This window comes from Arachis hypogaea, chromosome 6 (genome assembly GCF_003086295.3).
Source record: "Arachis hypogaea cultivar Tifrunner chromosome 6, arahy.Tifrunner.gnm2.J5K5, whole genome shotgun sequence".
Classification (NCBI taxonomy): Eukaryota; Viridiplantae; Streptophyta; class Magnoliopsida; order Fabales; family Fabaceae; genus Arachis; species Arachis hypogaea.
The window spans coordinates 97,446,014-97,518,102 of NC_092041.1; the positions used below are offsets into that span (position 1 = coordinate 97,446,014).

The 72,089-nt window shown below is 32.0% G+C and overlaps 4 protein-coding genes and 2 long non-coding RNA genes across 7 annotated transcripts in view; 5 read left to right on the forward strand and 1 right to left on the reverse strand.

The window, feature by feature from the left end:
* The first annotated feature begins 5,432 nt into the window (after positions 1 to 5,432).
* Positions 5,433 to 8,586, forward strand: LOC112697054 (cytochrome P450 71A9). Its single transcript, XM_025750040.3, has 3 exons — positions 5,433 to 6,132; positions 6,723 to 7,053; positions 7,853 to 8,586. The coding sequence occupies exons 1-3, from the start codon at positions 5,576 to 5,578 to the stop codon at positions 8,468 to 8,470; spliced, it is 1,506 nt and encodes a 501-aa protein (XP_025605825.1). The 5' UTR covers positions 5,433 to 5,575; the 3' UTR covers positions 8,471 to 8,586.
* Positions 8,587 to 10,867: 2,281 nt separating this feature from the next.
* Positions 10,868 to 12,968, forward strand: LOC112697055 (uncharacterized). The gene is made up of 2 exons (XR_003151054.3): positions 10,868 to 11,346; positions 12,489 to 12,968. It is a non-coding gene; the product is annotated as an uncharacterized lncRNA (long non-coding RNA).
* A 9,506-nt stretch (positions 12,969 to 22,474) lies between these two features.
* On the reverse strand, positions 22,475 to 26,187 carry LOC112697056 (DNA cross-link repair protein SNM1). Of its 2 annotated transcripts, XR_003151055.3 has the most exons (10): positions 25,493 to 26,187; positions 24,936 to 25,116; positions 24,530 to 24,769; positions 24,296 to 24,440; positions 23,741 to 23,875; positions 23,583 to 23,649; positions 23,359 to 23,436; positions 23,207 to 23,259; positions 22,870 to 23,096; positions 22,653 to 22,789 (listed from the first exon to the last, which is right to left on the reverse strand). XR_003151055.3 is itself a non-coding variant. In XM_025750042.3 (9 exons), exons 1-9 carry the CDS (start codon positions 26,097 to 26,099, stop codon positions 22,998 to 23,000), a joined length of 1,605 nt encoding a protein of 534 aa, XP_025605827.1. In that variant the 5' UTR covers positions 26,100 to 26,187; the 3' UTR covers positions 22,475 to 22,997. The 2 variants fall into 2 exon arrangements, 1 of the variants encoding a protein (XP_025605827.1); XM_025750042.3 differs by having other exon boundaries at positions 22,475 to 23,096.
* An 18,250-nt stretch (positions 26,188 to 44,437) lies between these two features.
* Positions 44,438 to 45,819, forward strand: LOC112697057 (uncharacterized). Its single transcript, XR_003151056.2, has 2 exons — positions 44,438 to 44,821; positions 45,441 to 45,819. It is a non-coding gene; the product is annotated as an uncharacterized lncRNA (long non-coding RNA).
* Positions 45,820 to 47,813: 1,994 nt separating this feature from the next.
* LOC112697058 (small ribosomal subunit protein mL103 (rPPR7)) lies at positions 47,814 to 50,458 on the forward strand. Its single transcript, XM_072198395.1, has 2 exons — positions 47,814 to 49,319; positions 50,171 to 50,458. Exon 1 carries the CDS (start codon positions 47,911 to 47,913, stop codon positions 49,129 to 49,131), a length of 1,221 nt encoding a protein of 406 aa, XP_072054496.1. The 5' UTR covers positions 47,814 to 47,910; the 3' UTR covers positions 49,132 to 49,319; positions 50,171 to 50,458.
* A 16,568-nt stretch (positions 50,459 to 67,026) lies between these two features.
* Positions 67,027 to 72,089, forward strand: part of LOC112697059 (uncharacterized) — an 11,209-nt gene continuing 6,146 nt past the window's right edge. Inside the window, exons 1-8 of the mRNA XM_025750044.3 lie at positions 67,027 to 67,532; positions 67,957 to 68,106; positions 68,450 to 68,620; positions 68,967 to 69,110; positions 69,801 to 69,906; positions 70,029 to 70,177; positions 70,406 to 70,531; positions 71,766 to 71,909. Coding sequence (XP_025605829.1) covers positions 67,248 to 67,532; positions 67,957 to 68,106; positions 68,450 to 68,620; positions 68,967 to 69,110; positions 69,801 to 69,906; positions 70,029 to 70,177; positions 70,406 to 70,531; positions 71,766 to 71,909 — 1,275 coding nt within the window. The 5' untranslated portion in view covers positions 67,027 to 67,247. The remainder of the gene's footprint in view (positions 67,533 to 67,956; positions 68,107 to 68,449; positions 68,621 to 68,966; positions 69,111 to 69,800; positions 69,907 to 70,028; positions 70,178 to 70,405; positions 70,532 to 71,765; positions 71,910 to 72,089) is intronic.

The following is a 72,089-nucleotide window of genomic DNA, read 5'->3' on the forward strand; positions in this document are numbered from 1 at the left end:
AGATTTGAAAAATTCATTAAGGAAGCAAGTTGCTACTGCTCATCTCTCCTTTACTGTGATTAGCTTTGATATCTAATCCTTAATTTTTTTATCTGATGGAAGAAAAAGAAAGGGAAACTTCAGCTAGTTCAAGATTCAAGAAGATGACTTTGGAAAGAAGCTTTAGCTATGAAAACATAGCTCAATACAATAAGAAAAATCAACTTTAGTTTTGTTTAAGGAGAGTGAACTAGAGTTTGAGTTTCATTGAAAGCTTCTGTACTATTCTTGCTCAATGTTTTGGACAATATTTTTACATCAAAGAAACATTCTGCCAAGATGGAGAGCTACATATGAGAGTGCTGAATGCGATTCATCTGATAGCTTCAGAGTTGTTCAGCATCATTTTCTTCATGGTTTATCATTGAATATTTTGTTTGTATGTTGTATTTTTTTGTTTCTATTCAGTGGTAAAAGGCATATAAGTGAGGCTTTATGAAAAAATCATTGAGAAGAAAGGCAAAGAAAGGAACGTGGAGAGAAAAGTCAAGATTTATATCATATCTCTTTTGATTATATTTTTATTTTGTATCTTGTATCTGAGAGGTATCCCTTGCTAAGTTGGGTGAGTACTTAGTGATTGTATCATGATCCTGAGAGAATTTTCTTGTTAAGTTGGGTAAGCACTTAGTGGTTGAAAGTCTAGGGAGTGAACCTAACCAAATCAAGCTTGGGTAGTAGTTTGGTTTGTACCTAATAGAATTAAGTTTAATCCTTGGGAATTAGTGTATGTAATACTTGAAAAGATAGTCAAAATTTCATCACTGTTGTGGTGGACACTGGATGTAAGTTGCATTGCACAAGGCAACTAAACCAAGATACATGACTGAGTCATCTTCTTCTTCCCTGTTCTGATTCTATTTTTCACAATTTATGAGACAAAATAAATTGTCTTCTGTATAATCAACTTTGCTTTTTCTGGTTTAAGAACTTATTATTCAAGATAAACAGAAGGCCAGAGATTCAACCCCCTTCTCTAGGCCATCAAGAACCTTCATAGCTCTATATCAGTGGAAGTACACACTGGATTTGTTAAAAGAGTTTGATCTACTTGATTCCAAACCAAGCTTTCCAGAATTCAAGAGATCCTCTACCTGATGTAACTAGCTACAGTCGACTCATTGGGCGGCTGATTTACTTAACTAATACCATGCTTGATATTTGCTTCACCGTAAGCAAGTTAAGTAAATACCTGGACTGTGCTACCACTACTCTACATATTCTTAGATACTTGAAGGGTGCGCTAGCTAAGGGCGTGTTTTTATCTTCTTTCAAGAATCTTCAATTGAAAGTATTTTCTAACTCAAATTGGGGTTCCTGTACAGATTCAATACGTTCAGTTTTTCGTTTTTGTTTTTTTTTCTTGGATCATCTTTGATGTCATAGAGAAGCAAGAAATAATCCAGTATTGCTCGCTCATCAACTGTGGCTGAATACTGAGCCATGGATGTTGTAACATGTGAAGGTATATGGATTTCCAATATTCTCGGAGACTTTAATCTTCCTCCCACTCATCCCATCATTTTATACTGTGACAACTAATCTGCTATCCACATTGCAGCCAATTCAGTCTTCCACGAGTGCACAAAGAACATCAAAATCAATTGCCATACTCTGCCCGACAAAGTTCAAAAGGGTGTGATTAAATTGCTACCAGTTTTATCTACTAATGAAGCAGCTAATGTCTTAACAAAGGCGCTGCCACCAGCTATATTTTTTACTGCTCAATCCAAGCTGGGACTAACAAACATTCATACACCCATCTTGAGGGAGGACGTGATAAAAAATGTTCATCAAATTAGAAGTTAATTATAATTTGTAATAGCATATTAGTCAATATAGCAAGATATGAAATATTAATTAATTAGTATAGTTTGTTATGATTGCCAATTTGCCACCGTGGCATGTATATCATGTGAAAGAAATTGTGCAGGTTGTTAGAATAGGAAACAAATATCGGTAGCAATAGTGTGTAGATATGCCAAAAGATGAATGAAATTTGTGTGTGTTTTACCACTCTCCTAGCTTTCATTTTTTGATTCTCTACTCTCACATAATGTGAGCTCCACGTTCCTCACCAAATTCTACAACTGAAGAACAAAATTTGTTCAATTATGATTAAACATGATTCTTGACAAAAGTGTGAGCACAGTCAACTTGAGGTTGCAGAGATTTAGTAACGATGAGAGAAGAGAGGAAAGAAGAGAAAGAAAAAAATCAGTGTAAGGTAAACTTGCTGATGTAAAATAGAGCATCTCAAACTGTGACTCATTACAAGAGTTGCTATATATACAATATAACTAAGAGCACCTATCTAATTCTACCACGATTACTTCATAACTATGCATCTAACAGATTTCTAACTATGGTAAATTAGTGAGCACAGTTAGCGAACTTGGTTAACTAATTGACTAATGTAATAGATAATGTAAGGCTAATATCAAAGTTGATGATATCACCTATATTAACTAACATCCTCCCTCATACTCAGAGTTTGGATGTCCAACAATCCTAGTTTGACATAGCAAGACTGAAAAATGTTAGTGTTGCAAGTGTGAGGAGTGTTGAAGTTAGTCCCACATCAAAGAAAGCATGGAAGAGTGAGGAGTTTATAAGATGAGAGACCCATTAACTTGACACCTTAAGGTTTTGAGTTGGATGTGGTGTCTTCTCATCTTATGTTCTCTCGCTTGATTCCTCCCCGAAATCTCCCCGGTGGTCGAGAGCTCTCCACTGTTAGCCCAACAAAGTGGTATCAGAGCCGATGGTTTAATCGGTCTGGTGGTTTTAAGGGGTATTCAAGGTGAAGCATCGAAAGTCTTCCCGGAAAAGGTGGTTCGGGCGGCGTGTCCCGCGGTGTTTTGCGGCGATGTGATGGACGAATACTCGTGGTGGTGGAAGAGCTAGAGGGGAGTTGGTGCTTGATGTGGAGGTTCACACTTGAGGGGGAGATTGTTAGTGTTGCAAGTGTGAGGAGTGTTGAAGTTAGTCCCACATCAAAGAAAGCATGGAAGAGTGAGGAGTTTATAAGATGAGAGACCCATTAACTTGACACCTTAAGGTTTTGAGTTGGATGTGGTGTCTTCTCATTTTATGTTCTCTCGCTTGATTCCTCCCCGAAATCTCCCCGGTGGTCGAGAGCTCTCCACGGTTAGCCCAACAAAAAGGACATGGAACTAGTGATTTTGTAAGCAAATCCGCTATTGGGTTGGCCTCAGGTAACTGGCAGCAATTTGAGAACTCCTTTATTGGCTTTATCGCGCACAATGTGGCAATCTGCCTCAATGTCCTTGGTGCACTCATGCAGAATTGAATTAGCAGCCATATGAAAGGCAGATTGACTGTCATTGTACAACGTGAAGGGCTTGTCATGATCAACGCCAAGAACCCGCAGCAACCGCAATAACCAAAGACCTCACAAGTGGCATTCACAAGTGCTCTGTACTCTGTCATGATCAACGCCAAGAACCCGCAGCAACCGCAATAACCAAAGACCTCACAAGTGGCATTCACAAGTGCTCGGTACTCAGCTTCAGAGGAAGCTCGAGATACGGTCTGCTGCTTGCTACTCTTCCAAGAGATCAAGGTGGTGCCTAAGAAGAAACAGTAGCCGGAGACAGATCGTCTAGTATCGGGACATGTGGCCCAATCAGCATTAGCAAAGGTGAAATCAGTGCTAATAGGAAAGAAAAGACCGTGGCTGAGGGATTGGTTGTAGCCAGACTCGGACAAAACTGAGACCAACTTCGTATTCCATAGATGAACTTCCTATTTTAGGTCATACAAAAACTTGTTGAGCTTGAACATTGAGCCATCCGGAGAGAGATCAGATTGGTAAATATCGGTTAAAGAGAGTTCCAATGAAACGGATACACTACTTTTCCTTAATCTATAGACTAAAACGACGATCTTTAAAAGGAAGACGGGTCAATGGTGACGAAGAAGAGGAAAACGAGTTTGATGATCAGGAAACTATTTCGGAAGAGGAGGATGGTAAACCAGAGGAAGAATATAGTTTTATGATATGTATTTCTTTACCAAACTTTAAAAAGAATGTAATATAATTATCATTTTTCAGATATTTCAATTACCATCCATTCGTATTTTTACTTTGTATGTTTGATATTCCACACCAGGTTTAGAGCACTGTTTCAATTATTAATTATCAGGAAACATTATAAATGGATGAAAAATAATTTTTAAAAAAATAAAAAAAGACTACCGTTGGAATATACCGACGGTAACAGCCCAGTCATTTTTTCAAAAAAAAATATAAAAAAAATTTCCGTCGGCATTACCGTCGAACTAATTTGTCCGCAAAATGGCGCGGAGACGTATGATATGGCGTCAACATTATCGTCAAAAAATTTTCGATGAAAATTATCGTCGGATGCAAAAATTCGCAGATAATATATTATTGACGAGGTTTATTCCGTCGGATTTTATTCATTTTTTCGACAATAATTCTAACAGTATTCAATATTTTTTTTATAGTGTATACTTTTTTCGATTTTTTAAAATTGTTGATGACCTTAATCCTAAAACACTTAAAAAAATTTCATCACAATAATATCAAATGGCATAAAAGGAAGAAATTGAGAATATGACAATTAAAAACCCAAAAAACATATTTTTCGCAAATAATTTTATTGAAATTTTTTTTTTAAAATTTAATTAATTAAACTAAAATTATATAAATTAATTGATAAATTTCATACTTTTTAACATAATTTAAAATAATAAAATAGGATTTTTCGGCGCCCACCCTGGCTCGGACGCCTCTATTGACAATGACATTGTGTTCCATCCTCTCTAATGAAGCAAAATAAATATTGTGCCTAACATGCATCGATCTAACTAGAAATAAATATATTTGCTATTTACGATATTATTATATATTCTTTTAAAAAGTTTAAGAACTTTTCGAAAAATGTTTAGTGATCAACAATTTTTTATTTTTTCTTATTTTTGAACTAATATTAATTAAGAGCAATGTTAGGGAGTCATTAATTTTTGTAATTGTTAGCTATCAATGATGATTTGATGGTGTGAGATTTCATCCAATGGTTCACCTTTCTCTGCTGGTTATATGCTGGCCAAAATTCAATAAAATTGCTGGCCCTAGACTTTCTCATTAATTAATATATTTTTGCACTAAAAATATTTATCATAATATATAACCCGAGTAATTAGCATTTTATTCATCCTAAACAAGATTAATATCTCGGTTTGACAGGTGTACTTTCCTTATTCGTCTGTCATTACATAGCCACCAGATATTCATCAATATTGAATACCATGTTCACACTATAACCGACCTTTTAGAAACCTTAGCAAGTGATTTTTATCAAACGTGGATATATATGAGACTGAAATCTTTTGACCCGTCTCATCAATGACTTTAGCTCCGCCCATCTTCCAAAAATATCTCATGTAATATGTTGTACTATTTAATTTGACTTGCCAATTTAAGTAGCACACTACTTTCATTAATTTTGGTTCTGTCCAAAACATCAACACGCACCAACAACGAACAATGATTCTCTCTTACGCCCTCCTTGTTTTCCTTACACTACTCTTTTTCATCTTAACATTTAGAAAATCAGATCTACAAAAAAACCTTCCTCCTGGCCCACGGAAACTACCATTCATCGGCAACCTTCACCAAATTGGCGAGCTCCCCTATCTATCGCTTCAAGAATTATCAAGTCATCATGGGCCACTCATGTTCTTGAAGTTGGGTTCTGTTCCTACTTTGGTGGTCTCTTCGGCCGAGATAGCCAAAGAGATCTTCAAGAACCATGACTTGGCCTTCTCCGGCCGCCCCAAACTTTATGCCGGGAACCGTTTGGGATACAACGGATCAGCTATGACTTTCACTCCTTATGGTAACTACTGGAAGGAAATAAGGAAAATTGTGATGTTGGAGTTGCTGAGTGCAAAGAGGGTTCAATCTTTTCAAGCTGTGAGATTTGAAGAGGTTCAAGTTCTCCTCCATTCCATAGCACTTTCTTGCGGTAGTCCTGTTAATCTAAGCCACTTGACGCTTTCTCTTACCAATAATATCGTTTGTCGGATTGCATTTGGCACAAGGTATTGTTCAAATTGTTTTGTTTGGACACATTAATTTTTCTTTTCTTTAATCATTTGTCAAAATATCTTGCTAACAAAAAAAATTAGCTAAAATTAATCATAACTTATTTTATTTAATATTCATTAATTGTTATGACAATTAATAAATGGTAAATAAAACAAATTTTAGCTGATTTTTTTTTGTTTCCTAATATTACCACCAAAATAATATACAAATATAGATGAAGGATTTAATTATTATTGTAAAAAAGTGAATAATTATGAGTTCAAAGAAATTGGCTCGTTATTCTTTTATTTGCAAAAATCAAACTCTTATTATTGATTTAGTATTTGACTTATTTTTGTAGTATCTCATTTAATCTGGTAATTCTAATTATCAATAATATTATAAGATAAATAAAATATATTTTTTTTGTTAATATTTAGTCAATAAAATTATTTTATACTAAATTTTAAATTCTAAATGTTAATAGTAAAAAAAATATAATATTGCTAGAAGGCAATGAATCCTAATATTTCTCTTTTAGTTATTATTTCTTCGACTTGCATATGCATTCCATTTATTAATAGTTTAATACTTCTGTAAACAGATTTGGGGATGCAAGTAGTAAGTTCTATGAGATGCTTAGGGAAACACAGGAGTTATTGGGAGGATTCTGCTTGGCTGATTTCTTTCCTTGGTTGGGATGGCTCAACAAATTCAACGGTTATGAGAGTAGGCTAGAGAAGAACTTCAAAGAGTTGGATAACTTCTATGACAAAGTGATAAAGGAGCATGCAGTTAATAATGATGCTTCTGAGAGGCTTGGTGTTATGGAGCAACATCATGATGAAGATCTTGTTCATGTTCTTCTTCGACTTCAAAAGGATTCAAATCAAGAGATAGCCCTCAGCGATGACCAAATCAAGGGTGTTCTAACAGTATGTATATATACGCAATAAAATTTTATTCATTTTAAAAAATTAAAGTAATTGTTTTGACTATATATGTATGTATCTTGTCCTTTTGTGTATGCTCGCCTCTTTTTTCTATAAGAAAAAATTGTGTTTATAAAAAAATTACTATTTTGTACATTAAAATCAGTGATAAATTAATTAATATATATTGTGTATAAATACATTCATTTTTAATATATATTTTATATTTTATATTTAATATTTATTATTTATATCTGATATTGGTGATTGATTTATTATATATCTAACATAATTATTTCATATATTTCTTATTGTAAATAAAACTTAATGAAATATCTCTTATTTACATTTTAAATATATACAATATATTATGTCAAACTATTTCAATTAAGATAAAATTAAATAAAATTTCGTAAACAAAAATCTATAAAACATAATTTACTTCTAATCTATTTTAATTTTTAAAGATATATTAATATGTCAATTTAAACACTAATTCTAATAATGATTAGATTAAATTATGTATATTAGTATATGTACTCCATTCAATACAAAAATATTATTTATCTATTAAAAATAAAAATTAACTATCATATATTTACGTATAAATATATATATATATATATTATTTAATTTATATTTGATATTTATCTTATATTAATGATTGATTTTGGTGAATATCTAGTAGTATAATTGTTTGAATATATATTAACTTCTTCACCGTCACATTTGGAAAATGTGGTGCACAAGATTTTGGCATACATAGGGCCACTACTCATATGTACACACGATGTAAATGCAGGACATTTTCATAGCTGGAACCGACACTGCAGCAGCCACAATGATATGGACAATGTCGGAGCTAATAAGGAACCCAGAGAAAATGGAAAGAGCACAACAAGAGGTAAGAGAAGTAGTCTTGTCGAAGAAAAAAGTTATGGTGGAAGAGAGTGACCTTCCAATGCTTCCATACCTCAAATCAGTAGTAAAGGAGGCACTAAGAATCCATCCTCCAGCACCACTCCTCGTCCCAAGAGAGACAATCCAGCCCTGCACCATCAAAGGGTATGAAATCCCCGCCGGAACGAGGGTTTTCATCAACGCGAAAACCATAGCAATGGACCCAACTTGTTGGGAGAATCCAACAGAGTTCTCTCCAGAGAGGTTCCTTCACAGTCCAATTGATTTCGGAGGGCATCACGTTGAGATGTTGCCCTTTGGAGCTGGACGGAGGGGCTGCCCTGGAGTGAACTTCGCCATGCCATTGGTTGAGCTTTCTCTGGCGAATCTTTTGTTCCGTTTTGATTGGAAACTGCCAGATGGAGTCGGAAGGGAAGAGCTTGACATGCAAGAAGCAATTGGCATTACAATGCACAAGAAATCTCCTCTTTGCCTCATACCTTCCCCCTCTTTTGCTTAGTATCTAGTTTTCTTGTTCAGTTACCCAATTTAGTCATTAAATATAAAATACATATTAATAATAAATTAAATAATATATATATTTATACATAAATACATAAGAATTAATTTTAGTAATTAATTTTAGTTTACAAATAATATTTTTATTCTTTTTTATCTATTATCACATCAACTCCAATAAAATTTATCATACGAATAATATTAAAAAAATAATTTTTTATTTAACATTAATCAATTTTTTTAAATTATTTTACTTATTTTAAATTTTAAATTCTAAATCATACAAATTTTAACTCTATCCTTCAAAATATAAATTCTAAATCTTAAAATTAATAAATATTAGCTAAATTAAAGCTGGTTTTTCATATGTACTTTCTCAATGAAATCGGGTACTCTTATATAGATCCATACTCGTGCACATGACTTGTATCTTTCTTTTTCCTTTAAGTATTCAATCTGTCTTCTACAAAAAAAAAAAAAAAAAAAAAAAAAATTGAGAGATTTGACCATGAAATTTGTCTTTGAACTTATTTAATATACCAGAAATTAAAGAAAGTTCTGAATGGAGCTTATAGATCACTAGTATAATGAACTCACTACATTAGCTTAAAAAACATTTTTTTTTTATGAAATAAAAATTGCTTACAGAATATAGAATTACAATTTCTTTTTAAGAAAATATTTTTAAACGACAAAATAAAGTATTTTATCCTATTATTTATAAAAACAATATGTTGATAATATCAACAATATCTATTTTTACAAAGCTTAATTAATTCCTTAACACATTTTATTTCTTTTATGCACATGAAACATACTATCCATAACAGAAATACAGATAATCTAAAGAGATTAATATAGTAGGGGAAAAAATTAATTATCATTCAATTTGTAACTTTTTATTATATGTAACTCGCATTACTTTGATTTAAAGATTATTCAAACTTTTATCTTTCCACTTTATCAATTCTTTTTTTTTAAATTGATCCGTCCATGATATAATATTCAGCAATTCAGAAAAAAAATACTATATATCACCAACAAAATTTATTATTTTATTAATATTTAACTAATTTTAAATACTAAAAATTAAATTTTAATTTTTTTAAATTTTAAAATATAATTTCTAATAGTATAAAATAAAATATTAACTAAAATATTGACTAATATTAATAAAAAAAATATTGGTTTTAATTTTTTTTTTTAGAAAATAAGTGTTTTAATCGCAATTATTAAGAGTAGGCAATCGTCTGGCAGCGATTTAATCTTATCTTCCAAATTAAAAGAAAGGCGTGTGGTGTGAATTATCCAGGCCCCCACCAAAAATCACAATACGTATATTCTCATATTATTAGAACATGAAGTCACCAAAAAATATTATTAGCACATGCACATACATGGGGACACATGCAGCAACATGCAAATGTTAACGAGAAGTTAGTTGGAGTTAGTTTTACCTTACTTCACACATGTTGTACATGCTGTACATGTATTCAATTAGAGTTAGTTAGATATAGAAGCTTCACCCTTAGATCATAATGTATATATATTGTTTATAGCAAATAAAATTAATTCGTTTTACCATTCAACCTTTTTTTCTTTCTCGAATCTCTCTCTCACATAAGTGAACTTCACCTCACTTTTTAAACTCTGTGAGCAAGAACAAAATTTTTACATAATGCGGCGAGCGTGAATATTTAGAAAAGAGTGTGAGAACCTTTATTTTGAAAAGATCGGTGAGAATTGGATCAAACACACATCATTCATTAATGCCGGCGAATGTGCATGATGAAGTAGTGAAACCAAAAGCACAAGGCTTCACAGCATCTGAATTTTCAAAATTCCTCTCGAATAATGGCGCATTTTTCGAGTTTGCAAGCTCCATCCTCAAGATCGGACTCGAATCTGAATTCGCTCCAAGATCATTCAAACTGTTTCTACGTACATCCAAGCAAGACACCTGCGCTGTCGCTCATAGCTGCTCCTTTGACGATGCAAAATTAGTACTCATGGTTGAGATCGGCGAAAATTTCACTCAAAACAAAGAATAAGCTACGATTCATCGATGGATCATTGCCAAAGTCAGAAGAGAATGATCACACGTTTGAAACTTGGGATCGGTGCAATTCCTTAATCCTCTCATGATTACATGGATCGTTAAGTCATGAGATTCTTCACAGTTTTCTCTAAGGGTGTTTAAAACCGATCCGGACCGAACTAAACCGAAAAACCGAACCAAAAAAACTGAAAATCGAATTAACCGAAAACAAAAAAAAAAACTATGTGTTGTTGTTTTTTGCGATTCGGTTCGGTTTTCGGTTCTCAACACCAAAACCCTAACCGAACCGAACCGAATCGATTCTTTCCAAAACCCTAAAAATTAAAAACTACCTACCCCACCCCAAGACCCAGACGGCCAGACCCCCACCCCCCCCCCAAACGTGTCCTTCTCCTTCTCCAAACCCATGCGCGAGTCCCTCTCCAAATCCCTCTCCAAATCCTATATCGGAGCCAGCCTGAGCTAGTGAGCCACCATATCTCGCCCTCTGCGTCTGCGGCCTACGTACCCACTCACCCAGCCACGGAGCCAGCCTGAGCCACCCACCTCCTTGAGAGTCGAAGCCTTCCTCAGTTCCTCCAAATCCCACCGCCGAACAGAGGAGATCTCCACCGCCGGTGTACCACGAAGACGAAGACCCAGCTCAAGTGCTCAACACAGCACCTCGCCTGCTGGCTCACCACCTACCCACCCAGCCTCCACCCAGCAGCGTTTCTGGAGCCACCTCCGACCTCACCGCCTCCACCCAGCAGCGTTTCTGGAGCCCACCCACCCAGCTACTGATTCAAGTGCATATGGAGCTCGAGCCATCTATTCAGGTAAACTTTGCTAATTTGTTGTTCAGTTTAGGCCTAGGGTTATCAGTTTATCAGTTTATTGTTTATTGCTAGTTATTGATTTAAATTTCAGTTTAGGCCTAGGGTTATCATTATTGATTTGTTCAGATTATCAGGTTTTGTTCAGTTTATTGCTTGTTTATTGCTGCTTGATGATTTAAACTTCCATTGCTTGTTTCTGTGCTTAATTTATTGTTCAAATTATCTGGTTTTATTCAGTTTATTGCTTGTTTATTGCTATTTAATGATTTAAACTTCAGTTGCTGATTTCTGTGCTTGATTTATTATTCAGATTATCAGGTTTTGTTCAGTTTATTGCTTGTTTATTGCTGCTTAATGATTTAAACTTCAGTTGCTGGTTTCTGTGCTTGATTTATTGTTCAAATTATCAGGTTTTGTTCAGTTAATTCTTGCTAGTTATTGATTTTTTGTTCAGTTTATTGCGGGTTTCTGTCCTTGATTTATTGTATTTGTTTATGTAGTTATTGTTTTTTTGTTCAATTTATTGTTGGTAATTTGGTATTACTGGTTATTGAATTATTGTTCAATGTATTGAGATCAGTGTATTGTTCAGTTTATTGTTGATAATTTGGTATTGCTGGATTGCTGGTTATAGATTTATTTTTCAGTTTATTGCTGGATGCTAGTTATTAATTTATTGTTGAATGTTGATAACTTGGTAATTGCTAATGCTAAGAGTAGCTGGAGGTGTTCTTCAATGTTTCAACATTCAAGTTGATAAAATATGCAATGGAAACTGGGAATTTTTTTCATATTCTAAGTTAAGAAACCTGTGGATTTTTAAAATAAAGAAAATTTCATGGTGAATATGTTTGTTTCTTTTTTCTGTTCTAATTTGATGGAAAGTAGTTTCACTTGCTCAATACTACTACCTGTCTCAAAATTATTGTTATTTCGACCAAATTGGTACATCCTGAAATCCAATGCTAAACCATCCAAACTATATAGCTTGATTATGCATGATTAGGTAGAAGCTAAGTTGCGGATATGTATCCCACATATTGAGTATATGAAGTTTGTTATGTATCTATTTGAGCATAATTTTAATATACAGAACATGGATGCTTTATGTTGTTTTCCTAACTCGCATTCTTTCACTGCAGATCTTCAATCTGCTTATTTGGGTTAAAGATCTCTGTTATTCTCAATCATGGCAACTAGTAAGCAATCATATATGCCTTCCCTATTTTAGTGTATTTGCAGGAGTGTATTTGCCAAAGCTATGTGAGAAGCACAAGACAAACCCTCACCGTGCCATGAATGAGCTAATGAGCTCAGAAGAAGCAGCCCCAAGACCTATTTCTAATCTCTTTTAAGAAATTTTATCTGGATCTGCCCCTTCTGCATAGTGATCATCATTATCCTTTTTCAATCTTCTCTTCAAGAGATGATGCAAATTTTAATGGGTTGGGTTTGGATTTAAACATTGGTATTGGTATAGAGTTTAGCATTAAGTATGTAACTAATTATATATGTGTTATCCAAATTTGTGAAATTTTGGAAATATTGTTGGTCCTCTTTTTGAGAGATGATATAAACTTCGATACAATAAGAAAAGTGTTATTTCGGTTTGTCGATTTCAATGTTATGACTTTGCATAATAGTATGGTAGAATTTTTTTTGAATTGATAGAAAACCGAACAAACCGAACCAAACCAAACCGATTTTAATTGGTTTGATTTGGTTCGGATGGCCTTGACAAAAAAACCGAACCAAACCGAACCACAGCTTAATTAAACGATCAGATCGGATGGCTTTTCCCTCAAAAATCGAACCAAACCGCACCGCGAACACCCCTAGTTTTCTCTAGTGTAACAATGCATGTGAATTCTGGAGAGACCTTAAGCACCGCTTCTACGAGGAAGACCTCTTTAAAATTGCTGATGTTCAAGAAGATTTGTTCACTGCAAAACAAGGTGAATTATCTATTACCTCTTATTTCACTAGGTTGAAAAGTATTTGGAAAACACTGGATGAAATTAAACCTATTCCAAATTGTAAGTGTTTGAAAGAGTGCATATGTGGATTAGAAGTAATTACAGAATATAGATCTCAAATAAATGTAATATATTTTCTTAGAGGATTCAATGAGCAATATGCTAGTGTAAAGTCACAGGTAATGCTGATGAAACCTCTTTCTGACATTGCCATAGCATTCTTTATGCTTCTACAACAAGAAAGGCAAATGTCACATACGGCAACCTAGAACTAAGAGCAATGGTGAATAACATTGGCACCGATACTAATGCGTTTGACACTTATCAAAGGAACAATGGTAACTATAATGGAGCCAATGCAGAATCAAATAATAGAGGAAAGGGGAGAGGGCATGAAGGTAGAGGAAAAGGTCGAAGCACTCTAAAATTTTGTTTACATTGTGACAAATCAAGTCACCTAGTGGACACATACTATCACAAGCATGGCTTTCCACCACATATGCAGCACAATCAAAGCAAGAGTAAGTCCGATGGCTTCCTTACCAACATGATTATTGTGAATACTAAAGACAGTAATAATCCCAACCATAAGGAAGAGAATGTTAATTTTTATGGATTATTTTTTGAGAAGCAACAAGAAGCCATTATAGCCTTAATTCAAAAGCATCAAGACCCTCCTCATAATGGAAACTTGGCAACTGTGCGTGCTCCTTCTGCGGGTACATTTCATCTCCTTTCAATTTTTAATCATGAGTTGAGCTCACATGATTGGGTTTTAGATACAGGAGCCACTGCTTATGTGACTTTTTCTATTACACACTTTCATTCAATTAAAAAAGTTAAATCAGTAACGATTAAAATGCCAAATGGTTCACATGCTATGACAACCTTTGTGACACAGTCTTTTTTATATACATTTCTATTTGAGTGATGTGTTATACGTGCCTTCTTTTCAATTCAATTTAATTTAATTTCAAATTCTAAAGCTACTAATGCATTATCCTGTTGGTTTTCATTCAACGCACATAATTCCGAGATTCAGGATCCACTTGCCTTGAGGATGATTGGAATTGCTGATCAGTACAATGGCTTGTATACATTTAAAACAAAACCAATTCTAGCTACTAAGATAGCTTCACTAGACTTGCCACCCGATGCTGCACATGCTTTCAAGTCAGTAAATTTAGTTGACCAAGCTTTAGATTGTTCACCACATAATAGTACAATAATAAAAAATATAATAGGTAATATGGCATTGTAGATTAGGTCATCTCTCTTTGCCAAGAATGAATAAAATGCATCAGTTTTTCCTTTCATTAAAGCTACAAATTCAAATTTTTCTAATGAATCTTGTCATTTTGTCAAACAAAAATGGCTATCCTTTACTGTTAGTAACACTGTATCAACTGACCTTTTGATCTCATACATGTGAATATTTGGGGACCAATAGCAAGCACCTCTATAAGAGGACATAAATATTTTTTCACCATTGTAGAAGATAAAAGCAAATTCACATGGCATTTTTTTATGAAAAACAAGTCTAAAACAAGAAGTTTCCTACAATAATTTATTTTGATGATTAAAATCCAAATGCACAAGTTGATCAAGTGTGTAAGATCAAATAATGGCCCTGAATTTATGATGTCTTCTTTCTATCAATCCAAAGGAATTTTGTAGTAAACTAGTTGTGTTGAAACTCCACAGCAGAACGGAATTGTAGAAAGAAAACACCAAAAACTCTTGAACATGGCTAGAGCTTTCATTTTCTCCTAAAATATTCCCAACTATTTTTGACATTATGCAAAGCATATGCTGTCCATATTATTAACCGAGTCCCTAGCTCTACTTTGAAAGAGAGTAGCCCCGTTGAGGCTTTATATAAGAAATTACCCACACTTGATCATCTTAGAGTCTTTGGTCGTTTAGCTTTTGCTTTCACTTTGACCTCTCATAGACGAAAACTCGATAAGCACGCAAGTAAATGTATTTTTCTTAGTTTCAAAAGTGGAACAAAAGACTAACTTCTAATGGATGTTAACACTCGAAAGATCTTCTTATCAAGACATGTCCAATTTTATGAAAAATATTTTTTATTTATCGGTGGACACTCCACATCTGCCCATGCTTTTCCAAACCCCTCACTTTTATACATATTCGAATATTTTGAAGATTGCAATAACAATCATTCACAACCCACAATGCCTGCACCATTATTCACAGAGCCTTATGACACACATGCATCTAGTCTAGATCATATTCGGCCTGTTTCACAAATCCATACACCTTTAGAAGTTGAACCTCATGCATCATATACACTTTATTCACCATAATATTTAGCTTTACAATCACTTGATGCTTCCAACTCAAATGTCACTGTCACAAGACATGCCTTAAAAAAATCATGCAGGGCCCAAAATCCTCCCAAATACTTTTAAGATTTTCAATATTTGCAAGCCATTGCTCAAGAGAAGCAACTTCAATCATCAATATTTTATCTTGTCTCCAATTATGTTTCTTATGACAAGTTATCACCAACAAATAAGGCATTAGCTTTGGCTATCTCCACCAATATATAACCTAGAAATTATGAGGAGACAATCAAGCATGACTCTTGGAGGTAGGTTATAATGGCTGAATTAAAAGCACTTGAAGAAACTAAAACATGAAAATTAACATCACTTTCTCATGGGAAGAAGGCTATTGGATGCAAGTGGGTCTTTAAGACCAAATTCATGCCTAATGGCGACGTAGAAAGACACAAGGCTCGATTAGTGGCAAAGGGGTTTACTCAAACTGCCGGATTCGATTATTTTGACACTTTAGTCCTATGATTAAACTCACTATATTGCGAATTCTACTCACTCTTGCTGCAAATCATGGCTGGTTTGTTCACCAACTTGATGTAAACACAGCCTTTCTTCATGGGGACTTGCCTAAAGAAGTTTATATTAAACCTCCTTTGGGTTTATCCACTCCTTCCGATATGGGTTTATCCGCTCCTCCCGATATCGTGTGTAGGTTGCAGCGTTCTCTCTATGAGCTGAAGCATGCAAGTTGATAATGGTACCAGAAGCTTTGCCAAGTCCTTCTTACCACTGGTTTTATTCAATCTAAGGCTGACACATGCCTATTTACCAAACTCACTAATTCTAATTTCACTTGCATCTTGGTCTATGTTGATGACTTGGTGGTGGCTGGCAATTACTTGAAGACAATTGAAGAAGTCAAGCAGCTCGTTGATGCCAAGTTTAGCATTAAGGATTTAGGGGTGCTCAAGTTTTTTCTTGGTCTTGAGATAGCAAGAAGCAAGCAAGGCATTGCTATCTACTAACGCAATAACACATTTGATCTCCTCAAGGAATTCGGATTGCTTGATGCAAAGCCAGCAGCAACTCCAATCGATTACACCACCAAGTTATCTAAGTCTTCAGGTAATCCATTACCTGATGTTACAAGCTATCGTAGGCTCATTGGACGTCTCATTTACTTGACCAATACTCGGTCCCAACATTTGCTTTGCGGTAAGCAAGTTGAGCCAATATTTGGACTGCACGACTACTAAGCATTTTGAGGTTGCGTTAAATGTTCTCAGATATTTGAAGGGTATCCCTGCCAAACGAGTTCTCTCCTCTACTTCCAACAACCTCAGCCTCAAAACATTCTCCAATTCAGATTGCAGAATTTGTCTGGATTCTAGAAGATCAATAACTGATTTTTGCTATTTCTTAGGCAATTCTTTCATCTGCTGGAGAAGTAAAAAGCAACTCACAGTGACTTGGTCTTCAACTAAGGCCGAATATCGATCAATGACCATTGCAACATGTGAAGGTGTCTGAATTTTGAACATTCTCTGTAATTTCAGTCAGCCTCTCACGCATTCTATTACTGCGATAACAGATCAACTCTCTATATTGCTTCAAAGTCAGTCTTTCACGAGTGCACTAAGCACATCGAGATCGACTATCACATTGTTTAATACAAGGTTCAAGAGGGTGTAATTAAGTTGCTCCCGATTTCATCCGCAAACCAAGTAGCAGATGTGCTAACAAAAGCATTAGCTTTAGCCTTTTCTTCAGAAACTCAATCCAAGATAGAATTTATAGATTTCCACACTACCAACTTGAGGGAGGATGTGATTAAGAGTAATCAAAGTGAAGGATAGTTAAAAAATAAATTAAGTTAATGAGAAGTTAGTTGGAATTAATTTTAACTTAGTTGACATTACACATGTTGTATATGCTACACATGCATTCAGTTAGAGTTAGTTAAATAGAAGCTTTATCCTTAAATCATAATGTATATATACTGTGTATAACAAATGAAATCAATGTGTTTTACCATTCAATATTTTCTCATTTTTCGAATCTCTCTCACACACAAGTAAACTTCACCTCACTTCCCAAACTCTAAGAGCTAGAACAAAGTTTTTACACTAGTCCTCATTATCCGACAGATGTTGTGGTGCCCCTCTAAAATAGGAACATAGTGTCACTTTGATATATTACATAGTAAAGGATTCATTATATACATAGAAATTAATTAAAGTGGAACTTTATAATTTAACATGTCATGGTTAGGTCACACATGCCATTTCCCCCTTACATTTCATCAGAAAATGCATTAGTAATAAGAAACATGTTTATTAAATTCAGAATATATAAATTAATTCGATTTATTACTTATACAACTTACGGGTATTTTTTATTTTTAAATTTATACTAATTTTAAAACATAAATATCAATAAAAAAATATTTTTAATTTAAATTTAAATAAAATATCAAAAAATCAAAACGAATAAAAATAAAAATTCAACTTTTGCATTTTAATTCAAATTTCAAAAAATCTACATTTATAAATTTATAAATTTAAAAAGAAACACTAAACGATTTCTAAAATTCCTTAAAATCATCCTTTGATTCATTAGCATCTAAAAAATTATTACGGAGACTTTTTGAAGGATTACCATGTGTTCATAACACGCAGCAGAAGAAAAGTAGGTAATCCTAAAGATCTATTTTTGTGTTTAAACTTTATTCCAATAATAATATATAGATTAGACCTAAATACCTGAGTACGCTAGCAAAAATCTTTTTCTCTTTCGATGGTACGAAGGCGCTATGCGTATCCACATCAAGACCAACATTTGCTGTCAACTCTTTGACCAATGAACATCTGATCTAAATTGAGAAATTTCTGGCAACTCTTTGCATGCCATAAAATTTTTCTGCAAGAATTAGGCTCACATACATTTATGTACGTAGAGGTAAAGGAATAAAACCCAACCCTTGTGTTTTATTCTCTTTCCGTCACATTTCTCTACTCTTGGCATATATATATAGCATAAGATTTGTTATTGATTTTAAATTTGAATCTCAATTCAAATTCAAATCATATTTTGTTATTTTAAACTTGAATCTTTTAAATTTATGAATTATATTATAACTCAATTTGAAACAAAATCAGTTAGGATCTCATCCAAATTTAGAATTCAAGTTTAGAAATAGAATAACCAATTATTCTCAAATCTCATATAATATTCTCAATTATCATACTATTACTATATTCTTGGTGCTAGCAAAAAATACAATAATATTCCAATTGAATTAATATAATTATTTATTTGATCAAATCAAAATAATAATTAAATAATTCTATAGCAAAAATTAGCACACTCGTTAGTGTGTGACCCCATAGGTTCAATACTAAGCGGGTAGTAAATTAGTCGTACTAAATTTACTAATCAAGGTTGGCGTCTAACAACACTCCTCAACGACCCGATAGTATGAAGTAATATATTTTTACTAAAAACCTTAGAAGAACAAAGTATAATTCCTTCCATCTTTTCAACTCTTGGTTAACCCTTAGAGTATGGTTTAATTGTCAAACTCTAACTTGTTACCGTTATTATAATGAAATGTGAATGACTTAAGAAACTCATTTCTTCATTCATTCAATCTCCTTGGCCAAGGTTTTATTCATCTCAGTCATTATAATCATAGAGCTCAAACTCTTTACGAGAGTTGACGGATTCCTTATTGACTAATCATTAATTCTACAAGTATTTAAATCATACCTAATATCCATTCAACTAGCACCCTAGGGTATTAGGTGTCCGGAATCAAAGTATAATAAATACGTTGTTAATTACTATGACAGTCGCAGGTCAAAGAAAACTCTATTACTATGTTCATCTTGAGAATATCCTATTGACAAATATGCGGTAATTGTAACCATTAGGAATTCTCAAAGTGAGTCATTTTAATTATCATATCCCTATATATATAATTTAATAAATGAGATCTATTAATCTTCATCCAATGAAGACCATTATATATATATATATATATATATATATATATATATATATATATTGATCTTTTCGGATTATTAATGTCCATTTTAATAGTCTTATGACCAAAAATAATTTAGATTAAATTATAAAAGATTTATCTCTCAATATTATGATCACTATCATAATGATAAATCTCTAAATTTAATCAAGGGCCTTATTATATTAACATTTTAATATAATAACAATGACAAATTATTTGATACATGATTGATTAGATTGTGGTCATACTCCTTATTCCCAACACTTTTGATATTGAAAAAATTAATATAAAGTATAGCCATCTCAAATGGCATAGGAATTAAAACTTGAATTTTTTCTTAATAAAAAATAATAGATAGTTATAAAATATAAAATAACCAACTATATTTATATAATATGTAAGTTGAGAAATAATTAAAATACTATATTAATTAAATTATCCTTTAATTTGTGAAATTAAGCCTAGAACTAATTACTTTGATGACATTACTTTTAACTCAAACTTGGATTTTTCGGAGCATAACGTCGTTAAAGAATAAGTTTTATACTTAATTTCACAAATTAAATGATAATTTAATTGATATAATATTTTAATTATTTTTTAAATTATATATTGTATAAATATAATTGGCCATTTTATGTTTTATAACTATCTATTACTTCTAATTCTGAAAAAATTCAAGTTTTAATTCCTATACTACTTTGGAGGGTGATGAGCGAAAACTATAGCTCACGGATACGGGCAAATATACCAGATTGTTCAAGTAATACTACGGTGAGTAGATATCGTTCTCACAAAAATTAACGAATTGAACAAGCAAATATCAAGTCAAATTTCTAATTAGATTGAATAAACCTGTATTGATGGGGTTGAACTGTGTCTTGCTAGAATTTTAGAATATTGAATGCTAAAGAGAAGAAAACAGTGAACGTATGCTTGATTGAGAGAAAATAGCTAGTGAGAATGTTAAGGATTTCGGAAATGTTTAGTTCTAAGAAGATTAAATTTGAACAAAAACATGTATTATTCTTTTTAGTTAGGTGTGGCAAAACTTTCTAAGGTACAAGAATCACTGTTGGCACTACTTAAAATAGAGATCTAAAGACGAAAAATTTTTTTACGGAGACAGAGATTGAAAATAAATTTTTTTAGAGACAACTGTAGATTTGAGTGGCGATCCCATCCTATTAAATTTTACTTAATTTATAATTTTAGACGAGATGTATTTATAAGTTGTTTCAATATTTAATGATTTTTTATTTTAAATTTTTTAAAAAAATTCATTAGAATTTCTATAGAAATTATCAAAAGGAGATAGAAAATAAGATCTTACAAGAACTACGAGAAACACAAAGAGAATAAAAATGAAAGTAATATTCTCCTACGGTAGGAATTAAGGACAAGGACAGAAAAAAAGTCAAAATTCAAGGACGAAGAGTTCGAAAGCATCTTCATCCCAATCTTCCTCCGCTCGATTGACATTTAATCCTACTTTTGGTACAAAATTTATGGTTATTTTAATTTTTCTTTTGTTGCGGAGTATATTGTCATTTTACTTTAATTAAAAATTTTACACATTTGAAGGAGTTGTTAATACTATTTTGTCCTACTTGAATTTATTACCTCATATTATATTCTGGGTTGAAATAATAAATAACACTAATATTTTATTTGAAAGAAAAATCTACTCAATTCTATACATTGATAATTTATTAATTTACTTAATAATTAAATTATTTGAATCATAAAATTGATAAAATTAAAAGCTTAAAGTAAAATATAAAAGATTTTACTTTAATAAATGTGGTAGATACCAAAATTAAATTTTAATTTAAAGTAATTAAATACATTTATAATTTTTATTATAAAAAAAATCTAAAAAATATATTTTTTAAAGATAAACAAATAATTTGCTCAAAATAATGAACTATATTGACTAATTTATTATACTGTGAATATGAAAACCAAATCAAAATTAAGTATTTTTGTATAACTCAAAATTAAACTTTTAATAATTTTGGGAATTAAAATAAGTCAACTCGTAAATAAAGATGACCAAAAAGCTTTCAAAAATAAATATTGCAAAATCACAAAATATAACCTACTTTAATAATTTTATATATAATTTATAGTAATACTTAATAATATTTATAATTTAAATTAAATTTAATCTTTTCGTGCAAGACACGAAAAAATAAACTAGTAAAAACTAATTGTAAGAGAGTTTAGTGTTCAGTTTGTGAATCTAGAAAGGGAAGAGCATGCATTTTACCAAGGCAGCAAGGTTCACAAAGGAAAGAATCCGAATTTTCTTTATTATCACAAGGTATATTACATTTTAAGAACATTTCTAACTATAGAAATAGAGGAATGTCCTAAGCGTCTATGCCAAAGTTCAAAATAAGCATTATAAGTAGCAAGAAAAACATTTAAAAAAATTGAATTACAGGATTATTTTGCAATAGCAAGATTATCAAAAGAGTAGAGACTATGCTTAAGTCGGCCTTTAAAAAATACTTCTTCTGTCGCCTGAGATTTAACAAGACAATGAAAAGTATGAAATTCAAAGAAAACATTACTGACAAGGCATAACTTAGAGACACTAACTAAATTTGTAGCAATATCAGGTACATGTAAAAAATTGTCTAAAATAAAACTGGTATTGTTAGAAGTATTTTGCAAAATGGATAACCTTATTTGAAGATAGAAAAATCTGAATCATTGGCAATGTAAAGTTGGTCAGATGCTGTGTAATCAAAGTAAAAAATAATGCTATTAGAAATAGAAATTAGATGATGTGTGGCACTTGATTCAGGATATTAAGAGGAATAGGTTGATTGCAAGATGCAATCATGAAAGATGTTGTCCATTGATAGATAAGGATGATAAGAAATAGCTATTGTGGCTGTAACAAAGCCATGGAACCTAAGTACCTAACTAATATTACTTGTACAAAATAAAATTAAAATTAAAAAATTGCAATAAATAGTAGGAATCTTGGCGGGAATCTGCATTCAAGTTGTGACCTCCAACTAGGTACCAACTATGATTCTTCAATAAAATGGGCAAGTGCTTCGCACAAGACAAATATCAGAAGGCATGACATTTCATCCTATATTTTCGTGATATAAGTCCTGCAGGACGATATTCTTTCAAGCAGACAAACAAAAGGTGTTGCAGCAATTAGATCAAACATGTTATCGTGATGGCTAACCTTCCAAAAGAATCCATGTATCGCCTTCTGCAGATTGCAATAGATGTCGAATTCCCCCTGCGAATTCCATCTTTATTAAATGGGTATCTCTTATTACAATCCCAAATTTCTTGAAGGGAGAGAAGACGTTAACCCTTCAACCAGTCTCGGAAGTAAGATTGCATCTTTTCTCGAGTAGCCGCATTTCCGACATTCACAGTTGGAACTATTTTATCAGGCCTCAAAAACTGTGGAACAGTAAGATAAATTCACTTACACAAATAAGACATAAAATACAGAATTTCATAGATACCATTAGATAATTTATCAAACATGTAGCAACGAAAGAAGTTTGGACCTGAACAAAACCTCGCAGTTCTGTGAAGCTGGAGTGCTCACTGTAGGGAACACCTAGAAAAAGGCATGTGGCAGTTCATTAGCATGGATTTCAAGTTATTGTATTCTATATGAAGGTTGGCTGTTCAATTGCAGCACAGCAGCTCATGTTACCATATATTGTGATATTTCCTTTGGAAATAGGTTTAATTAGTTCTAGATCATTGCGAATCTTTTCGCTGAAAGTCCAACCTAATAAAATTACCAAAAAAGGAAAGGGAAAAAGTCAATACCGTTATTAATTTATTATAATTAAAGTGAAATGAGTGTAATACATACTGAAAATGCAAAATATTGACCTCAATTACAAAACATTTGCAACAAAAGATGGGTAATACCTGTTGGACGAAATGCCAATACTGCTGTGTATTTTTCCTTGTAGGTCTTCATGTAATCCTTTAAAGACTAATGTAACAAGGAAACATGGATGGTGAATCATAAGATGATAAATAAACTGAGACTTAAGATATTAAAACATGACAATACAAAATCAAACCTCCAATCTGAGAGATGACATGGGAAGAACATGGAGAAATGTGTTATTTCCATTAATACACAGACTATCAGAAAGCTCAGACCAACCAAAAGCCAGCAAAATTTTCCTTCTTGAAGCAGTTGCATAAATTTTTACCTGCATCAATACATTGGTTGAATGGATCATTCAGTCCATGAGTAAGGTACACTGGTTATTGAAAGCTTCAACTAAGTTAATTTAGAGTAGAAAATTCCAACAACTCCTGAGCAGGGACCTCACATTCCTAATGCAAATAAAATTGGTTGTCCATAAAGGGTGGCAACTTGAACAAACAATATATACAAGCATCGGAAAAAGATCAAAGAGAGTGGAAGCTTCAAAACTTTCACTAGATATTAGATACTATACTACTATAGATTGTCACAAAGCCATTAGCTGATCAATTCACAAACGAATATATGTTGCAAATTTACTGTGACATCATGTCAACAAAAACAAAAAATTGATAAGAATAGGACACAAATGGACGTCACACAATAGTTGAGACATAAATCTACTGGGGAAAATTCCACATACCCCAAGAGCCTTAGAAATTGCAAGATATACACACTCTTTGCCAATACTATACGCTCCAACAACCACCAAAGTTTTGGGATGCACTTTAAGTTGGTTCTTTGTAACTTTGACAACATAATTGAGTACGTCTTCCTTGGAAGGGAAACTGCACAAGAAAATCATCACTAAGGATCATAACAGCAATGATCATATATAATAACAACAAACAAAATTTTAACAAGATCAATGTCTTACTTGTACTTTGGGTTGCAATATGTAGTGTCTAAGTAAAGGACATTCACATGTTGATTTACAAGGGTATGGTAAGCTTGCATTTGTTTACAAGCTCTAAAGTCTCCGGTATGCAAATAACATTGCCCATTTGAGAGGCCAAAGTGAATCAACGCTGCACCAGGGCAATGATTAGCTTCCAACAAAGTTACTTTGACACCACAAACCACATATTCAACATTAAATTCCAAAGGGTGGATGTACCTATGACAACAAATTTTTATGAAATTGAATCACTCAATAGAAAAGAAGATTTAAAACCTCTATCAGATGCTCCTTTAAATTTTTTTCCCCTGTTTATATAAGTGAGCAACCTATAAATATCAAATAGAGTTCACGCGAAAAATTATGAAGGTTTCCAAGTTCTTACAAGGGATTTACCGAGAGACACATTTGAACAAGCCTTCCTGTAAGAGGAGAGCAATAAATGGGGCCATGTGACCATTTCTTGCTAAGGCCGCCATAATGATCGGAATGGAAGTGACTAAGAAAGTATGCAGAGCACCCTTCAATACACCCATAACGGAATGCATCAACAGTGAAGCTTGTCCCTGCATTGATAAAAAAAATCTACATTTAGAACATCCATAGCCACTGCTACAATGTTAGTTTCTCATAGAAAAAACGAAAACAAATTCAATATTGTAACAGTTGCCAAACTAAATTAGTTTCATCACCAACATTGAAAGTAACCACATCACAGTTCTTAAGACATATTATCATCCTATTATAACCAAAGAACAGATTAGGCAAAGAACACACAATAACCTACCACACATGAAGCTTTATGCATTCAATTAAAAAAAATGCTTCGGTAATCAAACAAATAAAGGCCAGTTGAAGAAGCTATAAGTTGTTGAATTCAATAACAAAAACCAAAAAACGAACGGAAAAAAAATAAACAGGGTGAAGAACTTTGGCATGAACCTGGAATTTTCTTATAAAAAGGACAGGTACGCGTCACTCTAACTTCTTCACGGCTTTCCTTTCTCTTATGAGAAGATTTTGATTTCTCGAACTCTTTCCCCGTATCGCGCAAAATCGAACCCAAATTCTCAGGTTTCACGATCTTTCTCTCAGAAGAACCAACGCTTTCGCCTCCACCGGTAAAAGAATCACATTGGTTAGGTTTGCAAGATTCAATAGACGAAGCCGAATCAGATTCGGCGGCGCCGTTTCGTTTGAATCCCCAAACCTGAAACAAATTTGCCTGCTTCAACTTCTTCGCCGAATGAACCGAACCGAAACCGCCGCTGTGTCTGCGATCCTCCGGCGACAACAGCGAGGACCAATCGGCACCGCAGCTATAGAAATCGGCGGCGAAGCTGCTCTTTCCTGCCGATGTCGCCGATCGCTCGCCGGCGGTGTTTGGTGGAGAGTCTTCGTAAGGGATCTGTGACGGGAATCCCTCCTCGTCAAGTGAAACAACGCCGGGGATGTCGATAACGCCGTAACCGTCGCCGTCTTGTGGTGATGGATTCTCTTCTAGCGCGGGCGGCACTGAGCCGCCGGCTGTGGCGGCGGATAGCGGCATCGGCTATGTGAGGGCGCGCAAACAATATCTGGTTTTAGTGTTTTAAACGAAACAGCGGGAAAATTAACCAGATTTTAGTATTTTACAGTTAGCAACTGATCGAGTATATTATATATCGCATCAATTTAGTGCACGCGAAACGCGACATATGAAGTTTATTTACTCCCTAAATTTTGCAACAAAAATGTAAGAGAATTATTATAATTTATTATTTTTAGTCATATTAATTATTATTATTTAAAAATATAGACTAATATATATTACTGAATTATAGACTAAAGATTTATTTTGGTAATTTTTTTTTTAAAATTTGAGTTATTATTTTTTAAAAAAATTTATAATAAAATAAAAATAATTTTATATTTTAATATTTTATGTAAAAAAAAAATTATTTATTAATTATATTTCAGAGATTCAATAATTTGATTATGCTTCAAATGTAGTCGAATCAGTTCAAATAAATAAATAACAAAATTATTTAAATTATCAATATAAACTTCTAAATACCTAAAATTAGTATTTTAATAATAATATAATTCAAAATTTCATTAAATTCACATTCAACAAAGCTACTAATATGTAATTTTGGTTCTAAAATTATCATTATAGGTATTTGGTGAATTTATAGGCATTGCAACCAGAAAATCTTCAATTCGGATTACGGGTGATCGCATCGTGGCTTTCGTTCAAGAATGAAAGCATGAATTAGAGCATTCACGCATTCTGTTGTGCCAGCTCATTCAGATCAACAAGGCTAGGTAGAAACCTCTTCTGCGAGGCTGGGGAAGGTAAATTGTGATGCCAGCAATTTTGAGAAAGCACAAGTAGCGGAATTTGGATGTGTGATTAGAAGTCATGATATAGATTAGGTGAAAGGTTGTTTGGATACTCTTCCAATGTAAAATATCACAAAAGTATAAAATTTTATTATTTGAAAAGACATTGTCTTAGTTTGAAAGCGTGGATTTAAGGTAATTCTCTGCAAAACTTATTCAAGAAACATATTTATTGCAGTTTAAAGAGAGATGACGGATGATGATGATTTGGTATTGTACAAATGCAAATTCAGAAAATGACTAGCAAAAAGTGGAAAATGTATTTAGCCTTGGTGCTTTGAGAAGTGAATGTTATCTCGCTTTGATGTTCAAGAAGGGTGTTTGGAGCTCGTATGAATGCATAAAATAGCTGAAATTTTCCAACATTACATATGCTCTTCTTAAAAATTCTAATGCTACTTTAGTTTTAGGAGTCTATATATATATATATATATATATATATATATATATATATACCCACCCATCAAAAATCATATATTGTTCCTAGTCTAAGAGAGTCTTTACACGAGGATTTATCATGAATAATTAATGGTTTGTAAGTATGACTTGAATGTATATTTATCTTAATACAAAAGTTTATAAGAATAAAATATAAAAAAGACAAAGTAATTTCAGTACATAAAAATAATTTAAAAAGGACATGAGGCACTCATAAATATCAACGACTAAATTTTTATAATGGTCTTTGAGATTTACGACTTTCATTATTTTAATCTTTTGAATTCAAAATTCACTCTACTGATCCCTGAAATTCAGATCCAAGAACTATATTGGTTTTTGGACTTTTTTTGAGTCAACAAACAGAATGTTGAATTAGTTCTGATTTGTTACACTAATATGTTTGTTTGAAGAGAAAATAGAAGGAAAGAAAAGGGAGGAAAGAAAATAGAAAGGAAAATGATCATTTTTCATTGTTTGGTTATGAAGATAAATTGGAAAGAAAAGAAAAAGGGTGGAAAAAAACTGGTGGACCCACTAATTTTTTTCTCTCCAATGTTGGAAAGAAAAAGGAGGGAAAACTTATTTTCTCTCACAACTTCTAATATTACCCCTTTACTTTTTTTAATGTATTTTATAATACAAGGATAAAATTGTCTTTTTATAATATTTCTTTCTTTCTTATTTTCCTTTCATCCAAACACATCTAAAGAAAATAAAAATCCACTCAATTTCTTTCCTTTCTTTTCTTTCTTTTCTATTTCTTTCCTTCCAACCAAACATATAATTAATAAATGGTTGAATAACGTCTTTTCGTTTTAGCTCTTAAATAAGGCAAAAACAAAGTCATTTTAAAAAATGAAAGAAGATATAATGATTTGCACATTATATAAGGTATTCTTTCTCTTCTCATTTTTATCTTATGAAAATGTTAAAAGGTTATGTCCAGTGTGGCAAGTTAGAGCCAACACTTAGTTCGCTAATTCAGTACTAGAAAGGATCGATGGACCAATATAGTGTCTAAAACTATATTTCGGGGCCAATATAAATAATTTTAAATTTGAGAGACTAAAATAATAAAAGTTGTGAAATTAAGAGACCATTTTAAAGATTTAATCTATTATTAACAAGGTCATGTTCTAGAAACTGACACTTATGCATGACAATTTTATGCTTCTACAATCTAGCTTGAATTCTTTCACTATAAAAATAGGATTAAGATTTTTGTTTTTAGTGAAAAAATTGATAAAGTGATCAAATAAAAAATTAATCACTTTTAAATTAAGATAATGAGACACACATTTTATAAAAATTATAAAATTAATAATAATTAATATTTTAGTTTACCACTTTATCAGTTTTTTCAATTTAGTGGATTCAAATTTATAAAAATAATGACCCTTTAGCATTTGGGATTTTTTTTTCTTTTAAATGAAATTTAATATACCTAGAATATCCATTCTCGCTAATCATTTGGGCTTGAGTCGCCCATTTAAAATGTGTTAGAAAATATAGTGTACAAATGAAAGGCTTGTCATAAACGAACCAAAACTAAAGCTAGTGTACAAGTGAAAGGCTTGTCATAAATTCAAAAAATCTTAAACGAACAAAAAATACTTCCGCAGCCAGGATTCGAACCTGGAAATTCAGTCATCGAATTTTGCCAAAGTGCTACTGCGGATGTTCTGTCAGTGTGTTGCAAAATAAATTATATAGAGGCATAAATCTTTGCTGACATTTAATAATAAGTAGTCGAGTTAATCAAATAGTTTATTAGTGATTAGTGATTTATGAATTATATCATTCGAGTTATTTGAGTGATAATCGAATCTAGAATTTTTTATTTGAGTGATATTAGTACTTAACTTAAAGAATTGATAAATTGTTTTTTGATAATTTAGAATATTAGATTAGAAAAATTAATTCTATATCTCTTATGATTTTCGACAATTTAATCAATTAATTATAATATATTTTAAAAATATAAAAGATTCATTTAAGTCTTTTTTGTTGTTTTGGGAATTATTTGGATGGTATTTTTTATTCTTAAGAGTTTTGGTTGTTGAATTTTTTAAATAACATATTTGTCAAAACTTGTAGTCCAATTATAATGAAGTGGTTTCTTTTTTTTCTTGATGTGTCAGCTTTGGTTTTTTTATAGTTAAAAATTATTAGATAATAATTTAGTTAATATGTTAAATTATTTTATAATTTTTAACTAACAACTTTATATAAAGATAAATATATATGAGTTTTTATTATATATAATTTAAATATAAAATAAAAATATAAAATAAAAATAAAAATAAAAAAGAAAAACTCTTGAAGAACAATAATTTTTAATATTTTTTATTATCATTTAACCAACATAAATACTAAATTTTTTTAATAAATTAATTTAATTTTTTCTATTTAAACTCTAAAAAATATAAGTATAAATTATATTAATCTATTATCTATTATCTATATATTATCTATGATCTATTATATTTATTATCTATTATTCTATTATAATAGAACTGACGTGGCATACTTACAAGAGTATTTTTTGTTTATTTTTTTAACTCGTTAAAATACAATTCATTACGATGAATTAATTATATTAATTAATTAATTTAATTATATATTTAAATATCACACAATTTATTATAATTTATACCAATTAATTTTAATAGTATTTCATATATTTCTTTTAATATTCTGGTAGTTTTTCTTAATTTATTAAACCAAATTAATTACACTATTTATGTGTATTAGTTAATTGATTTGATTGATTTATTAGTCATTAAAATAATAAATTTATGAATAAAATAGGTACCTAACATATTTTTAACTAATAATTAAATCAAATCAAATCATATATATTGAGTTAAATTCAAATAATGTGAATTAAGGACTAAACTAAAATAAGATGATTGCTTACTTATTCAAATTTAATACAGTAAATATAAATTAATTTTGTTAAATAATCATGGTTTTTTGGTCTTCTATATATAAATGGCCAAACAAAATTATAAGAATTATCATTTATATTGCTCTTGTTATTTTAGCTCTTCTTTTCTTTTTTTTTTAATGTATAATTCTTTTATGTAAAAATGTACTCAAAATAAGAAGGTATGAATGAGTATTTCATTGATTGATTGTTTGTTTGATGAATACAACAATCCAAAAATATCTCAATTTAGGTATTCTATCACTGGCAATGGAAGTTGGATATGTAGTAATTTAGGGTGACAAATGTATTTTTTATAGTATTAGATAGAAGAATATTTGTTAAAATGAATATATCTATTGTAATAAATTTTCTTTGTCAATTTATTATCTTTTACCTAAAAATAACATCCATGTTGAATATATTATTTTCATCAGAAGTTATATATGATTGATTGATAATTCTTTGTAAAAATACTCTTGCCGTGACCAAACACCATATTGTTAACTTGCTAAAGTTAATTCCCTCGTGATTATACTAATGTATAGCACTATTAGATGAAAACTGAGTAGATTATATTTGTTTTCAAGGAGGTGTGCGAGTTTTTGGGCCTAGTTGTAAGGCCCACATCGGTTGGAGAGGGAAACGAAGCATACCTTATAAGGGTATAGATACCCGTTTTGACGAGTGAGTGTGGGGGTTTCGATCATCATCCCTATCGTCAAAGACAAAACTGTGAGGCCTTGTGTGCCAAAACGGACAATATCGTGCTAGCGGGTGGTCTGGGCTGTTACAGATGGTATCAGAGGCAGAGCCCAGATCGATGTGCCAGCGAGGGCGCTGGGCTCCCTTAGGGGGGTGGATTGCAAGGCCCACATCAGTTGGAGAGGGGAACGAAGCATACCTTATAAGGGTGTGGATACATCTCCCTAACATGACGCGTTTTGACGAGTGAATGTGGGGGGCTTCGACTAGCATCCCTATCGTCAAAGACAAAATCGTGAGGCCTTCTGCGCCAAAGCGGACAATATCGTGCTAGCGGGTGGTCTGGGCTTTTCCATAACCCACAGGTCCCAAGATCGAAACCTGGCTCTGATACCATAATGTAACACCCTACTATACTTAATCTTATACTTAAGTCATAAGACTGAGATAGTATGGTATTACGACTTCTAAAAGTAAAAATATATACATAATAATAAGGAAAAAGATACTCAATTAGGAGCCTTGAAAAACAGGTAAAACAAATTCGCAAAAAGAAAAGCGCAGCGCTCGAGGAATTGAATTACTTGAGTGTTAAGAAACCTAAAAGGAAGAGATGAAGATAAATAAGAGAATAAAGAAAAGCCAAGGGACTACTGAAATAAAGTCCTAATTCTCCTGAAATCTCAGGGACTACTCCACTTGAAGATCCAGACGCCTAGCGAGGAGCCTTTCGACCATCATCTCTATCGTCAAAGGCAAAACCGTGAGACCTTATATGCCAAAACGAACAATATCGTGCTAGTGGGTGGTCTGGGTTGTTACACATTAGACCTTAAGGTAATGAACTTAAGTCAGATTTAGAATCCTAAAAATGTAACTAGGTTGATCTTGCTTGTTTTGAGGTCTTCCTGACTCTAAGAATAACTCTTATGCTGAAGTTCTCCAAGGTTCTATTTTTCCTTTTTCAAACAAAGAAAAAAAGACCAACTATTGGAGAAGAGTAAGAGAGAGTCTTCACACGTATTTCAAGAGAAAAGAGTTCATCTTCAAAAGAATCTTGAGGGTCTAATAATAACTTGTCACATGATAAATTATTTTAAAAATAAATAATTATATTAAATTATAATTAATTAAATAACTATATTAAATAATTAAATTATAATTAATTAAATAATTATAATTAATTTATTAATAATTATAATAATTAATTATATTAAATAATTATATCTCTATTTAATTAATAATTTATATTAATTATTTAATAATTAATTATATTAAATTATATTATAATTAATATAAATAATTATATTAAATTAATATTAAATATTATTTATATTATTATATTAAATCATAATTAATTAAATTTTTTTACATAAATTTAAGTTTTACACATTATAAAATAATTTGTAGTTGGATTGTTTATTTTTATTTATAAAATTTAAAATATTAACCAAATTTAAGTTGTCTATTTTACATATTACATATTATATATTATATGTATTTTTTTTTTACCAAAAATAGGAGAGTCGAACCCGCAACTTCTTAATTGAGTATGGAGAAACTATGCCATTTGAGCTATTACTCAACCTCTTATATATTATATGTATGTTAGAGATGTATATATGACTGCTGTATATATATATTATATAATATATATGATATATATATTAATAAAAATTTATGACCGATATTATATTATTGTTATTATTAATAAATTAATATTTTATTACTATATATATAACTTATATACATTTTTATTCTCATAATTTCTTCTACTCTTTTTCATTTTCTTTCAAATTTATGAAATTAAACTTCTAGTAATATTATTTTTTGTTTAAAAAAATAGATTCAAACCAATTTAACTCTTTTTTTCAATTATACTTACAAAATTTTTTTCATACTTTAAATACCTAATAATCTCAAACTTCAAATTTTTAAATTCCAAATCAAAACTTCACATTCCGTTGTATATGAAGTTATTAATTTTTTTGAATATTAATATTTTTTAATAGAAAATTATTTTTAAATTTATAAATTTTAATAATACCATTGTAAAAAAATAGTAATTACATTAATTTTAATTATTTTAATTAATTAATTAAGTGAGACCACAATAAAGACTAAAGTTAGTTCCTTCTAAAGAAGAGAAAGATATTTTGAATTTCTATATACTGTTTATGACGTAAAAACTTATGTAGAGTTACTTTTTATGACAAGTGGAGCATAAATAGGAATTTGGATGAGTTCTTTTCTGAAGATGGTCTAAGTATATCTTAAAATAATATTGAGACAATGTTGTAATAAATATTATACTATTAAATATTATAATATTTAGGATATGTAAAAATTAGATATATTTACAAGATATTTTTTAATTAAATTTATTTTTTTAATTATCTTTTTTGTTTTAAATATTCTTTACTAATATAATAAAAGAGTAAAAATAACAGTAATCACTCACATAATTAAAATAAATAATTATAATATATACATGACACTACATATATCAAGAATTATTATATATAATAAATATTTTTTATTTTTTATAATGACTATTTATATGATTTATTAAATAATTTTTTCTTTTTAATATTTAATAAACTTAAGATATAAGATATTATTTATATTATTTAACATACAAAATAATAATTTAAGTCATTATCTAGAACAATAAATATAATAGTATAAATACCTACTTATTTATTAATATTGAAAAATATATAAATAGTATAAACGAAAACTTTTTTAGTAGAAAAACAATAATAAAGGTTATTAATTAAGTTAATTACATAATAAAAAAATTATAAATAATTTTTTAAATAATAATAAAAATAAAATCACTATTTTACGTACAACAAAATTTATAAAAAAATTTAAATAATAAATCAACTTTTAATATATTATACATTTGTCATATCAAAAAAATAAATAATTACTACATTATATATTATTATTTACGTACTATAATATATATATATATATAATCGATTATTACGTTATAATTAATTGTTTTGACCTAATTTTTGGTAATTAAAAGTTAAAAAATTAATATTATTAAATGTTAAATACTTTGATGAAAGATATTTATCATCAAAGTATTTAACATAGTTGTCAGAATCGAACCGGTAATTCAATCGTCAAACTATGGGATCATTGGTTCAACCGGTAGATTACTGGTTGAACTGGTTAACTCAATCCTATGTAAATAAAAAATAAAAAATAGTAAAAGATTTAAAATTAAAATTTAAAATACATATTTTCACTAACATTTTAAGAATATCTAGCTATTCTAAAATAATATGGAATAGGAACAATAAGTATTTTGTTAATTTTACTCTATCATAAATATTTTATTTTGTTTTTATATTAAAATAACTATTATTTAAAAATTTTAATAATTTATTAATTAATTTATATCTATTATACTATTATATACTACAAGTATTTATTAAAAAAAATATTAATAGATATTATATAATTATGAAAAGAAAAATAAGTGAATTTATAACTAAAATCAAAATAAATTAAATAGAAGTAAATTATTTGATGAAATATATATATTATAATTTGTAAATAAATTAACAAGAAGTATAACAGCTTAGTGGTTGTGACCGACACATTTTTCGTTGAGAATAAGCTTCGAAACCCACTCTAAGCATTTTGAAAAAAAAATTAACTTCTAGCGGTTTAGTCGGACTGGTCTCACGAGTTTGATCTGTTTACATCGGTTCATTTTGAATTTGACCAATTCGTACTAGTTCTCTACTTTATTCGGTTCAAACATCGGATTGGATCGGTATAGAATTTGATTTATTGGTTTTTTAATTGAATCGGCTGATCCGATTTTAATAACTATGGTTAATCAATTCTAAATTCAAATTTAAATTTGAGTAAGAGAATAAAAAACATATTTTAAATTTATTTCACTAATCAAAATTAATTTTAAGATAAAAAATTATTTTGTACATTATATTATTATAGGATAGTGTGATCATTTGCTATTCTTTAATTGTAAATATTGCCAAATAAAATAGTATAGAAATTGAAAGAACATGTATTTACCAATTTAGGGAATACTAATTTATTTTTTAACAGAATAAATTATATATTAAATAAAAAAATTATTATTAATTTTTCTTCACACTAACTAATACTCAACGATGGTGTTCCGGCAATATTACCAATAAATATTAATCAATCTAATAGCTTTTGTAATGACCGAAGGATTACCATGTGTTCATAACACGCAACGAAAGAAAAAAGAGTAACCCTAAAGATCTATTTTGCGCTTAAACTTTATTCGAATAATATATCGATCAAATTTAAATACCGTTGGACACTTTAGTAAAAACTTTGTTCTTCGATTGTATGAAGACTCTATGCGTATCCACACCGAGACCAATATTTGCTGTCAAATCCTTGACCAATAGATATCTGATCTAAATTGAGAAACCTCTTGCAACTCTTTGCACACCATAAAATTATTCTCCAAAAATTAGACTCACATCCGTTTATGTGTGTAGAGGTAAAGGAATAAAACTCTTGTGTTTTTTTCTTCTCTTCTCGTTTTTTCCTCTACTATATATATATATAATCAATTATTAAGTTATAATTAATTGTTTTGACCTAATTTTTGGTAATTAAAAGTTAAAAAATTAATATTATTAAATATATATATATATATATATATGAGATTTGTTACTGATTTTAAATTTGAATCACAATTCAAATTTAAATCATATCTTATTATTTAAACTTGAATCTTTCAAATTTATGAATCATATCATAACAATTTGAAATAGAATTAGTTAGGATCTCATCCAAACTTAGAATTCAAATTTAGAAATAGAATAACTAATTATTCTCAAATCTCATTTAACATTCTCAATTATCATATTATTATTATATTCTTGGTGCTAGCAAATAATACAATAATATTCTATTTGAATTAATATAATTATTTGTTTGATCAAATCAAAACAATAATTAAATAATTCTACAACAAAGATTAGAACACTCGTTAGTGTGTAACCCCATAGGTTCAATACTAAGCGGGTAGTAAATTAGTCATACTGCATTTACTAATCAAGGTTGGCATCGAGCAACACTCCTTAACGACCCGATAGTATGAAGTAATATATTTTTACTAAGAATCTAAAAAGAACAAAGTATGTATAATTCCTTCCATCTTTCCAGCTCTTAGTTAACCCTTAGAGTATAGTTTAATTGTCAAACTCTAATTTGTTACCATTATTATAGTGAACTGTGAAGGACTTAAAAAACTCATTTCTTCATTCATTCAATCCCCTTGACCAAGGTTTTATTCATCTCAGTCATTATAATTATAGAGCTCAAACTCTTTACCGAGAGTTGACGAATTTCTTATTGACTAATCATTAATTCTACAAGTATTTAAATCAGACCCAATGTCCATTCAACTAGCACCTTAGGGTATTAGGTGTCCGGAATCAAAGTATAATAAATATATTGTTAATTACTATGACAATCGTAAGTCAAAGAAAACTCTATTACTATGTTCGTTTTGAGAATATCCTATTGACAAATATGCAGTAATTATAACCATTAGAAATTCTCAAAGTGAGTCAGTTCAATGGTCATATCTCTATATGCACCATCTATATATATATATATATATATATATATATATATATATATATATATATATATAATTTAATAAATGAGATCTATTGATCTTCATCCAATAAAGACCATTATATATATATATATTGATCTTTTCAAATTATTAATGTTCTTTTAATAATCTTATAACCAAGAACAATTTAGATTAAATTATAAAAGATTTATCTCTCAATAGTATGATCACTATCACAATAATAAATCTCTAAATTTAATCAAGGACTTTATTATATTAATATTTTAATATAATAAAAATAATAAATTATTTGACATATGATTGATTGGATTGTGGTCATACTACTTAATCCCAACAATAACATAAATCTATAAGTTTAAAAACTTGAAAATCATGTCATAAAATATAAATTTTTAATGGATAACAACAAATACAATTGCCTCAGGTAAATTCTAACAAAGACAAATTTCCATAAATATTGTTATCAACAAGAAATTGTTCTACTTTAAATACAACTTTTTTTATAAATTTTCTAACTCAACAGGCTTAGAACTAATCCACTCCGTATTTATACTCCATTTATTAAGGGTCTATCGCTAGCAAATGGATTGCTACACACACAAAGCGGACGAGTGAGATGACTACTCAACTAACCCATATTAATTAAGACAAATACTAATTATTTTTAATATTTTTATATTATAAAATATTTATAACAATAATTACTATATATATTTTTTGTTTAATTTTTAATAAAAAATTTATATAATTTTATGTAGAGTGAACTACCAACTCGACTCTTGTCCATTTTTCAGAATGACAACGCGACTCCTCAAGATAAAAACGATCCACTTCGGTCACTATCCTCTACTTCCGTGACACAATACGGTCCCTGTTGGCATAGTTATCAAACCCGGTTCGACCAAAAACCCAGTCACCCGGTTACCTGGCCAGGCCGAGCCACCAATTAAACTGTTGATGTGGTATTTTACAATCCACACTACTAACCGGTAAGTGTACCGGGTCGTACCAAGTAATACCTTACGTGAGTAAGGGTCAATCCCACGAGAATTGATGGATCAAGCAACAATGATTGATTGATTGGCTTAGTTAGGCAAGCAGAAATTGATTTTGAGATGTTCAAAAGGTTTAAGTTCTAATTCAAAATATCAAAAATATAGACAATTAAATAAATTGGGAATAAAATATTGAGAAAACAGTTAAGGTTTCAGAGTTATCTATTTTTCCGGATTTACTTTTTTTACTAACTATTTTAATTATGTAGGATTTAATTTATGACAAACTATATGTGACTAGACCCTAATTCCTTAGACCTTTCTAGTCTCCTTTAAAATTTATCAACTGCCAATTTCTTGGTCAATTAATTCCAATTAGAAGCTACATGATCAAATTCCAGTTTATATGCCACAAAAACTCTAATTACGCAAAAATAAAAGAATTATATGTCACGTATCCCGTTAATTCCAGATAATTAAAATTTGGGAGAAATTGTTTTCAAGCTGTTGTTTAAGTAAAGAGCTTTTCCAAGTTTTACAAGAACTCAAATAGAAAGAGGGTCATACTTCCGTTCCACCCAAATTCATAAAATAAAGAGCAAAAACAATTCTTAAATAAAAATCCAAAACATAAAGTAAAATAGAAAAAGTAATAAAATCAATTCATCCAAATAGACAGAGCTCCTAACCTTAACAATGGAGGATTAGTTGCTCATGGAATGTGAGATGTAAATTTGTATAGAATTTCCTAATGGAATCCCTCTAATGTAATGTACCTAATAGAAGAGAAGTCTCCTCTTTTTATAACTAATCTTAATTAATTTAAAATCTAATATTTTAAAATTAAGATAATATCTTTTCCTATTTTAAAATCAAATTTGAATTTAAATCAAAATTAACTAACTACTTCGCGTCTTGTAACGTGGAGACCACTTGGCTTCACTAGATCCGTGCCTAACTTGGGTGCTAAAATGGGGCCCAGAAATCACCCCCAGCGTTTTCTGCACGTGGCGCATGTCACGCGTACGCGTCAGTCACGCGTACGCGTCACTGGTCTTCTTCGCAAGTCACGCGGACGCGTCGGTTACGCGTACGCGTCGCTGAGCAAATCTTCAAATCACGCGTACGCGCACACGTCGCCGTGGATTCCTCCAAATCACGCGCACGCGTCAGGCACGCGTGCGTGTCGCTTCTCACCGCTATCTCCTTTGATTCTTGTGCTGCAGAAACTCCGTCAAATTTCGCCGAATGCTACCTAAAATAAATAAAATTGCCCAAAACTCAAAATAGCATCCATAGTGGCTAAAATATAATTAATTCTTAATTAAACTCAACAATTTAAGTGCAAATTCATTAGAAAAAGATAGACAAGATGCTCACGCATCACAACACCAAACTTACATTGTTGCTTGTCCTCAAGCAACCAAAACTACTATAAGTTTATGATGTGAATTTGCATGAGAATGAGAGTTCGATTAAGCTCGTGTCTCTTTTTATAGTGGGGTTTATAACTACAATCCTGAATAGGTTTGGCATCTCACTCTCCTTTGAATCAGAAGAATGTCACTGTCATCTGGAATTAGAATCCGGATAATATTATGAATTCTCTGATCTTTTATAATTCGGTTTAATCCTTAAACATAGCAAAATTTACTTTAATTTATTTTTCTTTGGTGCTTTGCACCTTGAGCCTAGCCGTGACTTTAAATATTTTGTCTCAAGGATTACTTGACACAGAAATACCACAAGCACTTAACTGGGGGACTCTCTTTAAGCCCTGATTTTTCTTTCAGTTACTCCCAGACAGTGGTGCTCAAAGCCTTTGGCATACTCTGTTAAACGCACTTGGTCTCGACTCTAAGTGTTCTGTCTCAAGGATTACTTGACACAGTCACACCATAAGCATATGACTAGGAAAACAACTCTTTGAACTTTTAATCATGTCTGACCTCCCTAGTCATTGATGCTCATAGCCTTGGACCTTGCTTTTATTATTATTTTTTTAATTTATATATTTTTTTCTTTTGCTGTTTCTTTTTCTTCAAGGATTAAATTTTTGTTTATTTCAGAGAAGTCATAATAATTCTCTAAATTCATGTTCCTTATACATTAACATCCCTTGATTCAAATTCAAATATGTACTGTTCATATCATGCATTCAAAAATCACAGAAAATACCACCACTTTAAGTAAATGAGACTATTCTTAAAATTAGACTCAATTTCTCATGCAATACATCACTTCTTTTCTTTTTTTTTTAGATTCAAGTTTAGTGAGCGGTACATGAAACATCTTTTCAACATTAAAGAAATAAAAAAACTAGTCCTAGAATTCTAACTAATAAAAGATCATACAACAAACAAAGCAAAATAGTAGAAAGCCAGAACATAACATAGAAAAAAGAGGGGAGGAATAAAAATGAAAGGAACTCAACCACCTTAGTTATCCTAACGGTCGCTTTATTCTTCAGGTTGTGCTCCTCCGTAAAGATGATTCGCCTCCCTTTTGGTGCCATAGGAATAAACAGAAAAGCTTTAAGCGAAGCGTCAACACCAAACTTAAAGGTTTGCTTGTCCTCAAGCAAATAAGAACTGAAAATAGAAAGAGATAATATTATAAGGAAAGAAAAATAAAAGGATAAAAGAATAAGAGAGAATTAGGATTGGGAGAGAGGAGAAAGAAAACTGGACAGCGAACTAGTGTGGCGCAAGCGACGCGAACGCGTGCAGCACGCGTTTGCGCGGGTCGCGAAATTTCCATAATGACACGTAAGCGTCAAGCACGCGTCCGCGTGCCCTGGATTTTGTGCGATTCGCGCAAAACCAGCCGTGCGCCCGTGCGACTTTCTGTTTGCATGGCTTAGGAACCAATATTTCATATGACGCGTTCGCGTCATGCACGCGCACGCATGGATGGCCAAAGGTGCAATTGATGCGGCCGCGTCAGGGACGCGTCTGCGTGATCAAATTTGTGCTTCTAGCACACTTCCTGCCCCAAGCCAGCACAACTCTCTGCCCAAACACTCTTTTACGTCGAATTTGCAGGTCACGCGTCCGCGTCAGTGACGCGTCCGCGTGAGTGGCGAAAATCACAAACGACGCGAACACGTGGGGTACGCGAATGCGTGGGATCGTTTATGCGAAAGGCTCCATTCTGGTGCCACTCCTACGTAACTCTCTGTCAAATTTATTTTTCACACACCCCTCTGACGCGTACGCGTCAGCGACGCTTGCGCGTCGTGTGCACGTTTTTTTATTTTTTATTTTTAGCTTGAGGTGTTCGGTTCCTGAGATAAAATAGCTGCATGATCAGAAAATTAGTGAGAACTCAAAAAAAATGCGAAAACTACTACTACGTAAAATAACTAAGAATGAAAAGAAACGATCATAGCACAGTGGATTGTCTCCCACAAAGCACTTTTAGTTAAAGTCCTTAAGTTGGACATGTGGTGAGCTCCTTGTCATGGTGGCTTGTGCTTGTACTGATCCAGGAATCTCCACCAATGTTTGTAATTACAATGGCTACCGGGATCCCAAACCAGGCGTATAACGCCTTTGAGAAAATTGAAGCAAGTGACAAGGCCCCAAGAGAGTTGATTGTGGGAATGAATTTCAGGGTCCCAAATCTTGCTTTTACATCCGTCTTCTTGTGGATCACCATTATTTCCACCTGGTGGCAAGGAATCTGAATTCTCACAGAGACATCCAAACAACCTTCTAGACCCATTTAAGTGAGCTCTACACCAATCCTTGCACTTCGATTTGGAGCATGCAACCATATTGGACCTTGCTTGACAACTCTTGCCACCAACCATCTTCCTCTTACTCTTAATGCCACAAAGAGCTCTAAGTTGACCATCCGTCTTTAGTAGCCCATATTCAAGTGGGAAGGTAAGGATTAAGGATAGGAATTTTACCCACTTGAATGTTGTATTGGATGGTGATGGCTTTGGAAGAGGTCTTGCAAGCTCCACTCCCTTGTGCTCTCTTTTAAATTCTTTTATCTCTTTGCAAGCTTCCTCAATTTTCATCTCTTCCTCTTGGTAGCTTTCTTTTTCAACTAACTCTTCATTGACCTTGGTCTTAGAGCCAGCTACTTTACCACCGCTCAACTGAATAACCGTGCAGTCTTCTCTTGGGTTCACCACTATATCACTTGAAAATGTACTTGCAGACCTCTCAAGTAATTGCTTGCTCATTTGGCCCATTTGCATTTTCAAGTTTCTAATGGAGGCTCTGGTTTCCTGCATAAAACTCATCATCATCTCCCAATTAGGATCTTCTTAGGATTTAGAGTTTACCTGCTGAGTTGATTGAAACTGGTGGTTATTAAAATTATTATGTTGAAAATCACCCTGAGCACTCCCCATGTAATTGACCTCTTGAAGAAGATTTTGGGTGTTGATAGCTGGGACTTGCATGCCACCCATCTGTTGAGTAAGTAGATTTAATTGCTGAGACATAAGCTTGTTCTGAGAAAGAATAGCATTAAGAGTTTCTACTTCCATAACACCCTTCTTCTGAGGAGCTTCAATATCTGATGGTGGCTCTTGATATGGGTAGAAAGATGATGGTTCTTGGTAGTTGAAACATGGAGCATTGAAGTTTCTTTGGTTTTGGCTTTGCCAACCAAAATTTTGATAGTTCCTCCATCCACCATAATATGAATCACTACTTGGATGTGAGTAGTAACCTACGTGATCTCTCTCCATTATTTTTCCTCAACACAAAACACCAAAAAGGATTAAACGCACCATGTGGTTGACAAGCAAGCAAAGAAGAAAGAATATAAAGAAAATTTAAACTCAATAAATAAAATAACCAGAAAAAAATAAAACAACTAAGCGAACACCAAACTTAATTTCAGAATTTAAGAAAAATTTTAGTGCTATTTATTTATTTATTAAATAAAAAAAATATTTTTCTTTTTTTTTAAACAAAATAAAAAAAAGGAAACGAAAAAGAAGAAACAAGGCAGGGGGAAAAGTAAACGAAAGAAAGTGCAACCAAAGAAAAAAAGACGTAAAGTTTTTTTTTTAAGAAAGGAAAAAAATAAATAAAAAAGTAAAATAATAAAAAAAAGAAAACAGGAAACAAAGGCGAAAAAACGGAAGAAAGAAAAAAAATAGCGAAATAAAGAAAATTAAAATTAATTTTTTTTAAAAAAATATTTAAAATAAAATTTAAATAAAATTAAAAATAAAACGTCTAATCTAAGCAATTAAATAACTAATAGTTGTCAATTACAGTCAATTTCCGGCAACGGCGCCAAAAATTTGATGTGGTATTTTACAACTCACACTACTAACCGGCAAGTGCACCGGGTCGTACCAAGTAATACCTTACGTGAGTAAGGATCGATCCCACGAGAATTGATGGATCAAGCAACAATGATTGATTGATTGGCTTAGTTAGGCAAGCAGAAATTGATTTTAAGATGTTCAAAAAGTTTAAGTTCGAATTCAAAATATCAAAAGTATAGACAATTAAATAAATTGGGAATAAAATATTGAAAACACAGTTAAGGTTTCAGAGTATCTATTTTTCCGGATTTACTTTTCTTACTAACTATTTTAATTATGTAGGATTTAATTTATGGCAAACTATATGTGACTAGACCCTAATTCTTTAGACCTTTCTAGTCTCCTCTAAAATTTATCAACTGCCAATTCCTTGGTCAATTAATTCCAATTAGAAGCTACATGATCAAATTCCAGTTTATATGCCACAAAAACTCTAATTACCCAAAAATAAAAGGATTATATGTCACATATCACGTTAATTCCAGATAATTAAAATTTGGGAGAAATTATTTTCAAGTAAAGAGTTTTTCCAAGTTTTACAAGAACTCAAATAGAAAGAGGGTCATACTTCCGTTTCACCCAAATTCATAAAATAAAGAGCGAAAACAATTCTTAAATAAAAATCCAAAACATAAACTAAAATAGAAAAAGCGATAAAATCAATTCATACAAATAGACAGAGTTCCTAACCTTAACAATGGAGGATTAATTGCTCATGGAATGTGAGATGTAAATTTGTATAGAATTTCCTAATGGAATCCCTCTAATGTAATGTACCTAATAGAAGAGAAGTCTCCCCTTTTTATAACTAATCCTAATTAATTTAAAATCTAATATTTTAAAATTAAGATAATATCTTTTCCTATTTTAAAATCAAATTTGAATTTAAATCAGAATTAACTAACTACTTCGCGTCTTATAACGTGGGGACCACTTGGCTTCACTGGATCCGTGCCTAACTTGGATGCTAAAATGGGGCCCAGAAATCACCCCCAACGTTTTCTGCGTTTTCTGCACGTGGCGCATGTCACGCGTACGCGTCGCTGATCTTCTTCGCAAGTCACGCGGACACGTCGGTTACGCGTACGCGTCGCTGAGCAAATCTTCAAATCACGCGTACGCGTCAGTCACGCGCACGCGTCGCCGTGGATACCTCCAAATCACGCGCACGCGTCAGGCACGCGTGCGTGTCACTTCTCGCCGCTATCTCCTTTGATTCTTGTGCTGCAGAAACTCCGTCAAATTCCGCCGAATGCTACCTAAAATAAATAAAATTGCCCAAAACTCAAAATAGCATCCATAGTGGCTAAAATATAATTAATTCTTAATTAAACTCAACAATTTAAGTGCAATTTCATTAGGAAAAGATAGACAAGATGCTCACGCATCAACTGTTCATGAAACAGACCTGGTTGAACCCGGTTCGACCCGACGGGTTTTGTGCAAACCCAGTGACCCAGCCGATGAATCCAACCTGGTATGGGTCATGTTTATTAATTTATTTTAATTTTTTTCCCTGAACGGCATCGTATCAGACCCCACTCCCACCCCCCTCTTTGAACCCTAAGCCTCGCATCTGAGACTGAATGAAACCACCCTAAGCCAGCTTCGTGCCCTCGTCTCTATGTCTCTGCTCTCTCGAGCTCGGCGTCGGCAGCGGGCAGTCCCTCACCCTCACCTCGTCACTCCCTCGGCGTCGTCAGTTCGTCACTCCCTCGGCATCGTCAGTTCGTCACTCCCTCGGCGTCACTCTGGGTCTCTCACCTCGTCGCTCTCTTAGTCTGTCACTGTGAGTCCGTGACCTTGCGTTCGCTTCGTCGGAACCAGTGAAGCAACATCTGCTCCCTCGAGTGGTGGTGGTCGTAGTCTTCTCAACCAGGTGAGCTCCAGTTTTCAACCCTGTTTTTTCTCTAGTTCAATGTTGATTTCAGTGAATTTGGTGGTTGTTGAATGTGGTTGTTTCTGTTTCATTTAGTGTTTGGAGTTGTTGTTGGCTTCTTGTTGTTATTTCTCTACTGCGATGCTAATTTTGGTGAACCTAAGCAAATTTTATAGTTGTTGCTGTTCTTTTTGTTTGTTTGTTGAATGTTGATTTTTTAGAGTTGTTGTTGCTGTTCTTTCTCTGGATCGATATTAATTTCGATGAATCTGAGCAAATTTTAGAGTTGTTGTGTTCTTTTTATTTGTTGAATGTTAGTTTTTTTAGAGTTGTTGTTGCTGTTCTTTCTGTTCTTTCTATGGTTTGATGCAAATTTTAGTTAGAATTATTGTTGAATCTGGTAGTTGCTGCTATTGTAATTGGTTTTTTAGAGGAGTTGTTGAACCTGAGAAAATTTTAGTGAACTTTGGTTGAATAGTTAAATTTGTTATTGATTATCATTAGTGAACTTTGGTGGTTGTTGATTATCATTAGTTGTTCCTGTGTTGCTGTTTAGTCATCTCCTCGCACTTTCTATCTAACGGCTTCCCACATAATTTCTTATTACCTGCAAATGAAGAAGCATTGTTGAATCTAGAGCCCAATGCTGGAGGTATCTCACCGTCAAAGTTGTTCCCAGAAACGTTGAAGTAGACCAAGCCAGGGATCATAGAAAGATTACTAGGAATTTTTCCACTGAAGTTATTAGCAGAGAGATCCAGTATTGTTAGATTTGATAGATCTGTCAATGCCTCTGGTATGTTTTCCTGAAAGATGGTTGTGATCCACTAACAAAGATTTCAATGAGGAGCATTTGGAAATATCCCGAGGCACATCCCAAATAAATTATTCCTACCCAAATCTTTTTTTAGATCATTAGTTATGTTTAAAAATTGATATTGAATTATTAATGTTTGTAAAGGCTTATATTTTAAATTTTAAGATATTAATTTTATTTATATAATTTTATTTTTTTAGTTATGACCGGGTAACTGGGTGAATTAATGACCCACCGGTTGAACCAGTGATCCGGTTACCCTGTCATATGATCGGGTTGATTACCGGTTCGGTTCTGATAACTATGCCTGTGGGTGTTTTTCCATAAACTCTGAACGAAAAACGTCGACATGTCAGGTTCAGAAATGGACAGGAGCCTAATTGTTTCTAAATTCAAATTAGTTAGGGGTTTATTTATTCCTACTCTTTAAACAATATCTTTTTAAAAATTTTTTATTCATTATATGAAAATTTTTCAATAAATTATTGAATATATGGTATAATAAATACAAACTAATTAATAAATTATTCAAATTTAAAAATATCATTTATTATGAAACTAAATAAATAATTCTCAAATATAATTTTTAAATATATAAATAATAAATATTAAAATTCGATTAATAGATTAATAATAATAATAATCCTATGAAAAATTTTTTATACTATTGCGAAAACTATCTAGATCATAATACTAATAGTATATCATAGGGTTATTATTATTAATGTATTAACTGTATTTTAATATTTATTATTTATATATTTAAAAATTATATTTGATAATTATTTATTTAGTTTTATAATAAATGATATTTTTAAATTTGAATAATTTATTAATTAGTTTGTACTTATTATACTATATATTCAATAATTTATTGAAAAAAATATTAATATAATCAATAAAAAATAATTTGAAACAAATATTGTTTAAAAAATAAAGACAAATAAACTCTTAACCAATTTGAATTTAGAGACAATTAGGTCCCTGTCTATTTCTGAATCTGACATGTTAGTATTTTTCGTTCAAAGTTGACGGAAAAACATCCCCAAAGACCATATTATGTCACGAAAGTAAAGGACAGAGATCGAATTGAATCGTTTTTTATCGATCGCATTGTAATTCTAAAAAATGAACATGAGTCCGATTTATTCACTCTTTTATGTATTATCCCAGGAATAGATCTACATAGGAAAGTGTCGGAGCAAATGCCACATTGAGATTTTATGAAGTTATATATATTATATGGAATAAAAATTTATTTGCCTCCTGTCCTTCACTCAATAAATAAATTTGAACCCACTTCAATTTTTTTAATTTTCTTCTATAGTGGCTTGTTTTTTATTCTTTATCTTCTAATAATACTTCTTAACTTCATTTTTTATTTTTTTATTTAATTAAATATTTATTTTTATGTTTTTATATTTTTTTATTCATTCAATTATTCTGCATTTTATTTTGTAGTTATGTTATTGTATATATTTTTTATTACATAATTAATAGTTATTGAATAATAAGATTTATCAGTAATTTAAATTTTGAAATATAGTAATATTAACTAGCAATAAATAGCGGATGAAATGAAAAGTAAAATCTAAATACACAGATATTTATTGATATTTTTTCTTTTAAAGTTAGCTCTAATTTTGTTAGTAATAATGACATTAACTGAAATTTTAAATACAGTTATAAATATTATAAAGAGTCGATTTCGTAATCCTATAAGAGATTGAGAGATGAATTTTTAAATGATTATTTACTAACATATAACAAAAAATTGACATTTAATTATATTAACAATAAAAAAAATTATTCAATCTTTTTAAAATATAAAAATTAGAAGATAAACTTTTAAATTATATGTTATTACTTAAATTACTATATAAATATTTTAATTTATTAATTAAATAATTAGAAGACTAATTATATTCTATAATAATAAAATATAATTATAAAATTATTATCATATTATATATATTTTACCCACCAATACATTTTTTAGATCTGTCACTATATCATCTTATAAACAGCACAAAAATATATACCAATTTATATATAAAACTTTATTAAAACTTCCATAACTATGAATATAAATTATTTTTGGTGCTACCAAAAAATAATAATATTTACCAACCAAGTCAAAAAAAATATATATATTAATCATGGCTTCATGGACATGTTCACCACCATTTGCATGCCCGGGGGTAAGATTGCGAGGTTGCAATGCACTGGTGAGAATTACTAGGGATAAAACTGTAATTCTGTGTTGGTCAGAATGCCACCTAATGCCGCTGCCGCACTTGCAGGCCTCCGCCGACTCTGCACCACCACGGACGCCGCCACAATCACAATCTCGAGAGCAAAATCCCAACTCCGAAGCGAGTTCGACCCGGACAAGGCCCTGCAGATCTACTCCTCCGTGTCGAAGCACTACTCCTCCCCAGTAACCTCCCGCTACGCCCTCGACCTCACTATCCGCCGCCTCGCCAAGTGCCGCCGCCACTCCGATATTGTGGACCTCATCGAGTCCCAAAAGTCTGACCCCAAGGTGGCCTCGGAGCCCTTCCTCTCCACTCTCATCCGCTCCTATGGCATCGCCGACATGTTCGACCGTGCCCTTCAGACCTACCACCAAATGGACACCTTCGGCACCCCTCGAACCTCCGTCTCCTTCAACGCCCTACTCACTGCCTGCGTCAACTGCGCCCTCTACCACAACGCCCCCCACCTGTTCGACGAAATTCCCAAGCAGTACGGCGTCGTTCCAGACAAGGTCTCCTATGGCATTCTTGCCAAGTCCTTTTGCCGAATTGGTGACCCTGCAAAGGCACTCCAGGTCTTGAAGGATGCTCAGGGAAACGGCGTCGAGATCACGGCGGTTACTTATACCACAATCTTGGATGTTCTGTTCAGGAAGGGGAAGATTGATGAGGCTGAGAAGCTGTGGAGGCTGATGGAGGAGAAGGGTTGTGTGGATGTAACTGCCTATAACATGAAGCTTAAGTTTCTGACTGCCGGCGGTGGCGGCTTGCCGGAGAAGGTGAATGGTTTAATTGATGAAATGGTGAAGGCACGGTTTATGCCTGATACAATCAGTTATAATTACTTGATGACTTGTTATTTCAAGAATGGGATGGTGGAGGAAGCCAAGAAGGTTTATGATGGACTGCGTGGGAAGCAATGTCGTCCGAATGCTGCGACGTTTAGGACCGTGGTGTATTTTTTGTGCAGGAATGAGGATTTTGAGGGTGGGTACAGGGTTTTTAAGGAGAGTGCCAAGGTGAACAAGATTCCGGATTTCAACACCATGAAGATTTTGGTTGAAGGGTTGGTGAAGAAAGGGAAGAAGAAGGAGGCGGAGGAGCTGATCAGAACAGTTAAGAAGAGGTTTCCTTGTAACATGTTGAATGCATGGGCTAAGGTCGAGAGGAACCTCAACTTGGTTTCTGATGATGGTGCTGACAATGTTGAGTCTAAAAAGGATTCGGAGCCATAGGTAACAACCAAGGTCTATTGTGGAAATTATTTTTGGTTGTTCATGGCTTGGGTTGTATTGTGGTTAAAAAGGAGCATTTCAAGGTCATCCATGCTTCATTTCATACTCTGGCTGCAGTAATTAATATTTGATATTACATGGAGCTTAATCCTCACTTTCATAGTTGGAGTTTCATAGCTGCAAACAAGGTAACTTCTTCGGGGAGGGGCCTTGACAATTGACATTTGATTTTCTGATGAATTAATTTCACTTTGCTTCTTCCAATAGGTTTGGTTTTTGCTCTTCTGGCATTGAGTTATTATGACTTGTGACAATGTACTCAAATCTAGCATAATTTCTGGAGATTGTAGATGTAAGGCAGCAATTTTCATGATAAATATTCGACAAAAGCCAGTTCTATTTTTAGCTAAACACTATTTGCTGTAGAACTTTAAGTTTACCTATTGTTCATGTTCATAAAAATTTGAGGGCATGTTATTTTTCGAGTTTCAAACCTGATCAAAGTGTCTTCATCAATATGGGGTGGAGTGGTGCTCTTTTAATATTATTTAAAATTGATAACAATGTCCCTCACTTATTGCTTCTATTGTATTAGTTGATAGGTTTTGTAGAAGGCAATAAAGAAGATAGTAAATGATGAAACACTAATTTGATAGCAAAAGTTTAAGGTTCTTGATTGTTTTTGCATTTATCACATCAAAAATGCTATTTGCACACTAAAATCAGCTACTAAAATCAATCATCATGTATTTGTGTATATATACATGTGCAGTTTAACTCATTTTTAATCTGTATTTTGTATTTTTATGTGTATTTTATTTTAGTGGCTGATTTTAGTAGTTGATTTTGGTGTTAACCTAACATGTTGTTATCACATATATCATCTTGCTTTAAAAATTCTACAATTTAGGTTTCCCCTTTAGCTTTCCTTTTCTTACCTTTGTCTATGCAATTATCTCAGCATCTTTTTAACTATATTTTACTTGTTTATTATTCTAATTTGCTTCCAGTAGTATCTGACTGTCTGATTGACTTACAGTTTCTTCTGGTGAAAAATTTGAAGAATCCAATAGATGTTTGGGATGGAACTTCAAAGTTTAGTTGTTGGGAATGTCTCTGGTGGGAAAGAATAATCTGGTTTTTAAAGGACTATACAAAAATATTTCAAATGAATGATTTAGATTGCATTCGTACTGAATTTGTTAGAAATACTAGTTTTGATCCAAAATTAAATGTATTTGCAGACCGGCTCCAACATGGTCTGATTGGACCAACCTTGTAATGACCGTGTTTTTTCTTTTTGGACAAATTGATGAATGGTTTTTTCTTTTGTTTTTGCACTTTGCCACATGGACCACACCTACAACCCACCCAAAGAGAAAGTTCTGGCTCAATTACTACCCACTATCTTGACCAAAAAAAAAAAAATTACTACCCACTATCAATCCATGTCCTCTACAATTTCATCTTTTACCTTCTAATATGTATAAATTCTGGGAAAGCTAAAACAAAAAAAAAAAATAAAGAAAAAAAATTCTGAAAAAGCTTCAAAGACATAAAAATGTTAATAACAAAGGAGATTGATTTGAAAAATTAAATTATTTTTTTTGTATAATAATAACAATAATAATAACAACAATAATAATAATAATAATAATATCAATGATGATGATGATAATAATAATAATATGCGTAATAATAATGACAAAAATAATAATGAGGGTGACATCTAATAATAATAATAATAATAATAATAATAATAATACCCAATAATATTTTTCTAAAAAATTAAATTAAAAAGTTCGTATAATAATAATAATAATAATAATAATAATAAGGGTAATAATAATAACAAAAATAATAATGAGGATGATATCTAATAATAATAATAATAAATAAATAAATAAATAAATAACAGTAAGAAGATTCAATTATATTTTTTTGAAAAATTAAATTAAAAATTTTGTACAATAATAATAATAATAATAATAATAATAATAATAATGAGAGTGGCATCTAGCAATAATAATAATAATAATAATAATAATAATAATAATAATAATAATAATAATAATAATAATAATAATAATAATAATAATAATAATAATAGTGTGGTTCCTCTCGTATAATAATGTCAACAAATAATGATAATATTAAGAAACAAGGTTTGTGAGTGTGAAAGCTTGGCTTTGGCATGTGGTGATTTGGTGAAGTAAATGATTTGACATTTAGATTGATTCACAAAGTTATTTTTTATTATTTGTGAACCGATTTCTCTATTATTTATTAATTTTTTTATTACTTGATCCTTTAAATTTTAGAAGATACTTTTTCCAAGAAAAAAAATTCCTTAGTTGTTTATTTCTCCCAAGTCCTATCTAAGTAACAAGATAGGCACTCTGAAAAGATTCAATAGAGAACTTCCTATGGAATCTTATAATGCATTTTTTTTAACTATGTTAAGTATACACTAAAATTAACCATTAAGTGCATGTTTGGGCGTCATTATTTTGTTAAAAAAAGATCTTTTTTTAATGAAAAAAGATCTTTTTTAATTTTTTAACGTGTTTGGCAAATTTCTAGTAGTAAAAGTAAAAGCACTAGTAAAATAAAAAAGAATTTTTGAGAAGCTGTAATTTACATCTTTTTTTAAAAGATCTTTTTTCTTAAAAAAAAAAGATGTTTTTCATGTAATAAATAAACAAAAAAGTACTTTTATATTGTTATACCCAAACATAATTGATAGATAAAAAGACATTTTTACATGAGATATCCAAATATAAAATTACTTTTACTTCTCTATAAGATCTTTTAAAAAAAGATAACTCGAAAAAAGATCTTTTCTTAAAATCTCACCCAAACAAGCTCTAAACATGTTAAAATATAAATATACATTGAAAATGAATTAAATAATTAATATATATATATATATGTTAGTAATAGATTTTGATGACTAATTTTAGTGTATAAATAATAATTTTATTTTTTTAGATAGAAATAGAAATAATAAACAATTAAATTGTAAAACCATAATTAACAAATCAATTGATAATATGTAAGAATTGTTAAAGAGAGCACTAGTATATCTATTTGAGGCCTGCTACACATACAAGCCTTTTTGGCTTACAAGATATACAAGTTGGTCTAAGTCCAAGAAAAAATACGCGCACCACTCCTTTAAAATCGAGCGTCCAACGTACGCGTTCATTATGCCGCACTCTTCCTCTCCTTCCTCAATCAAAACGCAAACCATCAAGATTCAAGTGATATTCGAAACAAAAGACACGTTCCAACTCCTCGCGAAGAGTATAAGAAATCAAAAAGAAAATATACAAATCTCTATCAAAAATCACCAGAAAAAATGAAGAAACATTATTTAAGGTACTGTTTTACTGTTCTTCTAGGTTTTTTTTCTAGATTGTCTCCGTCATGTGCCTTATCATTAACCAGCAAAATATTAAAAGATTTCAAGAAGAAATATACTGTCTCCCCCATGTTTTGGGTGTATTTATTAAACCCTTTGGATGTATTTCTGTAATCCTTTGGGTGTATTTCTATAACCGTTTGGGTGTATTTTTGTAATCCTTTCTATAATTGTTTGGGTGTATTTCTGTAATCATTTGGGAGTATTTCTGTAATCGTTTGAGTGTATTTCTGTAATTGTTTGGATGTATTTCTGAAGTTCCATTATCTTCAAAATAATTTCAAAACTTGATTTCAAAAACATGAAAATCGAAAAAAAACGAAGGAAGAAGGAGATCTAACAAATTTGGCAAGAAATTCGAAAAAAGAAACGAAATCTTTTAAAAAATAGAAGTTATATATTTGTACGTTAATTGATTTGAATTGATTTAAAAGTCTGTTAAAGAGGCACATAACATAAGCAGCACATTTAGTGGGTTTCGTTTTTTTCATATTTGTAAAATTTGTAAGCGTAAAACACTTGTATGTAGAGATTAATCTTTTCTATTTTAGTGGGAATAAAAATAGATGAGGCCAAAGCAATTTAAAAAAAATAGTATTATTGATATATAAATAATAAATAGAGAATACACAGATAACTAGATCGATACATTTAGTAAAAATGTGGTTAAATGTATTAACAATTTGTTACACTTGTAACAAGTCGTGGTAACTAATATATGAAATAACACATATATTTATATATAAATATTTAATAACTAATTTAATAACTTTAATTTTTTATGGATAAATAATATTTTTATATTTTTTAAGTATGCTTACAAAAAATAATTGGATCATAAATTGACTTTTAAATCGTATATATTTTTTTCATATTTGATATACTTCATCAAAAATAGAATAATAGTTTATGTTGGTAATAACTTTTTTTTTCTTTTGAAAATCATTTAATTGAAAATAAAAAAAAATTTTGGGAGTCACAATGAGACTGATTTTTTTAAATATAAAAAAGGTCGGTGTGTTTTTATTTAAAATGAGTTAATCAAGTGTAATTATATGCGGATGAACGCTGCAGGAGGAGCAGGCTAAACATAAAAGTGGTGTGTATGGCCATCATGTAGGACACGTGCTTCAATATGCAGGAGGCATGTTATAACATGCAGGTTGGATGTTGCCCATGTATAACGTGGTAATTGGATGCTAATCAACCTGTGTTGTCTATAAATATGAAGTTTGTTACCATTTTATTTGATTGAGAGGAGAATTATTTTAGTGTATTGGTGTTGTAATGGATAGTAGAATAAATATATCGGTGCATTACAACGGTGAGAAACAGAGAATATAAGAAACATACAGGAGGGTGTGAGCTTTGTGTGTAAGAATTTATTTTCATTTGTTATTCTATGCACTGTGATGTCTGCAGAGCTACAATACAGTCTCTGTCAAAACATAAAGAGTGATATCTTAAAGAGAGTGAGCAATATTCTATACAGAAATCTTGTTATCGCATTTGGCAGGCTAATATAGTTTGATACTATGCCCATTGTTGACGAAGCAAGTATGCAGCATATGTTTCATATTCATCAACAAACTCAGATGCAACAGCAAAAGATTGAGTTGTATGTTGAGTTTGAATATATAGTTGCAAAGAAATATGATAGAGTTGAAGTATACAAAGGAATGAACAGTGACAACAAAGAGGAGTTTGAGGCTAACTATGAAGCCGGTGATGAGAACGATGATGGTGACAAGGCAGGTGAGGCAATCATGCAAAATACAGTGGTTCAACGCACAGTCAATCAATCCTTCGATGTTCCACCTTTTACGCAGAGTTTGGATCTTGACGTCATGGATGCACCAAAATTTTCTAAATATACGAACATATGTACGTGAGTGAGTAATATATTTTTGATGGATTGATGAGTGACCATTTGCTTTTTTCTATAGGTGTTGTTGTTCCTAAGGACGATGAGTTTAGGATCGGGATGGAATACCGTTTTAGACAGTTAGTGGTCGCGACAATTAGGAGTTACACTATCTTTAGAGGAGTCGATTATACTATGTATGAGTTCGAACCACAGACGTTCTATGCGAAATGCAAAATATATGGCTGTGGGTGTGATTGGCTTATCCGAGTCAGCTTGATTTAGAATAAAGATTATTGGGAGATAAGAAGATACAACAAGAGGCACACATGCACCATAAGAATGATTTCACAGGATCATTTCAAGTTGGACTCAGACACAGTTGCGGAGGCTATAAGGCCATTGGTTGGTTGGCAAAGCAAAAGTCCATTGAAAAAATATTCGGTGGTTGGAAAGAATCTTACTAAACTCTGCCAATGTGGTATACGGTAATGGTTCAGAAGATGTCCGGATCAGTTGTCCATATATAACGAGACTGAATATGTGAATGGTGTCAGCATATTGCATCTCAATTTTAAACATCACATCAGAAATTTACACATCCACTCCCGCACACAACTATATAGGTTCCTATATTCCATTACATAAATTAAATTCATGTCTTGAACCTAGATGTAGCTATACTTATATAGAGGCCAACAAATAAATTATTTGTGTCAGGCCACCATCTGCAATTCATAATACTTTAATTTTTTGGGTTCAAAAAACTTACATTAACCACAAATAATGTCTAATAAAAAAATAAACCTTAATCAAAGTAGACCATTATAATAGCTCAGCTGATATTACTTTTTAATTTTAAAAAAATTGTGCTTGTGTGCTGAGAATGCATCCAGCCATGAGTTAATAAGCGACTTGTTGAACCGTAAGTCTCTTGTGAATGATGTTGCATGCTCCAGGAAAGAGAACAAAGATGCCTCTACAAAACGAGAAGCTAGTGTCGCTGATGAGCGGATAATTTATACGTTTTTTGGCATTGTTTTTAGGTAGTTTTTAGTATGATCTAGTTACTTTTAGGGATGTTTTCATTATTTTTTATGCTAAATTCACATTTCTGGACTTTACTATGAGTTTGTGTGTTTTTCTGTGATTTCAAGTATTTTCTGGCTGAAATTGAGGGACCTGAGCAAAACTCTGATAAAAGGCTGACAAAGGACTGCTGATGCTGTTGGAATCTGACCTCCCTGCACTCGAAATGGATTTTTTGGAGCTATGGAACTCAAAATGGTGCGTTCTCAATGGCGTTGGAAAGTAGACATTCAGAGCTTTCCAGAAATATATAATAGTTCATACTTTATTCGAGATTTGACGACGTAAACTGGCGCTCAACACCAGTTCCATGCTGCATTCTGGAGTCAAACGCCAGAAACACGTCACGAACCAGAGTTGAACGCCAAAAACACGTTACAACTTGGCGTTCAACTCCAAGATAAGCCTCAGCTCGTGTAAAGATCAAGCTCAGCCCAAACACACACCAAGTGGGCCCCAGAAGTGGATTTATACATCAATTACTTACTTCTGTAAACCCTAGTAGCTAGTTTAGTATAAATAGGATAGTTTACTATTGTATTAGACATCCTGGATCCCTGGATTGTATTTTTGATCCTGTGATCACATTTTGGGGGCTGGCCTCTCGGCTATGCCTGGACCTTCATCACTTATGTATTTTCAACGGTGGAGTTTCTACACACCATAGATTAAGGGTGTGGAGCTCTGCTGTACCTCGAGTTTCAATGCAAGTACTTCTATTTTCTATTCAATTCAACTTATTCTTATTCTAAGATATTCGTTGTACTTCAACATGATGAATGTGATGATCCATGACACTGATCATCATTCTCACCTATGAACGCACGTGACTAACAACCACTTCCGTTCTACCTTAGACCGGGCGCATATCTCTTGGATTCCTTAATCAGAATTTTCGTGGTATAAGCTAGAATTGATGGCGGCATCATGGGAGTCCGGAAAGTCTAACCTTGTCTGTGGTATTCCGAGTAGGATTCCGGGATTGAATGACTGTGACAAGCTTCAAACTCGCGATTGCTGGGCGTAATGACAAACGCAAAAGAATCAAGGGATTCTATTCCAACATGATCGAGAACCGACAGATGATTAGCTGTGCTGTGACAGAGCATTTGGACCATTTTCACTGAGAGGATGAGATGTAGCCATTGACAACGGTGATGCCCTACATACAGCTTGCCATAGAAAGGAGTGATAAAGATTGGATAAAAACAGCAGGAAAGCAGAGATTCAGAAGGAACACAGGACCTCCATACACCTATCTGAAATTCCTACTATTGAATTATATGAGTAACTATTTACTATTTTATTCCTTCGCGTATACTATAATTTCTTACTACAGTTAAATCCGCCTGACTGGGATTTACAAGATGACCATAGCTTGCTTCATACCAACAATCTCTGTGGGATCGACCCTTACTCACGTAAGGTATTACTTGGATGACCCAGTACACTTGCTGGTTAGTTGTGCGGAGTTGTGACAAAGTGTGATTCACGTTTGAGAGTGCTACCAAGTTTTTGATGCCATTGTTGATGATCACAATTTCGTGCACCATTCGCAAAGAAAAATGTCCCTCTCTTTCAATTTTCCTGATAAGTCCCATCATGATACAGGTGAGCAAATTAGGTTTAAGTATACACGTCAATTATTATATAGCTCTAGGTACACTGGGTAAAAAAAAGACAAATTAAATAACTTTAATTTGTAACAGATGGTTAATATCACTTTTCAGGTGGATCAATTGTTACGGATGAGAATCTCTAATTCAAGTCTTTCTATGTTCTAGTTTCTAACATATGCTATTTGCTAGTTAATAAAATTGTAAATGTCTAACTCTCAACTAGACTATACATAGAGTAATAGTGTACATGTCTTATATTGGTAACCAAATAAATCTATAAATCAGCATCCTCTTCTCAAGTTTCGATGACATCAGTGTTGGATTCTTCTAAATCACCGTCCCTTGTCAACAAAATACCTTTAACGTCACATTTAGACAACCTAGTCAAACTTAGTTGGAGAGAAAGTTCGACCTCACAGTGTTCATTGTCTTCACCCATGTCAAACAAATCTCCTGGCTTCACATGGACCATGACACTCCATTCCTTATCAACTTCATCTTCCACATAGTATACAAGGCGAGCCTCGGATGCAAGAATGTACGACTCATCATCTTCATGATCATCTGTTTGAATCGGATTACTGAAGTTGATACAGATGTGACCCAAAATGTCTTGCTTTATGCCTCTGCCAAATTTAGTGTTTGCCCATAGGCACCTGAACAAGACTACAATAAATTGTCCAATATAATTTAGTTCAATGATATCCACCAATCTTCCACAATACGAGACGCCACCAACAGCAACATTACTGTTATGAGTACTTGCATAACTTCTATTATCAAGTGACATATACCCAACTATTTTGGGTTCTCATCCCATCTTCTCACGACAGGGTTCTAAACTTAAATTCATTGACGTTGTACGCCTTCAAGAGCCTAGCCTGAATATTGGGGCCACATGCGAGCCACTACAATTCTCTTGAGTGCCTGGTGCTTTCCAATGGTAACTGACAGGGAACAATTACACATTTTCTCAGTTCAGATACAGAAAACAAGATACTACCAAATATGTAAACTGATCAGGCATATGAAACTTTTACCTCATGCCTGAACCACTAAGGAAATTCTTTGTGGACAACCTTGTCAATGTGAGATTGGAATCTTGTTTTACTTCGTAGCCTTCTTTTTGTGCTCATAAAATCTCTAAGTATATCACGAGGATTTAATGTCAAAATATAAAAAAATGCCTTTGGTCATGTCATAAACCACTAGAACAACTACACTTACTTTGAGAAATTTTCTATAGCCGTGCAATTGACCAATATGTGACAATGTGCTCGAAATCTATCTTTCGGTGTAAGATTAAAAAATACCGTAGCCCCGACCTCCCTGCCAATCAGTGGGAACATCTTGCCACTTTGTTAGTCACATCTTCGCTCGGTCAATCATCAACACGCATTGGTCGATTGATCATACTCTCAACATTATCCAAGTATCTTGAACAAAATGTGAGAATCTCATCGGTTATGTAGCCCTCTGCAATTGAGCCTTCTGGTTGGACCCTATTACGCACGTATTTCTAGAGTCTACATAAGTGTCTTTATAATAGTAGGATATGTGTGTTAGTATCATAAGGCAATCAGAATATTAGCAATGTAAAATTAATCGCATAGTTACCTTTCAATTGGGTACATCCACCGATAATGCACTGGGCCCCTAAGGCGTACCTCTTCGACCAGATGTAGGGTTAAGTGTACCATGACTGTGAAGAAAGATGGTAGAAAAATTATCTCCATGTGACAAAGAGTGAGGACCACATGATTCTGAAGGAGAGAAAATTGTTGAGGGTCTATGGGTTTACTGCATAATTGTCGAAAAAATGAGAAATCTGCCAAGACGATTGACACTGGGGGAGGCAATACATTCTTTGATGTAATTGGTATTAGATGTTTCATTAGAATGTGATAGTCATGACTTTTCAAGCCGAATAACTTTCGCTATGGTAAGTCAACACAGCGAGAAATGTTACTCAAGTGACCATCAAGAAAGACCACATTCTTGATAGTCCTAAGAAAGACGTCCTTCTGTGAAGGCAACATGGAGAAGATCCCAGTGGGATACTTTCCATCTTTCTATGGCCAGAGTTCATGCCTGATTCCCATAAGTTGGAGGTCTTTTCGAACTTTAAGATGGTCCTTAGATTTATCACTATTATTCAGTATGGTGTAAACTACGTTGTCGCACACATTCTTTTCTATGTGCATCACGTCAAGGTTGTGACGCAATAAATTATTCTCTCAATATGGAAGTTCAAAGAATATACTCCTCTTTTTCCAAGGAGACTCGTTTTGCACTATAGCTTGTTGTTTGCGTGCTCTTTTCCCAGCAACCGCTTGCACCTTGCCTGACTTGACATGTACATTCTCTAACTGTCTGAAAATATCTCCACCAGATAACTTGATAGGGAGACTTCTATCCTCTATCTTTCCATCAAATCTAACCCGGTCCTGCTTAAATCTATGGCCTTGACTCAAAAAGCACCAATGACCCATGAAACATCATTTCTGACTGCAGGTGAGTCGGTTAGTCTCAGCATCCAAGGTGCACATAGGACAAGCTCTGCCATCATACGTATTTCACCCAGATAAATTGCCCAAGCCTAGAAAATTGCTGATTGTCGACAATAACGCAGCATACATCTTGAATGTTTTCTTCTCATTAGCGTCGTACGCCTCAACACCACCCCACAGCTGCTTCAACTCTTCTATCAAGGATTGTAGATAGATATCTATGTCATTCTCATGTATTTTGGGACCGGAAATAATCATAGAGAGCATAAAAGAGCTAGGTTTCATACAATCCCAGGAAGGTAAGTTGTACAAGATAAGAATCACGGGCCAAATCGAGTACCTTGAGCTGAGGTTTCTAAAACGATTAAAGCCATCGCTAGCTAATGCTAAGTGAACGCTGCACGGATCATTTCTGAAGTCAGTATATCTTCTATCAAATGCCTTCCATGCCTCACCCTCCATTGGATGTCTCAAAAAACCATCAGAGTTAGGACCTTTCTTATGTCACAACATGTTAACAGAAGTGTTATTAGACATGAACAACCGATGCAGTCGTCGAACAAAGGGAAAGTAACGAAGAATCTTCGCCGCCTATGGTTTCCCATTCTTTTTAACAACCACATTGATCCTGACAACGGAATTTCTCTTAGTTTTTTGCTTCCATCTTAGTGTCCCACATCGCTTGCACCTAGACAGGTTTTGATCGCTGCCCTGATATAGCATGCAGTCATTCAGACATGTATCTATCTTCCTATACACAATACCAAACGTTCTTATGATCCTCTTCGCATCATGCAATGAAGTCAGAATCTTTACATGCTTAAAGGCGTCCCATAGTAGCTCTAGTATCATTCCAAAGGCCTTGTCGCTCACTCTGTACATGCACTTTATATGGTATAACCTCACCAAGAAAGACAGCTTCGAGAATTTTGAGCATCCCGGATACAACTCCTGCTCTCCATCTTCAAGCAGGTCATGAAAATTACGGGCCTCGCGACTAAGTTCGTTGTACATATACAGTAACTCTTCGACATCCCCCCCGAAATGTTCGTTGCTTGAGTCTTTATCATCGGCAACCAGTCCGGGGAAGTTGAATGCATCGTGGACCATGTCACGCATTGGATCTCTAAGGTTTCTACACGGTTCACCTTCCTGTCTATCACTAGAGCTCTTTCCTACGGTCTCTCACCGTGATGTAACCAAAAGGTATAGTTAGGGGGAAAAGGTTTCATTAGCAGATAATCGTAGGCATCCTCTCTATTTTGGAAAAGATGGAACCCGCACGAAGGACATGGATAGTGTATCATTCCATCGAAGGCTGCACTAGTGAATGCGAAGTCCAGAAATATGTTTAAGTCTGTCTTATATTCTTAACTATCTCGTGGCTTTGAGATCCAACTCTTATCTATATCTAATTTAATGAAATTATACAAAAAAAGTAAAGAAACAATTCATAAAGTCATACAAATAGATAAAATTTAACCAAATTTTGGGCTATGTGTCGAAAGAAATAATTATAGTTTACCATAATAATGTAATGGGAGAGTAATAATAGATTTAAATTCAATATTATTAGTAATCCCATAAAGAGTGAGAGAATAACTTAATAAGGAATTAGAAACAAAGTTACTTGCACCTCGGATAATATAGAGCATACGAATTGTATTGAGAAGATTACTTACTCATTGCAAAATTCTGCTATTTCTAAAAAATTACTGGAAGAAAGAATTTCTGGTTTGAAAGCCAAAAATAAAAAAGGAAAGAAAAGCTTCCTTAAGAAAAAAGAGGAATAAAAGTTAGAGTTAAAAAGTATAAAAAACAAAAATATAAGTAAACAATCATAGTAGACAAAAAGAATAGAATCATATCAAATTCTTTCTCTGTAGGCAAACCATTTTTTATTGCTTGGTTTGCTAAAAAGAATATGTGAAATATTCCCATGTACCTAGCTAGCTACTTATAAGAATGAGGTATGTATGTGTATTCTAATTAGGAGTTGGCAAAAGCAAAAGCTCTCTGTCGTTGGTAAATAATAGGACCATTTATATCTTACTCATCTTAGAACCTTAAAAACAAAACACTCCAACATTGATTTATGAACAAAAAAGGTTCTCGATATTTCCTAGAACAATAATGAGAACCCCCACTTGTTAACATGGTCTTTATCATGAAAACAATAGATAACATAAAAAGGCAAAAATAATAATATAAAATAACTTTATATTTCAAATGAAATTATGAGTAAGAGCTTACTGGAAACATAGAATCAGCAATGCAAAAGGAGCTGGCTAAGTGGCTATCATCTATGATCTATGTATGTATGACTTTGAAGTTTGAAGGAAAGAGTTTATGCAGAAAAATGATTGCTTAAGAAGCCCAAAACAAAAAAGCAACAACAACGAACAGAAAGCCTGTGATTCTATTTCTTTTGTGAGTGATATGGCTTCAAAATGCTTTGGTGGGTATTTTTAAAAGGTTGTAAAACTTCAAAAGTAAGCCGTGTCTCTGTGTTTGTGATCAAAACTTCATTTTTAAGACTTATGCACAAAAATTACAAAAGTTAGAACAAAAAAATGTCACAGTTACTATGTATCTATGTTTTCTAGCATAGGGACAATATTGTGGTAACAAAGAAAGTAACACACAATTAGTTTTATATACTACTCCACATTAGGCAAAGGTTATATCCAATTATACACATTCACCACCTTACTTGTTTATTTTTTACACATTAGGCAAAGTTTACTCTTTTAATAGTAATTGATTATTTTACAAATAAAGTACTCTAGGAAGATTGTGCTACTGCTACAAGACATGCATCAACAAAGTAACTTAATCTTGTCCTCATGTTTTAATCCCAGCCACAATAGCATTTACAAAGACATCCCAAAACAAATGCTATAGCTACCGCAGCATGGCCCTACTAAATAGTTGCAAATGGCCATATATACATATAAATTGTTAATGTAAGTAATCATTGCAATATATTCTAGAATCAGATTAAAGAACTAAAGAAAATATATATTTCTTACACTCATGAATGAGACAATGGAAGCAATATATCAATAAGGTTAAGCTCAAACTCTTGTACTTGTACGTTAGGAGGGGTGTTGTAAAGCTTTTAAGGACTATATATTTAGGCGTTTTAAATTTATATCAGTACTATCTAGCATTTATAATATTCTACATTGCAAGACTTAAAATGCTACATAAACATGCTTCTATCTACATGATCAATTGATTTTCCAAAAAAGTTAAAAATTAAAAAATAAATATAAAAGAGAAGATAAAGGTGGCACAGTGCACTAGAGTCCTATTAAGACATGATAAAGATGCAACATGAGCTATGAAGTCTCACATTCTTAAACAAAAACAAAAAACGGTGTAAAATAAAACTAACCTTGTAAATTAATACAAAAGAAAAGTGTAAAATAAAACTAACCTCGTAATGTCTTCGAAAAATGGATTAATTGAGTAGGTTACGACAACTAATCTACATTCACTGAAAAATGAATAAGGATATAGGTATAACTAAATCACGTGACATGACATATAATAAGATACATCGGACTGATCATTTGGACCCTTGCCCATTTAGAATTGAACAAAGCCTTTTTGCCTTGCATATTTGCATGAAATTTTGAATTTTTGGTAAATAATTATTTGAGATTTAATCAATTAAAGCAGATAAAGGAGAACTTAAATCCTAAGAAAAAAAAAGTATAACTTAAAAATTGCAATACTCAACATAATTATTTAGAATAATGAGAATACTAACTTTGGCAATGCTTTTGACCTATGACTATATCTTATTTGCATGCAAGGAGACATTTTAGACCTCATGTTTATCACAAATTCCTATAATGCTGAGAGGTAGGTTCTACTTTCAATTCTTCTCTTGTAACTTTACAAATTAGCATTGGCAAGAATCATGGTTTAGCAAATCATTTTCAATACTGGATGGTGCATCACATGCCTTTTGGTAGGTTTCACAAGAACTGCATTAGTGATATTGTATAAGAAACACTTCTTCAAAGCTGAACAAATGATATAAGGGGTGTCTGGGGTCTTATTATTAGGTAGCGTTTGGTAAAGAGATAGAGACGGAAAGACTGAGATTGAGAGACAGAGACTAAGACTAAGAGACAGAGATTGAAATAAATCTCAGTATTCTGTTTGGTGTAAAGTGGGAGACAGAAATTAAAATAAGAATAAAACTCTAATTTAATTTGCACAAAGAGTAAAATTAGAATTAATTAATTGAAATGAGGATATTTTAAGTATAAAATGTTATTAAAGTTTCAATCTCCATCTCTAAAAATTTTAGTCTCTTATATCCCTACTTTTTAGAAGTATTGAAATAATGAAATTTTGGAGAAAGAGACAGAAATTTTAGTACCAATCTTTGAACCAACAAAATCTCAGTCTCTTAAATCTCTGTCTCAGTACCTCAAAACAAACGCTACCTTAAGTAATTTGACTCATTTTTGGCATATAGTAATTACAAGTTTAATCAGTGGATGTTACACTACTATTATTATAAAGTATAAACACAAAAACAGTTCACTGATCTTTTCATCATTACCAATTCAATATTCAAGTAAATGCAATCGTGACCAAATTCTGCAGTACTACTGTATTTACTTGTGCTTTTGTTCTTTAAGTTTTAAATTTAAACATCATTTTAACATTGAATAGTAAGAAAAATAAGTCAATTCAACATTTTTTAGCCCTCCAATCACTTTATCAGTTCTGAATTTATTTAGAAAATCAGATTTTAAGATGTTTGTGTGGCTAATTTTCTTTGTGTTTCTTTTTTTCAGCTGCTTTTAAAAAGTCAAAACAATATTCACTGAAGTGTTAATGCTTTTGCATGTTAGATCTTCATTTAGTTAATATTATATAGACTCTAAGTCTCATGGTCATGTAAATGGAGTCTTCAAAGATACGGGCTTCATTGCTTTATAAAGTTATCACACTAAGGAATTAACATGTATATTAGTTCTTTCATTAACTGGCATCATCCATAAATTAAGAAAAAATCAAAAGAAAACAAAATTACCAGACAAATGGAGATTTTGATAATCGAATCTAATTTAGCAAGGTAATCAAATTTTCTATCCAATCTTTCTGTGTATTGTTGCATCCAAACATATTGCAGAAACAATCCTTGATATTTCAAAATTATTATTAACATATAATAATGTTGTTTCCACAAGTCAATCAGGAATTCATAACATCTTTAGTATGAATTCAAATTAAAGAAAGCTGATTCAACCCCAAATTGGAAAAGGTAAAGGCGGTAGCAATAAATAATATACACGCACCAAATAGAAAAGATCCAGAATGGAGGTGCAGCGCGTTGCAGTGGCAACTCTTCAAGCGGACACCACTGTGTCTTGCAGACGATGGGAAATCATCGGTAAAGATTTTTACAAAAATAAGCGCGTTGTAAGTACAGTTCTAAACCGACAATTAAACTCCAATCAAATTTAATTTGTTTGTCACTTAAGCAAATCCAATCAAATTAACCGAAGTATTAAATTTCGGGTCGTCTCTTAAGGAATTGCAGGAAAGTATTTTTACTATTGGTTATGGAAAAGTATCTTTTTGAATTTTTGAAATAAGGAACAAGAAAATAAAATGGCAAGAAATTAGATTAATAACTAAAAAAACTCTTAATTAGGATTGAGAATTAGAAGTCATGTCCTCGTTATCGTCATTAATTGTGATGTAATTGTATTTCGCTTTCACTTAGTTAACTTCTACAATGAAGGTAAATCAAGTAAGCAAAATCAACTTAGGTTCACAAGTCCTAATCAAAGACTCAAGAATATAAAAAATTAATTTAAAATCAAACCAAGCATTTTATCAAACATTTAGAAGGCATAACATAAAAACATATAAGAGTAACAAGGAATATTAAATTTAACAACCAATTGGAAGCATCAATAATACAAATTAAAGAAAGAAACAATAACCATATAAAATATAAATTGCATTAATATGGAAATTGAATCTAACATCAAACATTCATAAATTAAATTGGCAACATAAATTAATCAACAAGGAAAATAAATAAACTAGAATGCTAGAACAAATAAAAGTAGAAGAGAAATTAAATTGAAATAAGATAGAATTCAGAATTTAAGAAGAACTAAAGCTAAAAATCCTAAAATCTAGAGAGAAGAGAGAGCATCTCTCTAGAGAACTACATCTAAAACCTAATGTGTGAATAATAAATTTTCGTCTCCCTGATTCTCCTACTCTGCAGCCTCTAATTTGTGTTTTCGGGCTTGGAACTGGGCCAAAACCAGCCCAAAAATCACCCTAGCGTTTTTTGATATTTTCGTAATAATTTATAAAATTATTTATTTCAATAAATAAAAAATTTATTTAAATAAAAAATCCTGATAAGTTCTTAATAATAAATAAAAAATAATAAAGACAAAAATATTAGTTAAAAATAGAGTAAATAAAATAAAAGAAAAATAGTGTATTTTATGGATTTCAATTGTTTACTAAGTCTTTTCTTTACTTTTCTTTTTGATACTAATTTTTTAAAAAAAAAGTTGTATAGATAATTTATATATATATTTTTTACTTTTTGATAAAAATAATTAAAAATAAATAATTTTTGTTATTTAAAAAGAATAAATATGAGTGGACTACTTTTTAATTACTTAATTTAGTATTTTTATTATAAGATTTTTTTTATCTTTAAATTTTTGAGAAATTTAAGGAACTTAGGATACGAAATTTAAAATTAAAAAATAATTTAAAAAATTAATTGACTAAAAAAATTGGCTTTAATTAAATTTTAAAGAAAAAAATTAGTACAATTTCTATTTTTCCTTCACTCCTTGTCTGCATTTTTTTTCTTTTTTTACACTATATTTAGTTTGATAGAAAATGAATAAAAAAAAATAAATATAAAAAAATAAATAAAAAATAATATTTTTCTTTGTTTGATTATAAAAAAAAATAAAAAATTTTTTTTGTGTGTAAATTTCACTACACAAATTTTCTTTCCATCACAAACAAAAAAACAAAAAAAAACTATATTTTTGTATTTTCTATACTATCCTTAGCTATATTATTATTAAAAATTATTAATGTAAATTTAATTTTAATATATTATTATAATTAAAATTCATATTAAAACATTATATGTATTAAATAAATAATTTAAATCAAATATATAAAACTATAATATTTTATAATATTTATAAAATATAATCAAACATAAATAAAAATATTTATATTTTATTTTATAATAAAAATATTAATATAATTTTATACTATTATAATTTTTTTATTTTTTTTATTCAAACAATTTTTTATTTATTTTCTTATCATCTATTTTTTATTCACAAAAGTAATTCAACTTTTTCTTTCTTCTCCCTCTTCTTTCCAACATCCACACAAAGTGTTAGTGGTTCGTACTTCGTACACCAAGTCACTCACTAAGAAGGTACAATTACAACACATCACTTCAAACTTCGCCAAACACCACCACCACCACCAGTTTGGCCCGCATTGCTCCAAATTCTCTACATTTTCTCTCTCTCTCTCTCTCTCTCTCTCTCCACAAGGGGAGACGGACCGCCATGGACGCCGCATCGACGCTCGTCTCCTGCCGAATCGATTCCTTCCCTCGCCGTCGCTCACTCTCACACCACCACCATTCGCCATCATGGAGCAGTAAGCTCCGTCCGCTTCGCCTCCACTCCAACCGTGTTTTCGTCGTCTCCGCGGAGGCTAAACAGAATATAACCGCTCAATCAACCACCATCAACGATTCGTCGTCCAGGTCTCCTCCACTGAGCAGTGCAGTCAATGGTTCGTCATCTAGGTTTACTTCGACTGGCAGCACCGTCAACGGCGGATCAAAGGTGACACTTTTGATTTTCGTTTTTGTTTTTATTAATGTTTCCGTTTCTGTTTTCTTTTTTTTTTCTGAAGATTTTGTCAGAGAAATAGTGAGATAAAGAACTTTGGATTGAAATCAGGATTTTTTAGGGGAAAAAAGTTGAAAATAGTGAAAATAATAACTAAAATTCTGTTTTCTGTTTTATCTATTCCTTAACAAAATACTGAAAGTAGAAAAATACTAAAAATGAAATAATTTTTTCGTTTTTGTTATTTAGTTCACAAAACCATGAAATCATGAACCAAGAGAAGTAATGCAGGAAATAAAAACATGAAAGCATGATTCAGTTATCTTTCTTTTTGCATGTCTTTTATTTCGATTGTTTGTTGAGTTGATGGAACACGTGAGTTAACGACTTTGAGTGTGTGGGTTTTGTTGGATGGCAGAGAATTGGAGATGTTTCAAAGGAGATAAAGCGAATGAGAGCACAAATGGAAGAAGACGAACAGTTAGCGACTCTGATGAGAGGCCTTCGTGGACAGAACCTGAAGGACTCGTTGTTTGCTGCGGATGATGTTGAGCTACGTCTTGTTGAGGTGTTCAAAATTATCTGAATCTTATAGTATTTTATTTTATTATTATTTAAAATTTAGTGAACTTGTTTGTGATTACTAGTTGACAGCAGTTATGGATTTATGGTGCATTAACATTAATACATTAATACATTAGCATCAAACTGATATGTATTTGCTTTAAAAATTGTTTTATGATATATTTGGAGTTTATCTCTATGTTGGCTGTCATTCCTTTATGCTCATTTTCATTTTAGTGTTTAATTTTTCCGTTTTTCCTTTTTGGATAAAGTGTGTGCCTTTTGTTTTTTATAAACGAGTATCAGATTCGATTGTAATTGGAACTTTGTATTCTGTATTGGTGTAGGTGGATGAAAGTAGTGAGTTTTTGCCTTTAGTGTATGATCCCCCAAGTATTTCTGCATATTGGGGAAAACGTCCACGTGCTGTTGCTACGCGCATTGTGCAGTTACTTTCTGTTGCTGGAGGTTTCCTTTCGCGCATTGCTTCGGATGTGATTAAGAAGAAGGTTAAGGAGGTAATTCCTCAATATCCAGAAAGGCTTCATAGCTTACTCTTTATTCCAGAGTGTTTTATTCCACTCTCTCTTATTTTCTTTTATGTTTAGTTTTTTAAATAATAAAAACTAAGAAGTGTTCGCTTTTATGAAATGACTGAATGAGTTATTTTATAATTATTTTAACTTCATACAAAAGTAGTTTACTAGTTGGTACTGTAGAACCTAGGGCTTGAACATGTATCTCTGTGTGGGTATACGTGTCGCTTTCCATATATTCCTATCTACTTTTTACAATGCAACTTTTGAGTTTACATTGTGAATTTGTGATTATTCATTTTTGCTCTTTCCAATTTTCTATAACCAGAACGAAGTTGCTAGAGCAATTGAATTGCGTGAAATTGTTACATCTTTGGGTCCAGCGTACATAAAACTTGGGCAAGCGTTGAGCATTAGACCTGATATACTATCACCTGTAGCAATGACAGAACTGCAGAAACTTTGTGATAAAGTAAGCTTATTGCTCTCGCTCCCTTTGCTTTATTTCACCATTCTGCATAATCCATCTCTATGTGAGTCTGAGAAAAGTTCATAATTTGATATGCAGACAAGTGTGATTTATTGATTAATATATGTTTTTTCTCCATATACATAGTGTTCATTTTTCAATTTTGTTCAATATAAAAGCAAAATTTAATGTGGTCCATGTACATGCAATTGTTTATTAGTAATTCTTGTTGTGTGGTGCTGCTTTGAAGTTTTCAGCTTGGCATGAAGCTACTGTAAAGTGTTGGGACCAAATTAAAATTAGTGTTGGGTTCAAAATAAATAAATTTGGTCTGTCCCTGTAAGTGACACTCATTTTTTCTTAGTTGCTCCTTATATCTCACAATAAAGAAGTTTCACATTATCACAAATAGGAATCAAAATTATATTTCCTATTTATTTTAGAAAAATGAAACAGTTGCGCTGGTTGCATCTAATATTTATGTTCTATTTTCATAAGCAGTTTACTGGGCCGTTTTCTTTGTCTAAATTTGAATCATGATCCAACATACAAGAACTAATTTAGAAATTGTAAATAGTGAAAATTATTAGCAGTTACACAATGACATTATGATTTCTAATACTGAATTATTCCTTTTGCTAAGGTTTGTTTTCTTTTTTGATGGGGTTGTGGGGGAATTCTGTAAATGTCAAGGTTCCTTCATTTCCAGATGATATAGCTATGGCTCTAATTGAGGAGGAGCTTGGTCAACCATGGCAAAATATCTATTCTGAACTATCAACATCTCCCATTGCTGCTGGTAGCTCTCCAGACAACCAATTAGCTATAGTAATTTTATTGTAGAAAAAGTATAGTCTCTCTTTGCTAGTATTTTAAGTTCATTTATCTGGAGGTATTAATTCTTTTGTTAAATCTTTGCAGCTTCTCTTGGACAGGTATATAAGGGCCGCCTAAAGGAAAACGGGGACTTGGTGGCTGTTAAAGTACAAAGACCTTTTGTTCTTGAGACAGTCACAATTGATTTATTCATTATTAGGAAGCTAGGTTTGGCTCTTCGAAAGTTTCCACAGGTAAGTTTAATTATTGTGAGGAGAGACTTGAAGTTGTATTTGTCAATTGGAATTGAATTAATTTGAACATTTAAATAGTGATGTTGGCAATGCAAGCTAATTGCTTATTACAAATGTCCTCCATACCCAAAATAAACTTTTTTATAAGGACCAAAACCAAAACACGGGTATTTTATAGAGAACAAAAATTATATTTAAGCCTTTATTTTATTATTTTGTACATTATAGGTCTCAATAGACGTTGTTGGGTTGGTTGATGAGTGGGCTGCTCGATTCTTTGAAGAGCTAGACTATGTGAATGAAGGTGAGAATGGAAATCGTTTTGCTGAAATGATGAGGAAAGACCTACCACAGGTACGGATGATTACTTGAAGTTAATTTTCGCCCACTCTATATTTTCCCCTTGTGTTTTATATATTAAAGAAAAATGAATTGCATATAAAACATGGTTGGTATTTCCACAATCTAAGTTTGGTTATGATTCAAGTATGATATATTGGTAAATCAGATGGTTGAATGAGAGGTAACCAGTCTTTTTTAATACAACAATTATCCTAGCTCATGAGACAAGATTGTCTCACGGAATGTAACACACTGCAGACCAAATGAAGTTTTATAGGTCCCCAAGGACCAAGTAACACCCACTGAAACAACAAAAGCAAGGGGAATAAATATATTTAGAAGACAATGCATTAGATTAATATGACTTGAAGACTGAATAAAAGAAACCCTTCCTGCCATCTAAGTTTCTAGTAAGTTTCTTACACTAGGGAAGAAACTTAAAGTTGTCTCCCAGAATGAGACCAAAGAGTACAAGGAGGTTATTTAAAATCTTAACTTTCCGTTCTAGTAAAATATGAATGCATGTACTACAGAGTTTTGCTTTTATTTCCAAGTGACATTGTGCAATTAACTAAAAATTAAAAATGATAAAATAGCTATAAGAAAAGCATCCATGTGTATGCTTGATGGGGAGAATATTTAATTATTTCCTATGTTTTCCTAGAGATGTTTGAACTGTTTATGGATATGAAATGTGGATATGGCTATACATGCATACATGGTGGAATGCTGTAGTGGGTAGATGATTCTTTTGGAGTTTTAGTCTGTTATTGTTTTCTCTCTGTATAGTCTGCCATCTGAATTGAAGTTGTATTTTATGTGGTGGCATAAAAGTTAACGATAGAAAGTAAGGCTGGGTTTTATCATATATCATAATAAATTCATAATGTGATTTTATTTGAGGATGTAATCCAAAACACTACCCTAATCACCAAAGCCCTAGATAGTGGATACATATATGCCTAACAAATGGGTGATCAAACTGAGAATGTAAGGTTAGATTTTTAGTTCATTAAGTCAAGATTTTTTGTAACTAAGATATTTTGGTACATTGTTTATATGTAGAATGTTTTCGTCAATATTTATTTATGTATAATGTTTCATAAATTTGAAGAAACACAATAAACGTGCCTATCTTCATAACAGGCTTGTCAAAAGTTTTACATATGTGGGAGTTCTATCCGAATACTTTTTACATGAATGGTCACTAGATCTCGGCTACTTCTTCTGATAGTTCTAGTTTCAGGTTGTGATACCAAGAACCTACAATAAATATACATCAAGGAGGGTTCTTACTACAGAGTGGATTGACGGAGAGAAGTTGTCACAAAGCACGGAAAGCGATGTTGGAGAGCTAGTTAATGTTGGAGTCATCTGTTATCTAAAGCAGGTAGTTTCACTTTTTTTTTTTTTTATCTTTTTGGTTTAAAAAGAATTATAGAATGTTTTATTTTATTGCTTTCGATGTCAATTCCAATCATCTTGTTTTATCTTTGAACCCTTCACTGAAAATAAAATATTTAATGTAAAAATTATGCATTAATGAACATGTGATTGTATAATAAAATGA

What these genes read in the sequence shown, in the direction of transcription:
- LOC112697058 (XM_072198395.1), top strand. Translation starts at nt 47,911, where the DNA reads ATGCCACCTAATGCCGCTGCCGCACTTGCAGGCCTCCGCCGACTCTGC.
- LOC112697056 (XM_025750042.3), bottom strand. Translation starts at nt 26,099, where the DNA reads ATGCCGCTATCCGCCGCCACAGCCGGCGGCTCAGTGCCGCCCGCGCTA. An exon ending in TGTCATCTCTCAGATTGGAG is followed by an intron (nt 23,650 to 23,740) that starts GTTTGATTTTGT and finishes TTGTTACATTAG; the next exon opens with TCTTTAAAGGATTACATGAA. An exon ending in ATTGGCATTTCGTCCAACAG is followed by an intron (nt 23,437 to 23,582) that starts GTATTACCCATC and finishes TAATTTTATTAG; the next exon opens with GTTGGACTTTCAGCGAAAAG.
- LOC112697054 (XM_025750040.3), top strand. Translation starts at nt 5,576, where the DNA reads ATGATTCTCTCTTACGCCCTCCTTGTTTTCCTTACACTACTCTTTTTC. An exon ending in CGGATTGCATTTGGCACAAG is followed by an intron (nt 6,133 to 6,722) that starts GTATTGTTCAAA and finishes TTCTGTAAACAG; the next exon opens with ATTTGGGGATGCAAGTAGTA. An exon ending in AAATCAAGGGTGTTCTAACA is followed by an intron (nt 7,054 to 7,852) that starts GTATGTATATAT and finishes ATGTAAATGCAG; the next exon opens with GACATTTTCATAGCTGGAAC.